Source organism: Eucyclogobius newberryi, unplaced genomic scaffold (genome assembly GCF_026437365.1).
Source record: "Eucyclogobius newberryi isolate DKJ021-1_F unplaced genomic scaffold, fEucNew1.0.hap1 SCAF_5, whole genome shotgun sequence".
Classification (NCBI taxonomy): Eukaryota; Metazoa; Chordata; class Actinopteri; order Gobiiformes; family Gobiidae; genus Eucyclogobius; species Eucyclogobius newberryi.
The window spans coordinates 17,019,432-17,091,520 of NW_027316167.1; the positions used below are offsets into that span (position 1 = coordinate 17,019,432).

General features: G+C 40.0%; 2 protein-coding genes across 2 annotated transcripts in view; both read left to right on the forward strand.

Moving 5' to 3' along the window:
- Window positions 1-17,665: 17,665 nt before the first annotated feature.
- On the forward strand, window positions 17,666-42,602 carry acsf3 (acyl-CoA synthetase family member 3). The gene is made up of 9 exons (XM_072465328.1): window positions 17,666-18,385; window positions 18,835-18,990; window positions 23,452-23,606; window positions 24,725-24,870; window positions 28,164-28,261; window positions 28,464-28,590; window positions 38,699-38,833; window positions 38,945-39,056; window positions 41,306-42,602. The coding sequence occupies exons 1-9, from the start codon at window positions 17,681-17,683 to the stop codon at window positions 41,418-41,420; spliced, it is 1,749 nt and encodes a 582-aa protein (XP_072321429.1). The 5' UTR covers window positions 17,666-17,680; the 3' UTR covers window positions 41,421-42,602.
- Window positions 42,603-71,523: 28,921 nt separating this feature from the next.
- Window positions 71,524-72,089, forward strand: part of cdh15 (cadherin 15, type 1, M-cadherin (myotubule)) — a 15,528-nt gene continuing 14,962 nt past the window's right edge. The window contains exon 1 of the mRNA XM_072465560.1: window positions 71,524-71,791. Within this exon, the coding sequence (XP_072321661.1) occupies window positions 71,741-71,791 (51 nt within the window). The 5' untranslated portion in view covers window positions 71,524-71,740. The remainder of the gene's footprint in view (window positions 71,792-72,089) is intronic.

Genomic DNA, 72,089 nt, shown 5'->3' on the forward strand with positions numbered 1-72,089 from the left:
GGAGCAACATGCCGTGAATAAGATATGGCTCATATTAGGGTCTGCCAATAACAGCAACAATGAAAAATAAGACAATATAATAGTAGAACTCATGGAAGTGCGTTTTATTATCAGGCAAAACAGTGTTCATTGAACTTCTGATACGGAACAGAATAATGTCAAACGTTGTTTGGCGAGTAAGTCCTTACTTTCTGTGTGAAAGCAAAAGAGGAAGCAGACCATACCTATACCATAGTGCATTAGACAAGGGCCCAACCTCAGAACTTATTAGGGCTTATTTGTAGGGCAAGATATCTCCTCTCAAATATCACATTTTTTTGCTTTAACGGAATACAGTCTTAGGCTATAATCTAGCTATATATCTTTTTAAAGACAGATAAAACTGTGCATCTTTGTTGGCCAGAAGTTTGACATCTGTCGTGATCACATGCAATGGTATTTATGTATTTATTTATTTATTTTTATCTCTATTATTTTTCCCCTCCATCCCGTGTTGAGTAATGGGAGGTTTTGTCTATGGGAGTTTTTATTTATTTATAGGAGATCTTCTACTGAAAGTGTTTTTCAAACTTCCTATAAGTGATCTGTTCTTCTGTATCTACCTCTGTATCTACCTGCGTTGCAACAATGAAATTTCCCCATGTGGGACAATAAAGGAATATCTTATCTTATCCTATCTTATCTCTCTCAAACTGTTACATTTTTTACATGTACTGTTTCAGACAAAGCTGATTCTGCTCCAGTGACGTCTTTTATCTTTATCTATATCAATATCAATATCAATATCAATATCAATATCACACACACACACACAGACACACAGATTCATAAACACATTTTTCTGTCAGCTATCACAATATGTGTACTGCATAATTGCGAGTCAGTCACATAACTTGTTCTTGTGTGAGGTTAACACGGCTTGAAGCATTCATTAAAGCAAGAATTATTCACTTTTCATTCAAATCATTCTCCATTGTTCTCATAGTATTTATACAATCCTGCGTTTGGTTTTTTGTTTCTGACAGTGATGTGAACGGTATTCAAACCTACTCAGCAGGGAGGCCAAATTAAAGCTCTCTTGGCCAAAGGGATTTTTACTCACTGGAGTTCCCAAATGTCTGCTGGTTTAGCAAGAAAGTTATGATGAATACCCTTTCTTTGGAAAGGTTAGTTAAAAACATATACATTTGTGGCTTATATGAGATACTTGGGCGGGTAGACTTTTCTGAGTAAACAGTTAAAACAAACCTATTTTGTATCATTACAGGTCTAGGTTGAGCTGTAGCTCAAAAATGTTTATTTTGTGTGGAATTTTGTAGAATTTCAGAAATGAGTCAAGGAAAAGCTTTCAGTAAGGTCAAACAAATACTAGGTAATGCCTTTTTGTTCAGCCTAGAGCGCTGTTTATTATTGCAAAGGATTGTTACCATGAAAAAACTCCACTATGAAATCTATGTCTGTCACTTTGAAAATGCATGGAACAAATTCACTGTTCATTGCCTCTATAGGCATGAAATCCAATGGTCAAAGTTCTTTACATGAATCATACCTGTGCAAGATTCCAGCAAACTTTGTGATTCCATCAGGCTTCTAGACTGTGCGTCTAAGAAAACAATGTGGTCTCCAGGGCCATGAATAAGTCTGGCACTCTGAAATTATCAACAGTTACTCAAACACAGGAAACAAGGTTTAATGATTCTCTGCTCAATTATAAATCACATCAGCTGCTTGGGTTTGAGCTCCTTTCCTTTACACTCACATTTAGGCTGCAGCATAATTACAACGTGGTTTATTTGTGACAAATAACAACATACATTAATTTGGTCATGTTGTTCCGTTGTTGAACATAAAAGCAAAAAGATTTTAGTAATTAAGAGAAGTGTTTATTTGTTCTTAAATTAAAAGAAAGAAAATCAGATACTCATGGGAAACCAAAACAGACATGGAGACTTTATCCCCCCATCTCTCCAGGAACTGAACTGGCAACCTTCTTGGTGTGGGGCAGGAGTGATATGCCATGGTTCATATTGTAAACCACCATAAAATAGAAGTAATCAATTGTATTAACTAAACATACAGATAAAAAACAATAATACCCAAGTAAAGATAAAAATCTACTTACATTTTAACTCAAAAGTATTTCAGAGTTTGAGAATTATTTAAGTATAAAAGTATTGATTTGGATATAAAATTTAGCTAATTTGGTCAACATAAAGTGAATGCATTGTCTATTTTTCTAGAATTTTTTATTTGTATATTTTTGTTTGTTCAAAGTTGGGACGTCATTATCTATTAACCCGCTAAAAAGAACCCTCAGCCATATCATGTGGTCAAAAATTAAATAAAATTACATTTTGCTTACTCCAGTACGGAAGTAGATAATACTGGTACCTGCTCTTATATGTAGTGAAGTGAAGTTAAAAAAATACCCATTGTCAAATTTGCAAAAGGAAAACAAATTGTACTTCATTTTAGAACTTTTACTTCTTCGTTACTTTCCACCACTGCCTGTTGTAAAGGATAAACAAATATCATATTCTCCAACAATCTCTCGCGCTACCTGGGCTGCCTCTGCTTCCTGTCATGTGACGTGCTGATTTGTGATTGGTCAGAGCCTGGCTGAAGTTTCCAGATGGCCCCAGTCCAACAGGTGGTCCCAGGGATGAGGGGTGCATGGGGGTCTGACATCTGCTGTCCACTCCTCTTTTGACTTCATTCAACCATAACACACTTTATGTAACTGCATCACTGCATAATAGTCTTGATCCAAACCAAATGCAAAGTAGATATATCATATTAAACTGTGCTGTAATAGGCCCAAGAATGTACAATATTTACACTACACAATTCAAGCAATAAAAGGAAATGTATCAAATAGTAAAAGAAATATAAATATAAATGGCATAAAGTGTTTTTCTTTTCTTTTTTTTAAGATTTTGTGGCCCGTAGGCTTTATTGACAGAGTAAAATGGGGGATGAGAGAACATGCAGTACATTGTCGGGATTCAAACTCACGACCAGGCGTATGTGTGTTGTGACAAATAATAATTTGATGTTGATCCAAAGCACATCATATTTATATGTATTTATATATGTATATAAATTACATGTTCAATTGTTTTTGATCACTTTATATATAATGTCTGTTTTTTAATTTAATCATTTGATGTAATGTATACATTCACCTAAGATAAATATTTAAATGAAGCGTGACATAATACAAAGTTCAACATTTCATTTGATGTCGTGTTGACATATGCACCAGTGACATTGGAACAGTAAGGGACAATACCAGCACAAAAATATTATGTTTCTTGAGTGCAAACTGCATGGCAAGCGGTGTCATGAGTGCTATAGGTGAAGACAAAGACAGTGTAGGTTGAGGAGCAGAGATGACTAAATTAGCACTGCAGAGAAGCTTGAATTATTCATCAGACATCACAGACATTTTTGTCGACTTCAAATTGACAGGTGTCTAGGCGAGTCCATATGGTACAGTGCAGGCGCAGAACGCTACAGTAAAGTGTGTGTTTGAACATGTACATGGCATAGGTCTCGTTATCACCACAACTGCGGTGTGAGGCTAATTTAGTCTTCTCCATTGTGCGATCACACCTGCTCTCACCCTGCACCTGTCACTGAACTCAAGCCTTTAGATCATGTTGTTACTATTGATTTTCCATAAAAACTCTTTTCCATTTTTGATTGCTGGCATTGTTATCCTTATCTGTCATGGCATTAAGTATGAGTGTGAGTCTACCGAACAGGAATAGGTGATTACATTTAGCTGTTACTTAATAGTTATAGTTTATAATTTATTGCAGAGTTGTGTATTTAGTGAGACCTGTGGTCGTGCTGTTTTCATCTTAAAGTGCATATGACATCACAAAAAAACGTATGTAAACATATTTTTCCCACTTTTTTGTGTCATTTATAATTGCACTTCCAGGTTTGACATAAGCAGCAGATGTGACATATATAGAGGTAATTCCTCAACTGTTACCTAGCAACCAGACTTTAAACAAGAGACTAATTCTATAAAATAATACCAAATATTTTTCTTTGACAAATACCTGATAACACCTTTATTTCAGGAAAAAAAAGTTGTGTGTAAATTGTCCCTTCAGTTTTGATGGAATTTATTTTTTTCTTTTCTTTTTTTTTCAATCTTTATTGACAAAATGCAACATGACTGATGTAAAACTAGGATAGATATTTACCACAGGGACTATCCCACCAAACAAACTAATAATTAGAAAAACACTGACTGTAAATATTCTAGTATTTTTACGACATCATTATTGTACAACTTTTTTTTCATTACCAAGAATCTACACTATTTTGGTAACATCCACTGGCCCATGTCAAAATGGAAGATATACGTATTTTTTTTCCTTATCACCCAAAACAACTGTCATATTGTCTCTCTGCTGACCATTGCTCCCACTTTGAATCCTTAAATCACTGTTTCTCATTTTGCTTACGCAGTTTATTTTACGTTTCGTCGTCTCATTAATTAAACTGTTATGCTCTGACATGTTTTACCCGATCAACATATTGTGCACAACTGGCAACAAAAGACAGCAAGAAGAAAAGCAAATAGACCAGAATAAAGTGGACAATGGTCTACTGACACTGGAGGTCAAAAGGTTGTTGGGGTCGTGACCTCTCTGGGTAGTTAGGGGCATTGTGGTCTGTGCCGCCACCAGCTGAGGGTTGTCACTGCCCCATGCAACTTCATTCAGCTTGATTCAATTATCTACTGTGATTAGTTCCCCTAAAAGACATGCAAAATATAGTTCTGAAACTTTTAGAAATAATATTTGTCTTTCAGAGGACCACCAGATTTAAACCCAGACATTATCAGATCTAAATTGGGTTTAAAAATGATCTTAAAAGAGACTAAACCAGGGAAGATACACTAAACCAGGGACAAAGTAATTCTGAATTAAGCTAAAAGCAGACAAAAACATTTGTAGATTTGTCTTACTGTAACTGCAGAGGGTCCCACATATATCAGAATTTGAGAAACACTGTAAGTAAGAGCCTACAACTGCAGTTCATCAGGACATCATACTGGCAAACAATCATTCACTTACTAACTCCCATTTATGTACACATTTAAAGCCCCATTTGGTAGTAGTCTCCCAAACATACACTAAAATAAAAGTATGTTGTTTTTTTTCACTTCTGATGTTTTTACTGTGAGCAGGCATTCATCTCCACAAACCTGACTCGTACTGGAGGAGGGGCACCTGCTTGTGTCCACAGAAATGTTAGTACTTAGGCTATAATATTCCACAGTACATGGCATAGAACTCTTCAATCTCCATGGGGAATGTTCCAAAGTCTGATTTTAACTTTCTATTTTGTGCCTTTCGTGTGCAACCTCCAGAAAGTTACATGCTGCTGTTGCTTTAAGTATTTAGTTATCATACAATAAAAGTATTCTCATCCCATAATTATGAATATGTTGTCAACAGAATGTAACAAGAATTTTAGAAAATGTTGTTGTATTTAAAAAAGAAGTGATTTTCCATTACAGTTTTATTTAATGTAGAGCAACCTCTTTTGAGTGAATATTATTGTTACACCAATTTAATTATTATTCCTTTAAAAAAATGTCTTCCCCTTCAGGCTTGCAGGCAGACCCTTTGGAGACCTTTGTATTATTGCCTTTGAACAGGCTCCAATAAACAAACAATTACATGCGAGGAAGACATATCAGGCTGGATTGCTTTACAATGGCAGAGCATTTAATTTCTGATTTCACAGTCCTTTAGAGAAGCTGACAGGGGGCAGTACAGGCGGCAGGGACACCGATACCCGCCCTTTCCACACAGTTTTCCATGACTTTTTGAACAGCTAATAATTGCATCTCCTGACCCTGTGTCATGGTGCTCATTTTTAATTTAATGTATGGATGTGATGCATTGTGGCTATAGGAAAAAACATCCATCTCTATTTGTGATTTTACATGCTGCTCATAATTGAATTGGATACTGAATAATTCAATTTGCAGCCGTATATAACAGCTACATTTTGTGGAAAGTGACCACAGTTTCAATGCGCACCTTTAATGGATTGATTCAGTTATGACGGTGGGCTGCAGTAAGTAGTCTTTCTCCTGGCTTGTCTAACCACAACAACCATAAAGTCCGACATTAAACTGCACGCAAATCAATACGCACCACTAAAAACACTGGGAAGGGCCTGGGCATCGTGGAATAAATATATTGTCTGTATTGTGAGCATAAACATAAACAGTTTTAATTGCATTGAGGAGCACAAACAACTTACATTAAAGTAACATGCTTTCTGTTTTATTGTTATGATGTTTACCTGACTCGTGAAGGTCAGAGCAGAGACAAGATAATTGTTGTTTTAGAGCACAATATTACAGTGGTAGCACAACTTTTCACAAACAAAAGCGAGCACATATAGTTATTGTTTATGGAGCATCTTCTGTTTTTTGTTTTCAGTTTGCACAAACGAATGTACACTGGAACAAATATGCGTTTGTGTTAGGGATTTAAAACTGAAATTTCTCAAGAGAATAAATCAAAAGGTTGTCAAAATATTTTTTTCAATTCAAACAGATGTATAATTCAAAACAAACGTTGACTATTTGGATTTGTATTTTTGTAAACTTGATTTTTAAATGGAGATTAAGTGGGGATTTAATCTGAAAGACTCCTCTGACATCACCGGCCTCTCTATAGATGTCACTCATGTCACAGTCAATGATCTCGGCCTGGCCAATCATCTCTCAGCAAGCCCATCCTCCTCACTTCGTCCAGCCTATTGGGGGCTGGTGCCAAATTTAAAGTGACTTTTCTGACCCTCCAGTTTGCAATCAGCTCGTGCAAACCTCCTCCACCCGTCACCTCTTCTCTAGAGCTCTTCTTTTCCCTCACCACCACCAGTGACTCGGCTCTGGTGTGATGGACTCCTATTAATTCATTACTCTGCAAATTTAACACATTCTCATTTATTCTTGCCAGGGCCTAAGCGCCAGAGTGACATAATTAAACACGGATCCAGCATTTTAGAGTTTTTTACATTTTTGTTTTTGTTATTACCGGTATTCAACTTATCAACTTATCTCTGAATGCAAGATATGGTTCAATGTCTAGCCACAGGACAAATCAGATGCTTTTTGAATTATAATTTGATCTAATCTTTCATGTTTTACAATGCTTTCTGCAGATAATTGAGATTTGCCCATTGTGACCCCTTGAAATAAATGTTATACAATATTGATAGAATTTTTATAATTATAATAAATATGTTCAACATACCACTAGTGCACAAATTATTGCAACTACTAAACTATCTAATCTGACATGTTAAAACTCATTCAGTACCAGACACACGCTGTGCCCACCCCTTTTGTTTGCCTTGCATTGTCCCCAGTGTGTCTTTGGCCCCCCTGTTATATCTGCCAGCCCCGGTCTATTGTCCGGCAGCGTGCCTCACAAACAGCTTCAATTAGGCTGGATGTCCTGTATTCTGTAGCAGTGTGATTGTTTTGGCCCGGTGTCGCCCGCAGCACCTGTCCCACACATGCTGGACTCCTTTGATGGACTGTAACTTAACCCTTGTTCAAATTATCCACCAATAAATATAGCATGGGCAGCGCGGGTCAGGTTCAGCTAGTTATTAGTTCACTTAAGGTCTTCTGACAGGATCATTATTACTACATAGATAAGGCACACGGACACAAAAGCCTGCTGTTTATTGGTGTTTAGGGACTACACATTTTAAACCGATTTGCTTTACAATTGATTAGGTTATGCAGTGGAGCAAGAAATATACTATTCATGAGTTTTAGCTTCCAGTTATATGCAACAATTGAAGAAAAATATATAATATTGTGTTTTGTGTCTCATCACACTAAAAACACATTAATCCCCTGTTATGTGTACATTATGAGTAATTTTATGTGTTAAGTTTGAGTGTTATAAACAACAACATAACATTTTAATTATTTGGTTCTCCAGTAGTGCACGGTGGCAAAGGCGGTTAGCGCTCATGCCTCCCAAGAAGGAGATCATGGGTTCGATTCCTGGACCAGACCAACATCACATGATCTCTCTGGGTGGAGTTTGCATGTTCTCCCCGTGTTATCGTGGGTTCTCTCCGGGTTCTCTGGCTTCCTCCCACCGTCCAAACACATGCATGTGTTAGGCAAAATTGGTGACTCTAAATTGGCCCTAGTGAATGAATGTGAGCGTGAACTGTCTGTAATGTCTATGTCTCTGTGTTGGCCCTGTGACAAGTTGGCCACTGTCCAGGGTGTACCCCGCCTAAGGCCCGAAGTCACTGGGATAGGCTCCAGTCACCCGCGACCCCGAAAGGGAACAAGCGGTAGAAAATGGATGGATAGATGGATGGTTCTCCAGTAATAGCAATAGCAATAGCTGTTAAGGTATTGTAGCCTAAGTAATAGGCTTGATAAGTTTTATCAAGACATTGGTACTAAGATAATAATAGAGAAAAATCTCCAGAGAACTGATCTTCAAATTGCTGTGTCTGCTTGTCTTCAGGGAGATGGATAGTTCAAGCTATAATGAGGAATAATCCTGGTAAAGTAATAACACGAGACAAGCAGATGTGTACCCGCATCAGAAAAGTTACATCACACACCTTTAAGTACAGATGAGCAAATGTATTTGACTGACATGGACCAAAGAGGACAAATTTCCATGTCTCATTATGTGTCTTCTTAATGAGCAACCTTGAACTGATTTACTCTATTCAGACTCTCTTTTTAATTCAGTTTGACGTAAATTTTGCCATCAGTCTTCTTTTCCAGAAGTGTATCTTTGTTGCCAAGTATAGATTGCGCTGATTAGCCATTTTGGTGACGTGCAACAAATGTGAGGAAAGAGAATATTGGCACAAATGTCAGGCCAGGCGTCCAACAGCACAGATCAGTCACACTGTATTTATTGCACTTGTGGCCTTTTTCTCTTCTGTAGAACCAATTCTCTGTGCTTCCTTAAAGGTGCACAATTTAGCTTTTCTGTTGGAGGGTCTGCCACCTGCTTGTGAATGAGAATGTTCCAAATGGCTTCTTTAGCACCATGGAGACAAGCATGCTACGCCACCAGGTCAAGTTACAAGTCATATCCTTGGAGAGGCGAGCTCTCAGTAAGTTACCAGACATTTTTTCCAAGCAATGAAAATACACAAACGCATCAAAATGCAAGTTAGATAGGTTTAATGCCCTATTGCAGCCCCCAGGGGAAAAGCTACGTAGTGCACCTTGAAGTCTTAGTCATGGCTATTGTTTTAACATTTAATGGTGCATACATTTTCAATTTACTGAATGTTCATCTTTGGTGTACAAGTTTTTGGTGAAATCGTATTTATTTTCTTGTTTTCATCATTCAAAAACAAGACAACAATGTCCTTCAAGGTGAATCTTTATATTTAAATCTAGTAACAGTTTTAGTTCTTAGTTTGTTCAATTACAAACAAACAACAACAAAATTAAGTAAACTCAACTGCACTAATACAATTATTCTAACAAATGGAAACCGAGAGAAGCTGAGACTGTGTTTCTGTGGCGCACATTCTGTTATTTAAAAAAGACATCCTTAACTAAAACTAATTGCATTTCCTTGTTTCCATATGTCAACATCTATTCATATGCATTTCATCTGTTTGCCCGGATAAAGCAGGTGTAAATATTGTCTTGTGTACCAAAAGATACAGTTAATCTCTTCTCAAACTCCACGCTTTAAGAGAACCACAGCTAATTAAGCACGCACCAAAACAAGAATACATTTTAATATTGATCCCCCATGTCCCTGGTGCATTATCTGTGTGTGAGTGTGTGAGTGTGGGTGCGCAGGCAAGTGTATGATTATGAATATTTTAAGAGCACATTTAACATGGCAGCGCTGGAGCAGGGGCTTGGTGAGGGATTTGCGCCTACTCTTCAGCTAATGACCCGGGGCGCTTCCAGCAAAGCTTCTTCATATTTTAAAGAAAGTCGATAGAGCCTCAGCCCAGTCAGCAGCATTAAGATTCATACAGACGCCACAGGGACCCAGAAAAAATTAATAACACGCGTGTCTAACAATCCTTCCTGCGATTTAGCCGAGCACCCGAGCTCTCTGCCTGAAATGCAAAGTAGTAATAAATGCGGAGATAAGATAAATTCAGAACACGCAGCTCCTACCCTCAAGTCAATGTGCAAACAAACTCTTTTCCTTCATCTCTCTTTCAACAAACATATCCAAAGGTATTCCAACAAAACGCTGACAACGTATGGGGCTCCAAAGCACTTGTCCTTAGCGATTATTGTCTCAAAGCATTTTCTCCTTTTTATTTTGAGATAAATGTATCAATGTATGTTAATGAACAAGGTTAAGCATTGTCTAAACTGGGAAAGTAATTGCAGAATGTGTTCACGGTTGGCAGCGTTCCATGTCATTCTATGTGAGTGCTCTTGAAAATAGCATTGTCATTTAAGATCAATGTCTCGAACAGAAAACAAAGAGACACTGAGACAGACGCCATATGCATTCATTAATTGAGGAGTGGGTGACTTAATTAGTTAGCTAATTAACATGGTGGTGTGTTATGAAATGCCTGTCGTTTGTATAGCAGCAATGGTATGATAGAAATAGTTGCAGTGGGTAGTAAATATTATATTGTTCAACTTCATTACGAGCTTTTGAGCCCTACTGTTTTATGTTAAAAACATTACAAACCTTTGTACATTTTTCTTGACAATATTTTTAAGTACTATCAATTTAAGCATATAGTTATTTATTTATGTATTACATTCATTTGGAGAGGTCAAATAAGGAAAATGTATAGAGAAATTGCATTGGGAAACCTTTCATTTTCTAAATACATGTGCCATTCAAGAAGAAAATATGTGAGAAGGTAAGAAATGTTGAGGTGAGAATATGTTGAGATGCATTAGCGTATTGTGTCCTCTAGTGGGCCTCCAGTAAAGAGGAAGAGAGGGGACATGGCTCTGCCCCTCATGGTCCAGACAGCATGTGGCACTGTCTCGGAGAAAAGCATATATTTATGTGTTCATATGTCCATAAACCCATAGATTGAAGGGAAAAAATTTCATTTGTCAATTTTATGAGCAACTGCTTTTAGGATTTCATAATTCAGACATTCAATAAAGGATAAATTTGTGAATGAATCCTTTATTCAACCACAACATGTGGCAGAGTGGCTAGCACTCACGCCTCACAGGTGTATGTTAGGCTCCCAGGCTGGATATCCCCTGTGTCTGAGTGGGTTTTCTTCAGGCACTCCGGTTTGCCCCAACCCAAAACATACACAATAGTCTCTGAGCGCTATGCGTGTATTACTGTCGTGATCACATGCAATGGTATTTATGTATTTATTTATTTATCTATGGGAGTTTTTGTTTATAGGAGATCTTCTACTGAAAGTGTTTTTCAGACTTCCTATAAGTGATCTGTTCTTTTCTTCTGTATCTGCCTCTGTATCTTCCTGCGTTGCACCAATGAAATTTCCCCATGTGGGACAATAAAGGAATATCTTATCTTATCTTATCTTAAGTGTAGAGCGGCTGCTCACTGCCCCTCACAGGTTTACCCATGAGGTACTGAAAGATGGATCAAATGCAGAGAATGATTTTCCCTCACGAGGGTTTAATAAAGTATAACTTAACCTTATTTCCTCCAAAGTTCACTTATTTTTAGCCTATTAGATTTGTCGAGTTTACATAAATGTTCCACATTATGAGTCCCTCATATTTTCTGGTTGAAGGCAGGAGGTTTTGACCATAGAAACAATTGGGCAATTGTCCACTTTTGGGACAGACACTAATATGTAGCATGTGTCTCCCAAATCCGACATCTACTCTTGAGTATTCTCGAAACATTCAGAATGAAATATATCTTTTACCTCTGATTTAAAGAGTTCTGAGCTTTGTTTGTTCTGCAGAATTATGCACTGTTTCTCTCTCCTGAGCTATTTTTTACATGAGCCAACATGATTATTGACATAAACGTTTCTCTGGTTAATCAGCCTTTCAGTCACAGTCACACCCATCGGAAATTGCAGGGAAAGGATAGGGTTCCAGACCATAATGTCTTTTCAAAGTATTGTAAAAGCATGTGGTCTTGTCTGGCCAGGAAAACATTGTTCTGTTGTATTGTTCATATTGATGATATTGTAATACAAATGTGTTAGTTCTACAAAAAACAAACAAGTCAAAATATTCATACGCCTTGCAGGTTGAAATGCGTTGGCGTCCTTTGCTCCACAAAAAATACATTTGAGAGGTGCACTGTGTAACTTTTCTGATGGTGGTCCACAGCCTGCTTGTCTACATGAAGATGTTATTGCTTTGCCTTGAATGCTTCACTTTATGGCATTAAACTTATATCTTGCACTTATTCAATTACAAGTGTTTTACTGTCTCAAAATACCTTGAAAAATATATGTTCTTAGTTATGTTACGGAGTCACCTCTGCACAGATCAGACCTGTAACTTGGCCTGTTGACGTCAGTTGCCATCTCCATGAAGATATATAAGTTTAATACTGTTCTGTGGTGCGTTCCAGGCAAAGCAATAGTATCGACATGGAAAGCAAAAGGTGGTGGATTCTCCTCCAGAAAAGTTACATAGTGCATCTTTTACTATACCAGAGTGTCTCAGACTTCACAGTCATCTTCACACCAGATATTAATTGAAGTCCTTTTAAGTTCAAATGTGTAAGTCTTTGAAGTTCACCTGATTTGTACATGGCTTGCAGTACACAGCCTAGTTACTGATCTAAATTACTGGTGACACTATTCCTGACTGTCTGTCTTACACCATACTTTCCATTTCCATGTGTAGGAGTTAAAAGGGAAAGAAGGAGAATCAATAAGACATTAGCGGAAAGTCATCTGAAAACTCTGGAGTGATCTAAAGCGTATTACAGCTGGGAGCTAAGGAAGTTGGAGATCATTTATTTAGGGTGAGTTACTTTAAGACTACTGTTATATTAAATTCATTCCATCCATTTGACATGCTATTGGGTGAATGTGTAAATTACAATAACAAGCTGAGGGCACAATCATTCCCATAAATTTTATGCTTTATTGTTGTGTTAGGGGACATTTTACGACCCAAAAATGGGGAAATTATGTAAGAGACAAAACATAAAACATTTAATATACAATGGACTATACATGTCGGGTTGAGAAATATTATATTATTTCTTGAAAAGTGACAACAAACTTTTATATGGCATGTAAAAATGTAAAATTTGTGCACAAAAAAAAACACTTTAAAGTTTACTGTGTAATTGGTTATTCAGACCAACAAGCAACACTATTCAAATAAACATACAGACTAAAACCGTGAGGCTTATAGTTTTAGCGCACAATCCAGTGCCACTCCAAACAATGCACTCCCGTACAACAGCCTGGGCGAATCCTCTGGTGCAGGGTTGTGTCCAAGGCCGTGTCGGGGCTGACATAAGCAGCTCGTGAGCAGCCGTTTGCCCATATGTGCCTCCCACTCCACTGTCCCCAGTGGGTCCTGGCGCTCTGCAATGATACCATCTCATCTGCCAACATGGAGCACTTGGACTAAACAACCCAATTCCTTCTTTGCTTGGCTTATTTGGACCTCATTGGCTTGTGTTTTAATTTGCAAAGATAGAGAAGCCAGTTTGTCGACCATAGCAAGCAGCTAATTAGACGGTGGTGAAAATCTTCCTCAAAACACTCTTGACAGCAAACAAAATATGTCCATCCATCCATCCATTTTCTAACGCTTGTTCCCTTTCTGAGTCGTGGGTGACTGGAGCCTATCCCAGTGACTTCGGGCCTTAAACAACAAAATATATGTCCATCATATTGTATCATTTACCCTCATTAACATCCTGCATTTAATGTCCCAATATGTTATTAACTGAAAAGGATAAGATTAAATTAAAATAATACTTTATTTAGTGACATTGTCAAAACTAGATTTTGTATGGCTATTCTGAAACATAAATGTGATATATATTACACAGACCTACTTTATATTCAGAACTGGAGTGGATGTTTAGGCTAATTAAAGACTGATGTCCAATTACAAAGGTATGAGTTCTTGAGGACATTATTGATGATGACATATGCCACAGGAAGCAGAAGTCCAGGATCATATGAGCGCAGTGTGAGCAGGTCCTAGGAGGCCCGCTCACATATGTCTGGGGCTTTAACAGTTGGACGTGGCCGAGGGCTAAACTGGGTCAGACTGACACAGATGGAGACTAAACTCCCACCGGCTCACTGGCACATGACTAACACAGGAAGGAGTGAGCTGATATAAGCCTGTCTGCCATTCAGAACATAAGTAATTCTATCTAAAATATGCCTAGAAAGTAAATTAGGACAAATGCACTTCAAAGTTGAGGTTGTTGTATATTTTATTGTCACCATTGGGACCTTTGACCTTTACATTTGACCCATCTCTCAATCCCACTAGGGAAACTTGCCAGGAGCAATGGGACACTATTCCTCCGATCTTCAGGCCGAATAATAGGAGGATCAGTCTGTATTGTCCATGTATTTGGTTGGTGAGGTCACACACAGATTAAAATGTAGGCTGTCCAGGTTCTTCATAGGTGTCAGTGACATATGGTGAAATAAAGAAAATAAGCCCATAAGCTTAATTTACAAAATACAAAATAGCTTAAACGAAAAGTAGTCTAATAAAATGTCATTATTATAGTGTGTCAAATTGTAGGCATATTTAAAAAAATCGAAAATAATTTCAACAAAATGTTTTAAGTAAAAGAGCAGCTTTTGGTTCACATTGTTGAACAATGTCTTTGAAGGTCATCCACGAACAAAGCCACTATTGTCGAGTTATATGTATGTCACAGATTAAATGCAGTGAAAGCTTCAGGCAAATGTCCTTGCTCGTCAAAACCTCCATTAGAGGCAGAATGTGAGGCAGTAATTGGAGAGTTGAAAGGTCACACATCCATTTGTTCAGAGTAGAATAGGAGGTAAATTCCATTCAGCATGTTTCCTATTCAGATGATTCAACACAAAATCTCAAACCAAAGAAAAATCAAGCGTTGTAGAGTGGTCCTAGCAGTGTGAAACACACTGCATATATGCAAAGGTCGTTCATATAGCTCTCAGCTGCTTTTGTGACTCTGTGGGCAGAAGTTATGTTGAACACTCTTTCCTTTTATAAATCTGACCTTCTAGCTGCCATCTGACTCTATTCACCGTAATCTACTTTTGACTTGATAATCAACACATCAACAATTTTTGTATAAATACAGTAGAGCACCCTGTCCTTTACAGAACATACCATTTCACAAAAGCAGTGGCCTCCTGCTCCTGGGTGAAACCATGCATTGATCCTTGGGTGGCATAGCTGTGGCATGTGAGCCTGTCACATGTTTACAGAGAATCCCTTGGATGAAAGTCAAATTTGCAGCTGCAGCATTGGAATAATTCATTGGATGTCTTTTACCCAGGAGGAGCCACAGGTAGTTGATGAAGTGGCAGTGCCAAGACTTCCAACTGGCGAAGACGAAGCGCAGCTGCCGGGAGTCAGCGCGGCCAGATGCCGCTGCTGATGTACCATGTGTTCCAAGCAGGGCAACAGTGTGTTTGTGTGTGAGCTTCGGTGGAAAGGGAGAGAAGGGAAAGCTTGCCAAGACATTCACACATCGATGCCAACCTGACACATGCTCGGGTACTCCCCGCGGTTTGTGCTAGCATCGTACCCTCTTTGGCGGATCTGTCGGGGGTCCCCCTCTTCTCCGCTGTCTCTTTTTTCCTGGTCCAGTCCTTTGCCAAAGCAGGAGAGGCATCTGCTTGTGGCCATCCTGCCAATACGGTGGAGGATATCCTTTCAGGTGGTTTAACTCAATGGTGTATTGGCAGCAAGCCATTGCAACAAAGATACATTTGATACAATGGGTACTATTGTTTTCTCCATACTTATACATTGTCTTTATATCGAAGTCTGTTAAATGACCCGAAACAAATATGTGTAAAACCCAATTTCTCATTCATGTTCCATAATCGCTCACCCCTGCGACAAAATGTGGCCAATTTCCAGGAAGCGATTCCAAAATAATGCGTTGTCGATGTCTGGTTTTGGTTCCTCTAACAACGATCCATCGAGCCAAAATGCTGCAGCACCATCCGCTTCAAAAGAATGTTAACAAATAAATGGTATTTGAAGTAATGCGAATTCATAATATCCTGGGAAATATCCGAACAGTAGCTGCAAGAGTAGCATGGCATCCCCTTGAATAATGTTTTCCCTAGAAACGGGAGCGAGTGGTCTTTGACGATACTATTCCTGAGTGTGAAGGGGAGATCTCTGAAACAAAGGCTGCAGTTTTGTTAGGAACATGCCATCACCGTTCACAGTGTAGGGGGTTTGGGGAGGGAAGTGAAAACTTTTTGAATGTGTGCCATGTCTCTACCATTCTCTCATCTAAGGCCCGCGAGTGCCAGCTGGCGGCTGATTGTGCCCACTTGCACTATAATGATCATGCCAGCCAAGCTAGTTGGCACGCCACTACATATGATCTCCAGCCAAACAGCCCCATATGTAGTATATAGATATTTTCTGAATATCAGAATAATCAGCACCACAGTTCTGTGAGTTCACAAATATGCAATATATAACAGCAACAGACCACTAGGTGAAATTACACTGATACTCTGATTAAACAGTAGTTTAAAATCTGTATTTAGATTCACACTCTGTTTAAGGATGCAATGACATTACAACTAAAACTGTTGGTTTGCCCATTAGGTTAATAAGCCATAAATATATATAAATATATAACATTTTTATTTTTCTCACAATCACACTCACACAAGTTTTCTCCCTTCAAGTGATTGCTGTGTGCCGGAACCTTGTATTGTGATTTGTTTCATTGGGGAAGTTGAAGCTGCTGCACGGTCCGTCACTGAAACAGATCGTACCGGTGTCAGGTTTGTCAACACAGCTCTGCGAGGTTTACCCATGGGTTTACCCTGTAATAGTTTTGTTTAACTCACTCGTATGTTCTTAAATAAATGCGGATATACTTTTTATTCGGCACGGCTTTTCAAAAGCGGGTAAGTGTGTTGTATTTTTGACATAGTTCCTGCTTTAGCGCCTGTAACCTTGATAATGACAGTACTAATGTGTTCCACCACTATCTTATGTTGATGAGTTTGTTATGTTCAATAATATGTTATGTTATTGAAATGTTATGTCAGTCTAGCCTCTAAGCTAATAATAATATACATAAACATCAATATAAAAATAGACATGTTGCATTGTGACAGCAGTTGGCAGACAGCCTAGAAAACAAATAAAGTTTGTTTCAGGATCAATGTCTTACATATTACATATTTACTGTAGCTGTTAATTGACTTTTCAAGCTGTTTTATGTTGTTAATATACCGGTAATTATTAATCTGTATTTGCATATCTTTAATTCATTACAGACAAAACAAGAATACTTGACGGCGCTCTCTTGATACCTTCTTCAGTATAAGTACAGTCTTTTGGTCCCACCCAACCTCTTACAGTGCAGTTTGAGGGGGGTTGGGTGGAGTTGAGGGGGGTAATAAAGTCTAAAGTCTTAAGACATACAACTTCAGTGGGTGGCGGTAATGTAACACTTGGATACCAACTGCCATAAAACACCAAAGAAGAAGCATGTTGCCAGGATTTCAGCTTTCTGCTGCTACTTGTCACTCTCTAAAGTGGACTTGCACACAAGGGAAGTTCTCACATGGAAACTGGACTTTGGGAATACTGGCCTGGTATCTTAGAAATGGAGCTGTGAGAAATGTTCATAGATGGACAAAAAAGCCACCAAAACTAAAGGGCCCTGTGTTTGCCCGAGCTGCCTCATACGGAGACAAAACTGCAATTGTGGACGACAGTGGCAGTCACAGCTATAAACAACTGTACAGCAGCAGTTTGGGCCTGGCAGCTAGAATAACTGATGCTCTAAGTTGTGGCACAGGAGATGTCGGTGGTAAAAGAATATCCTTCCTTTGTGCCAATGACGCCTCCTACACAGTAGCACAGTGGGCTGCTTGGATATGTGGGGGGACAGCCGTGCCCCTGTACAGAAAACACCCTCCGTCTGAAATGGAGTACATCATTTCTGACTCCCAAAGCTCACTACTGGTGGCTGGACATAAATTAGCTGATAGACTGGAGCCTGTGGCACAGAAGTTGGGGCTTCCATGTCTGACTCTCCCGCCAACCTCTGACCTCGACAGTTTAAACGAGACTCATGAAAAAAGTACCATTAGTGACTGGGATGAAAGGTCAGCTATTATCATCTACACCAGTGGGACCACGGGACGCCCCAAAGGAGTCCTGCACACACACAGCACCATCCAAGCCATGGTAAACAAGTCACTTACTTATCATCACAGTTGAATTTGTAGATAAGTATTTATTTGCAGAATCAAATAAATCTTTACCTTTTATTATTAAGAAAATTAATTAGGAATCTTTAATTTATTTTTTTATAGGATATTTTCTTATTTTATTTTTAAGTCAACTAGCCGGACATTTTTTTCTATTGTACACTGAGACTTTTTAAATACATGACAGCTGGTCATCATCATGTTTTATGTCTACATTTCAGATATACCACTTTTTTTAATAGTCTAATATAATATGTTTGCAAACAGTAAGGAGGCAAGGAGAATGCACCAAAGTATCTGATTTCAATCATTGTTCCTGATAATTGGTTATTAGTTCCCTTTTCTCTGAATCTATTGAGCTTAAGTCTGAATGAAGCAGTAAATACTACAGTTTTATGCATGTGTCCTCCTGTCCTTCACCCTCAGATTCAGTGCCTGGTGTCTGAGTGGGCGTGGTCTAAAGATGATGTCATCTTGCACACTTTACCTCTTCATCACGTCCACGGCATCGTCAACAAACTGCTGTGTCCGCTGTCTGTCGGTGCCACCTGTGTCATGCTGCCCGAGTTCCAGCCTCAGAAGGTTCACACTCTTTTATTATTATTTACGACACCTCAACTTGTTTATACAAAAGTGACTTCAACATAATATTAATTTCTCCAAATTTATAACAACACAACAAACTTCCAACAGTTACTGAGGTTTACAGACAACAAAAATAGTTTGAAAGTAAAAAGTGCTTTGATTTACAAACACAACATTCAAATTATAATTCCACTATAACTACCACTATTACTTGTACATCCAGATGAAAAATACTGAAAGATTCATAATAGTTTCTGGCTTCCTAACCGACATATAAAACACACAACAATATGCAATGCCTCAGGATTTAATTTTCAACCACTCATCTGTTTTGTTTTGTTTTTGTGAATGTCTCTGTTACTAAATAGACGACTAGAACTTTTTGCCACTTTCGGAATTAATAAATGCCGTGCTCATTATGACTGATTGAACTATTGTTTCAAAAAAAACAACTGCCGGTTTTTGCGTCCTCTCTCCCTCGCTTGCTCCCTCTCTCGCTCCTTCACTCCTCCTTGCTCTATCAGTTTCTCCTCCTCCTCCTACTGCCTCTCCTTCCTTCCTGACTGTCAAACTAAGTGTTTGGGGCTCAGTGATGAATTGCCCTGTGTGGCTTTGTATCTGACCAATGCCGACTCACGGCAAGGGCTTAAGCAGCGGATCAATCGATGCTCTGACATTGAAGGATGATGCTGCTTGTTTGGCCCTTAGAGGGAGGGGGACAGAGGGTGCTAAGTGTGTCTCTGCATGTGTGTGTAGCCCTGACTTTGCTGTACCGAAAGTGTAGTTTCATACTTCTATTTGTTCTTTCAGTGTTTTGTAGCATATTGGTCATGACGTAAACAGGCTGAACATATGTATTTATCAACTGGGGTATTGCTTCACCGTATGAGCTATCAGTATGCTGCTGTTATCCCTGACCTTGTGCACTAAACCACCACCGCCCTCACTCTCTCTTAGAAAAAGCCTTTATTCTCCTGCTCCTGAAGTTACAGTACATTGATGAAGTGATCGATAGTCTGTCTCTTCTATCCCCTCAGATCTCTGAAGGGTAGCCTAGGCAGCAGAGGCCAATATTGATCTCTCCTGATTTTGCCTCCAGATAGTGACAGGAATTTTCAGTGGAAGAATCGTGATCTACTAAAGAGAAGATAAGTCTATTTCAAGTGAACACGTGTTGCCTGGGAAAAGATACCAAGTCCTTTGAGCTTAAAGGCGCAAAGGACGATTTTTTGGCGATTTGAGAACGCAGGCGGAAGTGCGCATGCGCACTCCCCCGTGCGGACTGTTACAACACACACGTGAGTTTGTTTATTAGTGCAACGGAGCGCATCGCATCTCTCGTCTCCCGTAGATTTCTGTCCACTTCTGCGTCAGCTCGAACTGTCTTTCTCCGTCTTCATTTTGCCCCGTACACTGAGGGAACTATATTATGATAGATCCATGCGCTTAGGCACGCGGAAATGTGGGGACGAACCGCACGCGGCTGCAGGTGAGCGGTAGGTGCGTTTTATGATTGATACGTGGCAAGACAAATGATTTATCCACGCCACGAGGAAATATGAAAAAAAAAAAAATGTTGAAAATTGGTCCATTCCACCTTTAAGGATCATTTGTTTTTATTGCTTTAAAAATATTGTTTGTTTGTTTGTTTTTATGTCTGGTATCAGCAGTAATGAAATGTGTTGTAGTTTATTTAATACATTAGTTAAATACTTTAAAATGTCAGTTCCATCATAGAACATAAAATAAATTTAATTTTATGTTTTTGGTCATTGATTTTTAGTTTTTAGTTGTTGTTTTTTTTGCAACAACACTTTATTATAATAATAATAATAATAATAATAATAATAATGCACTAAAATGCTAAGGCACTAATATAAAGGTTAATAAAATGGTTTACAATTTGAGTTTTTAAATTGTAGTCACATAGTATTTACTTTACTATCCATCAGACCTACATCCAAATGGAACAAACTGAACAATTCTTGCTTCTATACCTGCAAGGCTCCCTTACACATTCACTTTTTTTCTTTTTTTTTTTTTTTAATTAAATTACCTGTGTTATGCACCACTTGAGACAATACCACAACAAGTCAGTTCCAAGTATGGACTTATTACTTCACAACTTTAACTTAGAAACAAACAAAATTCACCAGGTTACTCGATCTGATATTAATAGTAATATTTAAAAAATAATAATAATAAAAATAGGGTTATATTTTTGTTTTATTTTCATAATTTAGTTGTAATTTATTATTATTTTGGTTTTGTCTAGTAACTTAATACACATGTTCTTTACACATTACTCAATTTTATCATAATTCCATGACACTTATAGAACTGTTGAGGGAATCTATTCTCCCCTCGCACACTTATTTTTGATGCAGTGCCTGAATCTTCTTTGTGCTGCACGTTCTTGTCCCTTTGGTGGAGGCCAACACTTTGACGGACATAAATTGCCTTCCTCTCCCCTGCAGACCGGCCAATGGTGGAAGCGCTCCACTGCACTTGATAGACACCAACCAGGAAGCTCAGGCCATGCTCGCTTAATAACCCATTTCTCTTCACTATTTTCTGCACATAGGTGGAGGAAAACATTTGAGATTGTCTTGTAATTTTGTTGTGAGTAATGGTTCTGGGGAAGATGATTGGGCTCTTGTCAAGTTTAATTATATTTCCTGCTCATTTATTTCGCTGTGTTTGTTTATTAAATGTAGACGATAGAAAAGCAGACCGTAATAGAGTGTGCAGAGTGGATAATAGATGTGTATAGAAAGAGGTGACTCAAAGGAGAAGTTTGGAAATTGGCCGTACATTAAGAAGGATGTGGTGGTGTTGGAGAGGAATGAGTATAGGCTGCGTGTGTGTTTTTCTGTGGGAGAGACGGCGGCTGAGGCAGTCAAGCAGGAAATTACGAAATGGAGAGAGGGGGTAAGTGAATATGAGATAGGACAAGAGGCAGAGGAGGAAGAGCAGGAGCTGTAGGGTCAAGAGATGAAAGCGGCAAAGGAAAAAGAAGCAGTTGGGAGGTAATAGGAGGTTTGAAAGTAGTGGTATACTCTGGGTATGTACACAGACCGCTGGGGAGGAGCATTGGTCTCTCCGGGGGTTCAGACCAGACTTGGAAAAGACTGCCTTTCACCTCTACTTAATTCAAGCTCCCGTATCTTCACGGTCTTCTGCCATGGAGCCAGACTGCAAGTTGAGCTGGGCTCAGTACCAAGAACTGGTCCCAATAATCTCACAGTCCCTATTTAATCAGATAAACCACCCAGTCCCCCCTTTTTCCCATACTGCGTTTGAGCGAGAGAGAGAGAGAGAGAGAGAGAGAGAGAGAGAGAGAGAGAGAGAGAGATATATATATCTATATATATCTATAACATGAACAAGAAGACAGACTCATTATGACAATAGTCATTTTTCTTTCTTCCAAAGTCTGAACTTGGCTCCAAACCACATGCTTTGACAAATAAGAGGCTCGATAAAAAAACGCTGAATATTGATGATCAGAAATGACTGAATCTCAATTTTAATTTGATTAATTGCACAGTCCTAACTACAGACAAAGGGGAGGTGCATGGTTGAACACCCATGTTTGCATAATTACATCTAGCCTGTGCAACATAAATTTATACGTCTTATTTATTATTAAATGCTTTACATACCTACCCATCAAGTGTTTGTCAATCATTAATTCACTTCCTCATTCACACTTATTGATGGAAAACGAGACACAGTAACAATGACACACAACAGTCACAAGGACACCACAGCACAAGTGGCCATTTAAGGGACTCTGCTAACCACCCAGTTATTTCACTGTACATATGTACTCTGATTTTGCATTCTGATTGGCAGCCGTTTTCCCAAGCTCTCGTGTCTTTTCTACTTTAGAGTTTGACTGCACAATGAAGGATGAGACGGTTATTTCAGTTTGTCAGTGTCTTAATTTGAGCTGCATCACAGTGTATGTTTATGTGCATCGGCCACAGTAAAGAGATCTTTGATATGGAGGCAAAAGTGTCTCCTTCAGCTGCAGACACATTTGTCACAAGTGTCCACTCGGAGCCCTACAGCACTCCCGGGTTTTCTTCTCCCTGACCTTTACAAATCTTGGCTCTTTCTTTCACTTCTTGGCTACGGGTTGACAGCTTTTACACGAGCACTGCTGTCTGGATTTCACTTTGCCATGTACTTCAAAGTTTATAGATAGATATAAGTTCTCTTTAGGGGAAAATTAGGTGATATGAAAATAACGCATGCATCAAAAATGTATCTGTTAAGCTATTGAATTTTTATGATCGTGCTTCTTTGTAAACCTTAAAAATGCAGTTGCTGTAAATTATTTGCTTGCACAATATTGGTTTTCTTATATTTCAAATGTCAATACTTGATTATCTAGTGCATTTATTAGATGCTCATTTCGGAAACCTTGTGTCTTCTTGTATGCATATGCAGGTGTGGGAGAGGCTGCTCAGCTCCAAGGCTCCGCGGGTAAATGTGTTCATGGCCGTACCAACAGTCTACTCCAAACTCATCCAGTATTATGATCAGCACTTCACACAGTCTCATGTCAGGGACTTTGTCAAAGCCATCTGCAAAGAGAGGATCAGGTACAGGCTGCATGATCAACATTAAATATGCTTCTGAGGGACAAAACACTCAAAAGTGAATGTTTATGAAAGTTCAGTATAGGCTGATTTAAAATATGTATTTCAGCTTATGTTTTTTTCATATTTGGATTTGTTATGTACAGTATGTGTTTAATTTGAATAACTCCAAATGATTGCCATAACTGGTAAAATAATCTCCACTAAACCAAAATAACTAGATATATTGATTATGTGTAGGATGAAACGGAGCCTCACATCTCTACTTCTACCCCTTTAAAGGTGCACTATGTACCTTTTTGGTGTATGACATTAAACGTGTCATACGGTAATACTTGTTGTCTAAAAGAAGACAAGCAGGTGGCACCACTAGGCCGAGTTACAGATCTGTGGAGATGTGTATTATTTAGCAGTTAGAGGTGACAATAGAATATACTGAAATAATGATACAGTTAAGAATGTTAGTTTGAAGATAAAGATACATTGAAATATTGGGTTGATTGTTTATAATAAAAATACTGCAAAAAGAGCCAATAAAAATCTAAATGGAACAAACTTAGGTCGCAATATTTCAAACCAGGGTGATAGTTTTGCAATGTAATGTACAGTAATTTAAAATGTTACTTAAACCTCAAATAATATTTGTTAAGTTTTTGCACATTGTCATTTGACTTAATATTGCCTAAAGTCTGAAAATCTTTCAGGATACTAATTTTTGTGAATATCACCCAGCCACATGAGCAAAAGAAACATTATGAATACACTGAAGATAGATTTATTTACTTCCACAAAACATCTCCATAGATATAAGAAGATGGCAGACCTCGCACCAGAAAAGTTACATAGTTTAACAATACATCTGTTGCTAGACTACAGAGTACTCATTTACCTGTACCTTTTCTTTTTTCTAGATAAATCACAACTTGCATTTTCAGTATTTTTTCCCCTTGAGACATTAGTTGATTGCTGACAAAGATTAACTACGTCTTATTCCGGCGCTGAAGATGCCTAATAAACCGAAGCCTATATAATTTGAGTGCATCTCCATTACCTCCATTATTCATATGACACACTATGGTTGCTTTTCTAAACCTCTCTCCCGTCGTGTCTCTTATCTTCAGGCTGATGGTGTCTGGTTCAGCAGCTCTGCCTCTTCCCACTCTGCAGCGCTGGGAGGAGATTACCGGACACACGCTGCTCGAACGCTACGGCATGACAGAGATAGGAATGGCACTGTCAAACCCGCTCAAGGGCCCACGCATCCCAGGTACACCACACCGACAGCACTGGATATTTTGTCTTTAGATGAAATAAAGTAAAGATGCGATCGCTGACAAGCTAATGTTGACACTCTAACATTTATTTTGAAGTCAAACTCAAAACTTCTCAAAACTCAAATTAGCTGATAGCTAATCCATTTCTCAAAACTAATCTGGCATTTATGCACTTACAGATGTTTCCTGGCACAAAAATACATTGAAAATTAATTCATTCTTACTGCTCGCCTCTCCACAGATCTGACCTGTAACTTGACCTTGTGTCGCCATATGCTTGTTTCCATGAAGATAGACTGAGTTTAATGATATAGTGTGCAACATCTCAAAGCAATAACATTTCCTTAAAAGTTATATACCTTTTTCTAAGTCAAGTCCCAAATAAGGCAAAAAGAGTAATGAAGTTATGCCATAATTATAATGTGTATAAAAACTGCTCAGGAATGAATGAAGAGGCATACATTTAATTTAGTAATAAAGAGCAATTAAACATCTAGAGATAATGTATATCTTAAATTACCACAATTATCTAAAATGTTCTCTTGAGAAGTACTACTGTTTGTGTTGACGACTAATTAGCATCTCGTAACACATGACTTCTGAAGAAATACAGAAATTATGATTATCAATCAACAAACCTGTAATTTGTGTTTTTCCACCGTAATCAATTTGTTTTCAGTACACGTACCGACACAGTTGTGGTGCAGCTGGGAAAGATTGTGATTGCAATCCTTCATAAAAACACTATTTTCGCATAGGTTTGTAAAAAAAAAACATTTATTGGTTAATATGCTCACGTCAGCCACAAGGGGTCATTAATTAAAGAGCTGCTTTGGCTTTGTGGCTCCACTGTACTGAGCATTTACCCCAGAATCAAGTCTTTGGTTTGGCCAAGATTGAAGCCTTGTACTATGATTTCATTTGGTCTAAAAATCTTTGTTGATGGAAGCAACTACAAAAACAAGACTAGCATTAATTGGCAGCGTCATTAATTACTAATGAGTGATTCTGGATTTTCTGTAGTTTCTCATTTATCATGTACTGACACGAAACAAAAACATGGATACTTACTGTGAGCGGGCTCGCCTCTCCACAGAGCTGACTGGCCTTACTTTAAAAACATATTGTGGATTATTCTGTACTTTCAGATCAGCCAAAAAGTTTTTTCCCTTTATACCATCTATAATAGTTCAGTTGTATTTATTTTTATCGCCACAAAAGCTTTCAACTGATCTATCAATTCAAGTCCCTCTACTTCCCATCCTCTTCCCTCCATATTTTTTTGATGCTCGTCATTTCTCCCTGGTGCGGTGTCAACTTAAACCCCTAAATCCCAACATCTCCTCCCTCTGATGTTCTCCAAAACAAAGTTGACGTGTGGAAATGGGGTCAGACGCACTTCTCCTCATCTCTTACCTTGCCTCGCCTTCGTTCCTTGCTCCCTGGTTCCCTTGCTGACTCTCCCTCCCACTTCCTGGTAATGCTAATTAGCCTCGCAAGTGGTTTGGGTAATGCCCCGTGCGCGTGTTTTGTTCAGGATATTATTGTGCTGCTCTTGTTTTGCTTGTCAAGTATCTCAGCATAAACTGCGCTGGCTTTGTTTGATTCCTCTCAGATGATTATTAAGAATGGCTTTGAGAGGTCTGCGGTTGTATTGATGTTTCCAGTGCAGAAAAAAACATTTGCGCAAGGTGTGTGTGCGTGTGTGTGTGTGTGGGGGGGGGAGCATCATCTGTGCCTGTTTGAGTCAATGCGTTCCTGTCTTGTCTTTAAGTAGGTTAAAGCAGATCAATAGCAACCACAGGAAACACTCTCTGAAGAGCAGTGGAGACCGGAGAAGAGTCCACACAAACACATGCACCTTTATTTTTGTATCTGTGCTCACCATCAACTACATTAGCTGGGCTCTTAATACATTTACAGACCATATTTTAATGTAGTTTTTATTTGGGGCATTAAAATGTCCTGAATTTGTTGTGCGCCTTCCTTTACCGTTTTGGGACATCTCATATTAACCACAGTGTTTTCTAGGTCACGTTGCCCTTGTTAAGATGTAAATATGCTAGATGCCTTCATCCCAGTTCCGTCTCTCATTGACAGTGCCCCAAGTATTTTTATACTTCTATTTTCAGATGATTTTTCCTCTGTAAATTCTAGAAACTGGTTGCTAATTGGATAAATAAATGCTGCATAATTTACTTTTAAAAGACCGAACAATAATAATTTTATCTTTCCCCATTTCAACTAAACAATTCTGGCCTAATTGAGGCCTGATATATTGAATATTCACTGTCTATTGCCATCTGCTCACTATAAAAATATGTGTGCACTTTCAAGTTGGGTGCCATTTTATCTTGACAAGACGGAAAGAAAACAGTGATGAGATGGGAGGAAGAATGTGCAGTTCTGAGAGTTTAGCTACAAATGGATTTTTGTGATTTTTGTCAGAGAGAAACTGGAGGCAGTTTTTGTCATTTTGCCACTGGTGAAACGGCCACAAGGCGAGATTACTCTGTGCACACCACTTCACCCCAATACAAGGAGAGTGACCCTGGATTTATCAGGAGTTATGGAGGCTGATGTTTGGAGTTTCAAACTTGTAGAGTATTGTGATTAGGCACAATGACATTCTTTCAGATTATTTAGTTTAATGACAGACCTTTTTGAAAATGTTTTTAAATCTAACCCACAAAGCAACAAGGGAGATGTATTTAGCTGAAAAACAATTTGCCTTTACTTATCTACTTAGTTAAGTGCATAAATATATATACCCCTAATTTGAAGTTTAGGCTGTTATCTTTTACAATTCATCACTCATTTATGTATGAAGACTCACCTGTAGAAATCACTGCAGCACTTAATTGGACTGGTTGACTGAAAAGTCACAGGCATTGCCAATCAGGGCCAAAGTGGATAGGATCAATATAAAGTAAGAAAATTGCTTTCTAATCAGGGCTTGACCTGTTCTTCTCTGAGAGAGCAGTGGTCTGTGAAATGGCATAATTGCTTGAAGGCAGCGGCGCAGATATATACCTTTAGAGAAAAGGCTCCTGACACACAAAGACCTTCCTTTGTACCTCCTGGTTATAATTACTTTACTCACATTTTCACACAGCACAAATTAAAACTGCGGGTTATTTCATTATGTACGGGGTTTCCTGTGCTCTGCCTTCTGCCGTCATTTTAATAGATCTGTTTAAACATCACAGCAGAATGATTAATGAAGTATGCTCCTCTTTTATTTATAAATTTATACATACATACATATAATATGTTTTGCCTCCAGGAGCTGTTGGATGTCCTCTTCCTGGTGTGGAGGTCCGTATTGCCATGAATAACTCCATCAACACCACTATTGCAGAAGGCACCCACAGAGAAACTCGGGTAAACACACAAACCTGCCGTTTAAGCTCCCATCTGTGTCCAGAGGTTCTGAACCTCAACTTGATTTTCCAGAAAGTTTAACATGTTCAAGTTACGCTAACCATACAACACATTCATCACCGGTACAGAAAATAAATTACTTCCAGAACATTTTAAAGCCAGTCTTACTCTGTGACATTGGCGTGATCTTTTCCTCTCCCAGGTGCGTCCCGGTCTTGAGGGTAAAGAGGGAGAGCTCCTGGTCCGTGGAGCGTCCGTCTTCAGGGAATACTGGAACAAGCCTCGGGAGACCACAGAGTCCTTCACCGTCGATGGCTGGTTCAAAACAGGTACTCCACTCCCCGTCTCTGCAATTACACACATCACCATTAGCACTAATTGTTCTGCAATGATCTGTTACAAGGATTAACAAGTGTAAGAAAGTTGTCCGTAATTGATGATTGGGCAAGCTTAAAAAAACAGAAGGAAACTCTAGAGGCACGCGCAGAAACTGAACTCGTTTTCGGGAGCGCTGAGCGAGTGATAAATGGACGTTGTGTGTTTTTGTTGCTGCATTTTTCCTCCTAAGTGCTTGTGACTGCTCTGGGCTTTGAGGAACCAGGCCTTGCTCGTCCTCTTTCTATCCGTGTGTGGCTCTGTGCAGAGAAAAGCTGCCTCTGCTCTCCCTACAGTCCAGCACTTTTGCCTCCGCGCCCCCCAAAGGAATTCCTCTTAACTGCTGTGCCACCGGGAGCTCCGCGTTTGGATGGGGAAACTTCAGATTGTCACATAAAATAAAAAGCGCCCCCGGCAAAAAGAATAGGGGCGAAAAGTTTGAATTATTGAGTGTGGGCACACGGTAAAGCGGAGGGCTTGGAAAGAGCAAGGCAAGCAGGGTGACACGCCACGTCCCACGGAGAATTGAGACGGCAATGTGGAGCCGGTGGTGGTCGAGGAGAGGGAGGAGGAGAGAGACAGGCAGGGTAGAGTGTGTTTAATTGGCTTTGCAGGCTAGAAGGACAGCAGATCCAGAGCCCAGCATGCCACTGTCACACTCCATTACAGCCAGTGGCCACATAATGAGAGGCAGCGCAATCAGCTTCCCACAGACCAGAGCCTCCAGCGCAGGCACAAACGCACTGTGCAGTGGTGAGCGAGAGGAGAAGAGCGTCACCACCAAGTCCATCCACCTGTCTCTGCTGCATGTTCCTCTCAGACACTGCCAGGGAGTACAGCAGGCTTCAGCCAACTTTATTCTGAGAAGCAAATGTGTTATTCTCTATTTCCGGCTCTTTCCAAGACATTTCAAGTTACATTTATAATATGCAGTTTAGTGTGAATCGCTTTTAATGGCCATGTGTGCTTTATTGAAATGGTCCGAAAATTTCAGTTTTTACTTTATTTCAGGAACCTATTTCCTTCTTTTTGAGTTTAAGGAAATTGATTGGTCCTGATTTTTCAATGTTACTCAAAGAAAAAAGCAGTGATGAATCAATGCTTTAAACCAAACTAAATTCATATTTTAGGACTGGAAGAATACCACCGTTCTTAGGGAATATTTTAGCATTTTTAGACAAAAAAATCTTTTGCTGCTTCACATTGTATAAAGTGGTTAGTAGAGCTGCACAATTTGGGGGAAAAAATATCTCATTAGTAAGTATTTATTTAGATTTAAATGTATGATTTATATTTTAATAATATTATTCTGTTCAAAGTTCCCTTTTCAAAATTTAAAAAAATACATCCAGGAGAACTGACAAAAAGACTGAAATAGGCCTATGAGCCTAATAAAATAATGACATGATGTATGTTTGAACAGCTTTAAACTGCAGGGTTTTAGTTGTTTATGCCCAATAAGAGAGGACATTTCATTTGTGAAAGAAATTATGGTATTTAAAAAATAGCAGCCTTTGCTAATTGCATCGATTCAAATTGCAAATCTTGCAGCCCTAGTGGTTAGTTAGTATAGAGCACCACCCAAAATCTTAATAATCTTAATTAGTACATTTAAGGTTGAATATTGAAGACACACTACACTTGAAAGTTAAACTATAGCATATTTGGAAAAGTTATGGTTTAGGTTTCATCGATGGCGCTGTAAGATAAAAATATGGAGGAAAATATCTGTGTAAAGTGGAAGTAAATAATAAGACAAGTTAAACATAATACCTACCTACTTTTTTTTTAAATTTTACTTTTAATTAAACATGTAGGTGAATAACAAGGATAACTTTAAATTATTCTGTTCTTCCACTATTGTCTATATCCAAGTGTCAGACGCTCATCAAATTCTCAAATAAACTGAAATGTTCAGACCCCATATCGTCGGGGACACAGCGCGTTAATCTTGATGTGAGAGCAGATTGTTGCCTCGTGGTTGAAGAGTCTTAATGTTCACTTGAGCTACCTGGCTGCTCTGTGACACCTGCACCTTTCCCCTTGCACCTGCTCCCTGTTTCACACTCCACTCCAGCGCTCTTTCCAACTGTCTCGTCCTCTCACTGCGACTGACGTGATAACTCTGGGTTCAACTCGCGTCAGTTTAAAGGCGTCTCTCCATTTCTTATCATGCTCGAAGTGGATGTAAACAAGATGAAACCATATGTCTTGTAGTTCAAGTAACAGTTGGTATTCTTCACAGAGCTAAAATGTATTTAAGGGGTTTTAATACAGCCTTTTCAAGAAATTTTTTATTGTATTTTATGTTATTACACTATAGCTTCAAGAGAATACTGTTCAGACATTGAGAAAAAAACATGAATCATCGTCTTTCAATCAAAAGCATTATCTGATATCCAATATTTGACTTGCTGTTGTGTTGATAATTTTATTGTTCGACTCGTCATTATTTCTCTTGTACATTGAGACTTTTTAAATGTATTTTCAGCCAAATAAAGGTGGAAATATGTTGACAGAATGCTTCTAGATAGAGATTATTTATGAATAAAGTGTATTATTATACTAAATTCACTGGCATAAACGGCCGACGCTGCATTGAATACATACATTAATATATTAAATGCAATGATTAAAAAATGCTTTAGAAAAACACTCCACTTGTTTCCATATGACACATCTTAACATAAACACATTCTTTATACATAAAACATTAAGCTCCTGTCATTTTAAAATAGTCTGCAAATATATACTATTTGAATCCTCTTGAGGTTGGAAAAATGATAGTGTTTGGCAGGCGCACAATACAAGATAAACGGTGAGGCAAAGAAAGCTATTAAAGCAGACTGACAGGCAAAGAGGGGAGAGGCGGGAGGGATGCGGCCAGAGAAAGTTGTGAATAAGGAGTGTGGAGTTTAGATCGATAGTTGGACAGAGGTGTAGCGAGCGTTTGGAGGGTCCGGGTGAGTGGCAGCGCGATAGAGGAGCTGTCACCCTCTAAGTGCGCTCTCCTTCTCACATCTCCACCACATCTCACCACATTGATCATCTCACATGGGTTTTCTATTTCTGCGCACAACAGTCAGCCGTGGCCCACAACTACATGACAGTGTGTCTTTATGTGGGGCTAAAGCACTCAACCGACCAAGTGCAGTCAAACAAAGTGGACATTTTGGTCATAATATTTCCTCTTCATACTGTAGACTCGATGGTAAAACTAGGATTGATCGGCACTAAATGTGGGGGTGGAGTAGAAGAGCTAACCACAAAGTCGCGATGCATAAATCATTTTAATGTGTGGTCTTGTTTTTACCACTATAAAAAGTACCCTGAAGTGACCTCCGATCTCAATTCTCAACAAGTTATATCACAATCTACTCGAAAGATCAGTTTGAAGAGTCACGATTTGCAAATAGCATCATCTCTTCCTGTAAAATATCTGCTAACCCTGATCTACTGTAGTTAAAAGATTTCCAGAAATAAATGCATTATTGTACATTTCAGTTCATCTCAAATGTTAATGCTCTTGGACATGTGTAAAATTTGAACTTTGAACAAAATTCCACAATCAAAACATAAATTGAAAATCTAATCATAATTGTAATGCTTTTCAGGATAAATCACAACTAGATGTTTATAAAAATCGTTCAGCCCTAACTTACGTATTACATTACGTATAGTAACTCTTCTGGTCAAAATATGTGGAGAAAACCAAGAATGCATGTTTTTTGCAACAAAAAGAAAAACAAAACAAAAACATTAATTTGATCTTGATCAAAATCTACAATATTTATACCATACTGTGGAACATCTAAGGTAATAACATCAAGCAAGTTGTGGACTCCCTACTAGAAAACCAGCTACTTATATTGTGCACCTTAAGTTTACATAAAACAAACTTTAAAACAACTCTTTTGTCTGTTGATCTCAGAATTTGACTCTGGATTTAAAACAAGAAATCTCCAGAGATAAATATCACAGCGTTGTGTGATTTGACAGCCTGTACCACAGGTTGCTATAGGTTACAATGCTTATTTGCTCACACATACTTGGTTGAAGTTTTAAACGCCTTTCTTTGTTTTAATTTCCTAATTGCCTTTGGTTTCTGGTAAAATGTCTTGTCTTGCGTTAAATACTGCGGTGTCAGACACAATAGGCTTTTGTTCTTTTTGTCTCTCCCGTCCCACTCTTCGGTTTGATGTGCCAACTACTAAAAATAGTGCTTTGAGTTTGAAAACCAGCCATGCTAAACACTAATGATCCAAGCTTCAGTTGATCCGTCTTGCTTGACTCGTATCGCATTTATGAGCTCGGGAGCTGGAGAATACAAACAGCATTTAAGTGGTTTTCTTGATGAACATTTCAGATCTAAGACAGACATCAATCCAGCAGTTCATCTTGTTATCTGCTCCTGGAGAGGCATCCTAGCAAGGATTATAATCAGGAACATTAACATAAAGCAATCTTAGCTCTTTTAATTGCATTATATTAAACAAATTAGATCAACCATCCAAGTGCAAAGTGCTTTCTTGTAAGATATTAATTACTAAAAAAAGGAGCCCTCACAAAAGTTAAGGATGATAAATAATGTCATAGCTAAGATTTCTCTGCATGGCTGTCTGTTATTTATCCTCATTAACTCTTCCATCTCAGGCCTGCAGCTTTAATGTGTGACATTAATATTCATATATGCTAAGTGTTTACAGTCTGACTGAGGCGGCTCTGTAAGACCTCTCTCGTTTGGAGGCACAGGCTCCGTCGCTTCAGTAATGGAGGGCACTCACCGCAGATCATGGCCGCGCTCAGGTGAAAGACAGGGACGCCACTCGTACCTGTGCAGAGCAAAACAAACTACTCTTGCATTCGAAAGTGGCTCGAGAGCAAAAACATGCAGCGATGGAGAATCAACATGAAAACTAAACAACATAACATTTTGATGAGCATCTTCAAATCTTTATTTCATACACAGATGATAGACTTATGCTGACTTTAAATAAGTATTGCATTTTTAGTTTTTGCTTGTTTGTCTTTTAATTATTTAATATGTAATTTTGTGTGAATATGTTAAATAAATTTGTAACTTATATATTAAGTAAATTAAAGCTGCAGTATAATATGTTATTTGATGTATTTCCATTGATTTTAATTATAAACTTTGATAATCACTCTGCAATCTGAGTAATCCTAAATAACTATAGAGACAATAAAGATAAGATGAACATGTAAATCAAATAGATTTGTAGTAGAGGACTTTAAAGTTAGGATTAGATTGATTATAGTTTTTAAATAATTTTGAGCTTTTTATTTTACACAGTGCCAAAAGATTTACATGAGAGAAGACAGATGAAGGAAAAGCATTCTGCAAATATTCTTAGTACTTTTTTGTGGTGAATTTGCTTTGCTGTCTCTATATAGCTAGTATGAGGAATATTTTAAACCAATATTTGTCTCTAATCTTTCTTTTTTTGTTATGCTAATCTTTCTCCGAGCATAATAATGAATAATCCGTAAAGCCACAATCTCATTCACACAGCGCTGGTCTCTCAGTGTGACAGTATTCTGCTGCTATCATTTCTCCATTCATCACTTTGCTGTTTGCAGGAGGCAGAATACCACAGACATCCCGAGGGCTGAGCTGTGTACAAAAACAAGTGCAGCGCGCCTCCATCCAGGTCACATTCACTTACAAATGCATCCACCACGTTCTTCTCTCTCACCTCCAGAACAAACGGGGCTCTGACAGACTAATGGATGGTTACTGTCACCTCCAACCAGATTTTTTTGTGCATTTTCGGGGGTTGTCTGACACCTCTGGCAGTCGCGCCGCCGGCCGAAGAGCTGTTTTCGTGGAGTTGGCTTTGGCCTTTGTCACATGTCACACTCTGCCCTTTTGTTGTTACCTCCAGTGCCGAACATTTTGTCTCTGCACGTTGCATTCGGACAAAGAAATGGGTGTCCTTGTAAGATCTAAAGTGGTTGTGTGAAATATATTTACTGTGTGGGTGGGATAACAGATGTAAAGGTCTAACGCAGAGGCAGGTCATTGATAAGAAAAGATGTGAATACATTGAAATGTGAGGTCAAGATGCACAAAGATCAAGGTGCACAGTTGTGGGATGGTTATGTGAGTGTTGTATAGGTGAGAGTTATGCTTTCACTGTAATCCTGCTCTCGGCTGTCAAGTATTTGGTGTAAAAGAAAGTATTAACAAATGCATATCCTATGTCTTTTCCCATAAATTTTTCTCACATATTTTGGTTCTCAAAAAGTAATAAATCTAGCATTTAGCACTTTAAGGTTCCATTCAAATGTAAAGAGCGTTATAAATCAAATGTATTATTATTATTATTATAAATCTATCTGTACTTGAAAAGTATTCAGTATTGACAAAATGTACTATTATTTTGTAATTATTGTGTTTTGTATTTGTATTTTGTATTATCAGCAATAATAATAATACAAGTGTAATTGTGAAATTATCATTTTCAAATTACAGTTAAGTCTTAATGTCATTTTTTCCTGTCATAATGTCAAGTCCACTTTTCAATAATCACCCATTCTTCAGATGCTGAGCAAATGTGACATTAGCACAGTACAAAACAAAAAACTATTTGAAATACTACTTAAAATGGGTATTACATAATTTTGTCACCTTTTTTGTTTTCAACATGATTCTTAATACAAACCCTTAACTCTATCAGACGATGAAAACATTGTGACTAAATGTTCCGAGACCCAAAATGACTAATTTACAGATTTTATTACTAAATGAGAGTTAAGATGTCGGTTGCTTGGATTACTCTGCCTTTAAATCTGAGCGCCCTTCACATATGGCTGGTCAGCGTGGTGAAAGCTGTCATAAATAACAATAACTCTGATAAAGACATATTTGACAGCAGCACCAAAGAGATGCACAGTTTGAATGTACGTTTCACACACCAACAGGCCTGTGACTATTGAAGCTTGTTTAGAAAAACTCAATCATGCAATGTTCTGCTTTAACAAGCTTTAAAATCTCTATATAAAAAATGGTTCATCTGGATTTCTTTCAGTTCGCTGATGGTAAAAGTTTCTTCAGGGCCATTTGCTTGTTTTCTGAAAGACATGATAAAACTTTGCTGTCCTCCATCATTCGGTTAAAGTCTCAATCTGTTTTATTTTTTTTTTTTTCCTCTTCACACTGAGCGCGTTCACTTTCTTTAATGCCTCGGAATGAGATGAAAGCCCAGTGCAATTAGGCTTCTTATCGTTTTAATTAAGAAAGCCATTCGTCCATATCTGCCTCCGACGCCATAACACATAATGGCAGTGAGTCGCTTATGCCTGGAGTCGTGTTTGTGTGTTCTTGTGTGCATTTGTGTGTTGTGTGTGCACTCTTCTGACATGGTTCATATTAACGATCTCGCCCCTCTTCCCTTTTATCAGCCTGTGTTCTCCATCAAATTCCCACTTGTACCTCTCCAAACATGTTGTTGTAGTCCTCGTTATTTCAGTCTCTCAAAGAGCCAAGGTCAAAGAGTCGTGCCGAGGTGCTTCAAACTCCGCTGGAGAATGCTTTTGTCACGCGTTTCCTCATTAATGCTGCTTTCTTTTCTCTAAACATAAGCAGTCAAAAAGATTAGTTGTATCTCAGTGATGGTGATCGAAAACCCCCCTTCTCAAAGTTTAAATTGTATTGTTTCTCTGCATTATGTTAGTAATATGGTGGTCACAGTACTGCCGTTTTATGTGTCACTCTTTCTCTCCGGGGAATAGTGTAGGTTCATGTTGATATTTTTCATTATTCAGTCTTTCACATCTGAATTGCATTCCTAATACCAGTTTGTCATTTGTTTTCCTTTGCAGTGACATTTCTCTGTTTCACTAAATGGCATCTGTTTGCTGTCTGGCCTCACTGTGAAAGCTGCATTAGTGGTGTTAACACCAAACCAAGTTCTATCCTTCACTCTGCTCCTCTCAACCCTCCCTCCTCTCCCCATTACCCTGCCCTATCAGTGCGGAGCAGTGGTCTGTGAAGAAATTCCCAATATCTAAATTTACACACTGTATCAATCTTGTTTAATAGACTGGAAAGCTTATAGCCGGCGTGGCAAGCCGGCAGAGAGGGCAGCAGTGATAAATTGTGGGTGTGCAGGCGACAGCCGCCCGTGATGTATAATGAAATATTTATGATTTATCCCAGCTAATAAACTGAAATGAAGTGCGTGATGTATGGGAACAGATGGGCTCTGTATTGATGCTGAGGCATACAGGCAGAGGCTAAAGCAGACAGGAAGAAAGGTGGAGCAGAGGAAGTGGAGATGTGGTGAGCGATGCTCCACGGGCGCTGAATGAACGAGTTAGAGAGAAAATATGGAGTGCAAGAGTCAGAAAAAAGTGGTTTTGTGTTGGAGCTGGTGTCTGAAAAGTGCAGAGGAGATGAATGTAGAAGGCAGAGGAGGGAATAAATGAGATTAAATGATGGAAGAGAAGATAAAGAGAATGTGGCAGTTAGAGGCCACAGTCTGAATGTGAGTCTCCTCTGTATCAGGCAAAAGGACAACAGTGTTTATTTTATTGTTGTGGTATTATTGCGAAAGACTTTTTCTCAGTTAATCTTTGTTCTTTTTCTTCTGTTGTACATCTTGTAAATTCAGTTCAGTCTTAGGACTTTATAGTTTCAGAGTCATTGTTAGTTGACTGGCATGCTGTCAACTCACTCCACTGTTTCTATCTTTGAAGACTTCTAAAAAAATTAAAAAAAGTATATAAGCTCTTTTACACGCTTTGTGCTTCTGTCCCTTTGAGTATTTTCTTAATTTAGTAACAGAACATTGCTTTCATGTCACTGTCTACAGTCGACTCGATGATACATCAAAGCATCAGAATATTACAAATATTAAGAACATTAAGTAGCATCGTGGTTGGTTTTCCTCAGCGATTCTCTGTCCTAGCTCGCTTGTCCCTGACCTGTGACCTCATCTCACACATTTCTCTTTTAATTTGATTTTCTTTCTTTTTCCTGGCTGGCCGCAGATGTGGACGCAGCACCTGTAATAATCCTAAAAGACACCTTCCTGCATCTGCTCCATCCTCTGTCCATTTTCACTGTCTCCTCAGTCTCTCTCCTCTCATCCGTAGTGACCCATTTCCTGAGCTCATCGCACCCGGGCCCAGCTGAGCCCCATGTCCCACTACTATAACATCCCCCCCACATCCCTGTACCTCCACCCACCCGTCCCGCACCTGTCCGCCCCTCCAGTGTAAGGAAAGGGGGCTGGGGCTCTTAAGCCATCATCCATCCACTGCTCCAGCGCATGTGAGGAGACGCCCGAGGAGCAAAGCATTAGTAACTGTTCACATACTTACAGTCTAGACCAAGACTCTCTTACTGTGGATTAATAGATTTGGATAAAAATAGTGTATCATCGGAAATTGATTATTACTTCCTGCAATTCTTTTCTTTTTATACACTGGTTAAAGATGAGCTCAGCCTATTATCAACGCCGTTAGCCATTTTATTTTTCATGTATTGTTGAAGGGTCTTATTGAGGTGAAAATGGTTTGTTTTTTGCCGTCTCAACATACTGTAGAAGCTTTTACCTGGAGACAACAACACTATCCTGCACCTATTTGAAGCTTTTATTATTTCATTGAACCAACAGTCATAGATTTATATGGAATTGTAACTTAAACGGACATTTTTCCTAGGAACATACTTGAGCATCCATACTATACAATCTTGTACTTATGAAGATGAAAATGAAGCAAGATATTTATTCCTGGGTCTATTCATTACTCAGATTTGGGCATCTCAAATATGTACAATATACAAACATGTACAAATATGTACAACATACAATGTTTTCACACATTCACAAATGTGTGAAAAACTTGTAATGGATTTTTCCCCTTACATTAATGTGAGATAGCTACAAAATAAGTTACTGATTGATATCTCTAAATGTATGATGTTTTTCCTATTCACCTGCACTGTCTCGATCTTAAAACTAAAGATCACACTACATGCTGCTTCCTGAGTACACTATTTAAAATATATATACTATTTCTTTATATTTGCAGGTGACACCGCAGTCTACAGAGATGGCGTGTACTGGATCATGGGCCGCACCAGTGTAGACATCATCAAAAGTGGAGGCTACAAGATCAGTGCACTTGAAGTAGAGCGCCACCTGCTGGCTCATCCAGACATTATCGGTAATTACCATCGACTTTCATCTGATGCGTTTTAGCTTATTCATACCAATACTGAACTGTTAGAAAAGCAATGTAATAAATTAATTAATTTCTATGTCTTTACCCGTTCAGATGTGGCTGTGATTGGAGCTCCTGATGCTGTTTGGGGTCAGAAGGTCACTGCAGTGGTGCAGCTCCGGCAAGGGAAGAATCTGACTTTATCAGATTTAAAGATTTGGGCTCGGTAAATTGTTTTGTTTTTTGATACTGCTACATTCCATTATTTAAAGGCAGCCCATGTGTTTCCTCTTACCTTTACCTGAAAACAGGTGCCAGAGTTGTATATGGTCTGAACACCCAGTAAGGATGATGTCTCTAAATACTGGGCCACCTGCCACCTTTAAAAATGCTTTTCAGAAGCAGGTGTATTCCAACCTGTACCACCAGTGGAGACTGTGACCTGAATAAATAACAGCAGATTCATCATCCAGAAATCCACCAAAACCAAGAACAGCAAAGCCTAGAGCACAACACACTATTGTTTTAAACTGCCCTTGCATTTATTTACAACAAGTAATATAAAACATGCACCAAGTGTTGAGAAGTAATACAGTATTTTATTTTATTTTTCTTGTGCTAAGACATTCCTGAAACACATTTCCCTCTCAAAACAATGTTGGACCAAATTCACAAAATACTTTTGTAGCAAACACAAACAAGGACAAAAATGACAAATACCTACAGTTCAATTTCTGCACTTTGATATAAAATAATTTCTACTTCTGGAATTGGAGTGGCTTTCATTGACAGAAAATAATATCTCCATATTGTTTTATATTATCTCAGTAACAATATTTTGACAATGTTTTATCAATTCATCAAAGATGTTCTGGTAAATGTCTTTGTTAGGGTTCAGATCTAGCACAAAAGGGGACTGGATCATACAATGAACCTCAAAAAGTGCATGAACATTGCTCTTTATAGCCTTGTTCAGGAGATTACACTAGACACATACGTCGTGAAGCTAAAGTGTAGTTTCAGCCTGGAAGGACCACTCCTGTCTCACGTGTGCCACACCTTCACCGCCCTGCTGCTTTTGTGCTCAACATCTGCCAATCACCTTGTTTTAAACTCTGCCTCCTCCAGTTCAGCTCGCACAGCCCTCCTCCACCCCAGCACCACATTTTCAGAGTTTAATTTTAGTTTCAGGTTTTATTTTCACCACAAGTGTCTTGGCTGCGGGGGTAAGACTCCTGTCATATCCGACTCTGTACCTATTATAGATGAAGTATATGTCATTCTCTCCAATCTCCAATACAACAAATGTGGTACATCTCCCTCCTCTACTCAGGAATAACTTAAACTGAAACAAATGCCACACAGACAATAGGTTACTATAAAACTCATAGTCTAACATTCTTTTCCACGTTTTGTAAATGCCATAGTAGTGTATTTTTTCCATTGTAGACAGCTGGTGACAAATTTAGTTTTTCTCATCTTCACCTTTTCCGTCACCTTCACTCTACCATCTGTTTTGTCCTCACTGCTTTCCTTCCACATCCCACTAGTATCATTTATCTATATCGTGTGCAGCTCCATCGCTGTGGGCTCCATATGGTGCGGGGGCGGCTGGGTCTTACTGCTGCGGCCCTTTGCTGGTGACCCGGTACATTCGCGCCACGGGTGCAGCCAGTGGTCAGCCAGTGCCCAAACACGCTCCGAAACTGCTGCTACGGTTTCAGGGGGGGAGAGAGAGGCAGATAAAATGGGACATAAACAAGTGGACGGATGCTCACTCCTCAGTGCCCCGACTTCAACTGTCAGCCTCGATCGCCGTCATCGGATTGAACACAGGGAGAGCGCTATAGACGAAAACCGGTGGCACATTACGACAATATATGCTGTGTAGCTTTGTTCACTGAGTTAGCGACACATCTGCTCACAGGGGTGTTAGATGGCACCGCTATGAATCATTCCACCCGCGCACACCAAAGCATTAACACAGGACGTCACACATGCACACAAACAAACTAGGTTAAAGATAATAAAAAAGCCCCAGGCCTCAATCCTTGACGTAACAACTGAGCTCCCCAAACAGAAAAAAAAAAAAAAGACTTTTAATTATCCCTGCCGTCTGTTTTCCCCTGTATTATTGTTTTTTTTTTTTCTCTTCATAGTGGAGATATTGTTTCATGAAGAAAAGTGTCTGGGAGGCGAATGGGATATTAGGGAAGGGAGCTGCGGCGCACTGTTTGAAGGACATTGGTTTCCTTATCTAGTCTGCGCTGCCACAGGGCGAGCTTTTGTTTTGAAATTGTTTTGTGTTGTTGTTGTGTTGTTGTTGTTTTTCCTGTGGTAGCATTTGTGTGTGCATGTTTTTGTCTGCACACTCATCATTGTTGTCAGTGTGTCCTTGTGCTGTGCGTGAGTCTATGGGTTCTGCGTCTCTATTTTGGCTGGTCTGACCTCTATAGGGCTTGGGTTGTTTTTCAGGGAGCACATGGCGCCCTACACCATCCCCACAGGCCTGCTGCTGGTGGAGGAGATGCCCCGGAACCAAATGGGCAAGGTCAACAAGAAGGAACTGCTCAGGCACTTCTTCCATTGATCGGCGCGTTCAATGCAGACGGGACGCTGTATGGTTAGCATTACATCCAGACGTAACGTTTTATTTTACTCACACAAAACTATGAGTGGGAGGGACAGTTTTGGTTTATTATGTAGATAAACATTGTCAATGATCGTGTTTTACTATTAAGGAATTATTAACTTAATAAATTGTATTGGTTGTACATGGGGGATATAATCTGTAAATTGGTATCCTCCCGCCATAAACAAAAAGAAGAAGAGAAAGCCACGTTCGACACTTAAAGGAACTGTACGTTGCCTGTGCTCTTACTAGTTTAAGAAAGGAACTACAATCACAACTGGACTTGGGTTGCCAGTGCTTTAGCCTTTTAAGTAGTGAAGCAGTGAATATTCAAATCGATACGCGATACGACTTTTAGGTTTTGACATTTGACATTTAAACTGGCAACCCAACTGCGTGACTAATTTGAGCCTCGTTCTGCTTTGGATAATCATCTTTAGAACCAAAACACTAAATTATAACATAAACAACTTGCCATCATGTCCAAGGTTTTTGTAATTAAGAATAAATCAACACTAAGATTGTTAATCAGCATCACTATCACTTCAGCTAAAGCTATGTTTACCACACAGATGGGTCATGTTTATCAAATTTGAAATAGAAATAATATAATATCAAAAAGTCTAATTAGGTGTATTTTTTATGAGTGCAATTTCCAACCTTGAGTCTTTTTAAAAAGTAGTATCAAAGGGAAAAGCTAACTAATGATGCCAACGGTTGCCAGGGTCACATGTGGTACATAAAAACTGAACCAACAACATTTTGGTTACTGGGCCAATCCATCATGTTGAGATTGTCACAGATGATATTTTTAGCACACTATTACACAACAGAATTCTATGTAAGAGACTGAAAAAAGTTAATTGTAAATGTAGTCCCTTGCGCACACACAAGTGTATAATCGAGATACTTTTCCGAGGAGTGCGAATACACAGGTGTGAAGGGCCTGAAGCGACGCACAACTCCACAGCTGGACGCCCCACACTCCATATGACTAACCCAGCTCCACGTAGCCCTCTCACCTCTCCTCCTCCATCTCTGATTCTGCACTCAAAGTCTCACAGATTATACCAGCAACAACTTCACTGTAGACTTCTCAATGAGCCCTGGCCTGCTGCCAACAGCGAGAGAGAGAGAAAACAATGAAACTATAGAGAGCAGACTGAATGCAGCGCACGTGTATTGTTTTCATTCTACTGAAGATAAATTAACACATATTGCTCTGACACTGTGTTTGGCATCACCCAGTGCTTGTGATTCGTCTACAAGATCAATTCTAAAATATATTATATATTTCTAATTTGTGTATTAAAATGTTTTATTTTTTAAAATGTGATTTCATGTATGATTATTTCATGTATTCAAATGTCTTTTCTCTCCAAAAGACCAAAAGCAAGTAGCAAGTACAGTAATAAAGATGTAATTACCAAACAGTGAACTAAAAAACTATGTTCTGGGGTGAATGCTCTATTTTCTATTCTATTAACTATTTTATTAACTCGTAAAAACGCAGTGCATTCTCCTTTGTCAATTCATTATTCAAGAATCAACGATAAAACCTTTTTTCTGGGAATGTAAAGAAAACGAAAAAGAGAACAAATAAATAACAAAGTGCAACCTTCAGCCTCTAACAGCTCTTGTCCACACAAACACACGCACTCACACACGTAGAGGTCCGCCCACAGTCACCAGAGACCTGATTAAGAGAGCAGAGCTATCGATCTGTGGGTTGGCAGCCCAGGATGGATGAGCACACAAGGCTACAGGAACAGCAGAGGACAGCTCCAGTGCCCCGGACCCCACTCACCACCTCCCACAGCAGGACGAAGGAGAGGGGCCACAGGCAGGACCTCTGGGGCCTCCACACTTAGACTGGTGAACAGGTCAATACTGAAGATGGAAGAAGACAGAATGCGGTTAAGGTAACACTGGAGCCAGGTTGTGTATTTGTGATATTTAACTTGGGGCAACATGCTTTAAAATGGAAACATTTGATTTCAAAGTCTTGATTATTGATGCTCTGAATCAGGATGTCAGGATCCAGTTTCACCAAACATATAAATAAAATGTGTTTTCTCTATCCATCCATCCATCTTCTGCCGCTTTATCCGGGGCCGGGTCGCGGGGGCAGCAGTCTGAGCAGGGACTCCCAGACTTCCTTCTCCCCAGACACTTCCTCTAACTCCTCCGGGGGGATCCCGAGGCGTTCCCAGGCCAGCCGAGAGACATAGTCTCTCCAGCGTGTCCTGGGTCTTCCCCGGGGCCTCTTCCCGGTGGGACATGCCTGAAACACCTCCCGAGGGAGGCGCCCAGGAGGCATCCGGAACAGATGCCCGAGCCACCTCAGCTGGCTCCTCTCAACGTGGAGGAGCAGCGGCTCTACTCCGAGCTCCCCCCGTGTGGCCGAGCTCCTCACCTTATCTCTAAGGGAGCGCCCAGCCACACGGCGGAGGAAACTCATTTCGACCGCTTGTATCCGCGATCTTGTTCTTTCGGTCACTACCCAAAGCTCATGACCATAGGTGAGGGTAGGAACGTAGACCGACCGGTAAATAGAGAGCTTTGCCTTTCGGCTCAGCTCCCTCTTTACCACAACGGTCCGATGCAGCGACTGCATCACTGCAGCCGCTGCACCGATCCGCCTGTCGATCTCACGCTCCATCCTTCCCTCACTCGTGAACAAGACCCCGAGATACTTGAACTCCTCCACTTGGGGCAAGGACACCCCACCCACCTGGAGAGGGCAAGCCACCTTTTTCCGGTCGAGAACCATGGCCTCGGATTTGGAGGTGCTGATTCTCATCCCAGCCGCTTCACACTCGGCTGCAAACCGTCCCAGTGCATGTTGCAGGTCCGGGTTTGATGGAGCCATCAGGACAACATCGTCTGCAAACAGCAGAGATGAGATCCTGTGGTCCCCAAACCGGACCCCCTCCAACCCCTGACTGCGCCTAGAAATTCTGTCCATAAAAATTATGAACAGAACCGGTGACACAGGGCAGCCCTGGCGGAGTCCAACATGCACTGGGAACAGGTCTGACTTACTGCCGGCAATGCGAACACAGCTCCTGCTCCGGTCATACAGGGACCGGACAGCCCTGAGCAAAGGGCCCCGGACCCCGTACTCCCGGAGCACCCCCCAAAGGACACCCCGAGGGACACGGTCGAAAGCCTTCTCCAGATCCACAAAGCACATGTGGACTGGTTGGGCAAACTCCCATGAACCCTCGAGCACCCGATGGAGGGTATAGAGCTGGTCCAGTGTTCCACGACCGGGACGAAAACCACTCTGCTCCTCCTGAATCCGAGGTTCGACTATCGGTCGGATTCTCCTCTCCAGTACCTTGGAATAGACCTTACCCGGGAGGCTGAGGAGTGTGATCCCTCTGTAGTTGGAACACACCCTCCGGTCCCCCTTCTTAAATAGAGGGACCACCACCCCGGTCTGCCAGTCCAGAGGCACGGTCCCCGAACGCCACGCGATGTTGCAGAGACGTGTCAACCAAGACAGTCCTACAACATCCAGATACTTTAGGTACTCAGGGCGGATCTCATCCACCCCCGGAGCCCTGCCACCGAGGAGTTTGCGAACAACCTCAGTGACTTCAGCTTGGGTGATGGATGAGCCAGCCTCCGAGTCCCCGGTCTCTACTTCCTCTTCGGAAGACGTGACTGAGGGATTAAGGAGATCCTCAAAGTATTCCTTCCACCGTCCGACGACATCCCCAGTCGAGGTCAGCAGGCCTCCACCCGCACCGTAAACGGTGTTTGTGAGACACTGCTTCCCCTTCCTGAGGCGCCGGACGGTTTGCCAGAATTTCTTTGGTGCCGACCGATAGTCCTCCTCCATGGCCTCCCCGAACTCCTCCCAGGCCCGGGTTTTTGCCTCTGCGACAGCACGAGCCGCGGCTCGCTTGGCCTGCCGATACCCGTCGATGACCTCCGGAGACCTACAAGCCAGAGTGGCCTGATAGGCCTCCTTCTTCAGTCTGACGGCATCCCTTACTTCCGGTGTCCACCACCGGGTTCGGGGGTTGCCGCCACGACAGGCACCGGAGACCTTGCGACCACAGCTCCGAGCAGCCGCATCAACAATGGAGGCGGAGAACATGGTCCACTCGGACTCAATGTCCCCAGCCTCCCCCGGGACATGGGAGAAGCTCTCCCGGAGGTGCGAGTTGAATACCCTACTGACAGAGGGCTCCACTAGACGTTCCCAACAGACCCTCACAATGCGCTTGGGTCTGCCAAGTCTGTCCGGCTTCCTCCTCCGCCAGCGGATCCAACTCACCACCAGGTGGTGATCGGTTGACAACTCTGCCCCTCTCTTCACCCGAGTGTCCAAGACACGCGGCCGGAGGTCTGATGACACGACAACAAAGTCGATCATTGACCTCCGGCCTAGGGTGTCCTGGTGCCACGTGCACTGATGGACACCCTTGTGCTTGAACATGGTGTTCGTTATGGACAATCCGTGGCTAGCACAGAAGTCCAATAACTGAACACCGCTCGGGTTCAGATCGGGGAAGCCGTTCTTCCCGATCACCCCTCTCCAGGTGTCACTGTCATTGCCCACGTGGGCGTTGAAGTCCCCCAGTAGAACAACGGAGTCCCCGGTCGGTGCACTGTCCAGTACCCCTCCCAAGGACTCCAAGAAGGCCGGGTACTCTGCACTGCTGTTCGGCCCGTAGGCCGCCACAACAGTGAGAGACCTGTCCCCCACCCGAAGGCGGAGGGACGCGACCCTCTCGTTCACCGGGGTAAACTCCAACACGTGGCGGCTGAGCTGAGGGGCTATCAGCAAGCCCACACCAGCCCGCCGCCTCTCCCCGCGGGCAACACCAGAGAAGTGGAGCGTCCAGCCCCTCTCGAGGAGATGGGTTCCAGAGCCCAAACTGTGCGTGGAGGTGAGGCCGACTATATCTAGTCGGTATCGCTCAACCTCCCGCACAAGCTCAGGCTCTTTCCCCCCCAGCGAGGTGACATTCCATGTCCCCAGAGTTAGTCTCTGTGTCTGGAGATCTGGTCGCCGAGGCCCCTGCCATCGACTGCCGCCCAGATCTCTCTGCACCGGCCCCCTATGGATCCTCCTGCGGGTGGTGGGCCCACGGGAGGGCGGCCCCACGTCGCTCTTTCGGGCTGTGCCCGGCCGGGCCCCGTGGGGTAAGACCCGGCCACCAGGCCAGTGCCTCTCTGGTGTTTTCTCTATAGTTTATTTAATCTTGATGAATTAGCTATAAATATTGGTTAACAAACAGCTTCATGAATGTAGGGCATAATATTCCAATAAGCAATGTGGAAGATCAAATGTAATATAAAGAAAACACATTTTATTTATGATGTAGTTAATTACTCACATTTCTTAAAGACCTTGAAGAAAATGTTTTCCTTCTAAGAGAGGTGAAGTAGGCCATTTTTGATTAAAGTTAAAAAAAAAAAAAAAAATCCGTCTGACAAGAAATAGTGTTTTAAGATCCAATTTACCTTCAGCTTACAGCAGTCTCCTAAAACCTCTGTAGAAATCAAGTCTACAGTCAAATGCTAATCAGCTGCTTGGCCGTTGTGATGAAGAGGCCAGGAGAGAATTCAAATTATTCACTATTTCAGATACAAAGGTGGCCCATAATTTAAAGAAGACGAGTAACGAAATCAACAACAGTCAACAATCAAAATACGCCATACTACTCTCTGTAATAGGCTGGGCTAGCAAGTAAATAAGAGTTTCAGGTTGAAACTTCTCAGAACTTATCTAGCTCAGGGAAATAAATAAATTCTAGTTCCCCATGCCAGTATGGTCAGGTTGAATATTTTTTTTCAAAACATGTTTGCACATCCCAGTGGAGAACCTCAAAATCCCATGTCTGGAGGGAATTTTGTTAGAAATATATGTCACGTGGCCATTATTCACAGGAAAAGGCTGACTGTTGGAGAAACTGTGGCAGCCAGGAGGAAAACCACTATCACATGTTTTGGGACTGTCCTGTTGCTCAAAAATATTGGACTGAAATGAATAATGCACTGCAGACTGTACTATATACTTTGGCCTCAAAACTCCTGCCATGGACACAATAGATGAATCCCTTTGGAACTTACATTTGGCTGCAGAGATAAAGGGCAATCACAAAGAAATGTATGAGACACATTCAAGGGCTGGACTGGCATTATAATAAACATCAGACAAATGGAAAAAAGGACATTTGGACAAATTTGATCAACTTTGGAACTTGCTGTGCCTTAATTGTATTTACGTCGTATTGTACCATTATTGGACCATTATGATTATTTTTTATTATTTCTCTTTTTTTGTATTTTGTCCTGCTCTTTGGTCCTGTTTCTTGTGTTTACGTTTAAAACATTGAAAGAAAAAAAAGAAAGCCTTTTAAAATGTCCTTGCAAATAATAAATAACTTTTCCTTGTCCGTGTTACAGTGGCTTACAGGTCACGTTTCACTGTGATTTTTGTGAACATGTCCTTCTGTTTGCAGAGGGTTTACACTGTACATTGTCCTCGCGCCCTTGAACCACCTCCACCTCCTCTCTGCTGTCTCCTCTTTCTCCACAGCCTTCCTGTGACTGCTGGAGTGTGGAGGGAGAGGTTGTCTGCAGATGGCTGCTTATTGGACCCCTGGGTGCAGCCGGCTGGGTTATAGGAGACACTGGGGGAGTTGTTTATGCTTTGAGATGTTTAAAGGGATTATTGTTGGAAAGTTTTCAGACTCCTCCAGATGTTAGATAAGATACTGCTACGTCATGCGTCTTTCCGTCTTCTGCATAAACTGAAGAACAAATATAAATTCCTCAAGTTGCATTTGTTTGTTTGTAAAATAGAACTCAAAATGATAGTGGCAGGAGAAGTGATTTTAGCAATTGAATTCCATAAAGATAAAGATTGGATATTTGAGATTGTGTTAAGGTTTCGTCACACTGGTTTAGATAAGATAAGATAAGATAATCCTTTATTGTCCACACATGGGGAAATTTCATTGTTGCAACGCAGGTAGATACAGAGGTAGATACAGAGGAAAAGAACAGATCACTTATAGGAAGTTTGAAAAACACTCTCAGTAGAAGATCTCCTATAAACAAAAACTCCCATAGACAAAACCTCCCATTTCCCAACAAGGGATGGAGGGGAAAAATAATAAAGATACAAATAAATAAATACCATTGCATGTGATCATGACAGTAATTGCACATGAGTATGTGTCACGACAGTAATTGCACATGAATTGCACATGAATCACGACAGTAATTGCACATGAATATGACGGAATTGCACATGGTTTGAGCCCAGTTTAGTTCTAATGTAGTCTTTATTTGAACCTGGTTTGGTCTAGGTTTAGTAACAGCGTTTGGTCTAGGTTAGTCTCAATTTTAATGTGGTGAAAGTGTCAATAATCCAATAATAAACCAATAATAAACAAATAATAAAGATAGCAAGTCCCACCACAAGGGGTTCTTTATTTCCCACTATGCATTGCAGGACCAAATTGTGATATATACTGTAATATACAACACTTAATATCAGTTTTCTTTCAAGGGTACTCATGTACAAGTACTTTTAATGTCAAACATAATGCCTTTTAGACATTCTTTTCAATCATAACAAGCTTGGAAGTAACAGAAATGTTTTATACTGATTAGAAAATACTTTGTTTGGAGAGCACTTATTCCGCTAATATATTAGGCACAGTGGTTTTAGTGCACGTTCTTCAAGTACATTTAGCCGTTTCCTCGAGCCACCTGCTGCATCTGAGGTGGCAAGTCTCACATACACACAAGGTGTGAGCTTCAGCGAATGTAGCTGCTGTTGTATTGTAGAAATGAATATTTTAGCAACTTCTAACAGACTAATCAGGTACAGGTGTAACAGCTGGAGTCCACATGCTAACAAATTGTTAATTCTTGCTAATTTTTTCTAATGAATATCTTTGGGCCATTTGTAACAAAGCGCTCATCTAGTTTTGAAGCATTTTACCCCTCAAAGCTACAATACAAGGACCCCCTGTAAAATACAGTAATGTATTACAAAAAACATCAAATGAAAACACATCTCAAAACTGGTTTTGTACTAATAAAAGCTAAACAGCCTAATAAAAATGGACTATTTACTATTTACTATTTGATGTGACCACAGTTCCAGTTCAAAGACTGTATATAATCTTTACATTGTATCAGACGCTGTATTGAGTAGATGTGTGCATTATGAATGCTGTTTGCCTCAGCCTCGTTGCTCCTCTCCACAGGCGCTGACGCTGCTGTCACTCTGCCGCGCACATGAAAGCCATCCATCATGAAAGATTCTGAGAGAAAAAGAAAAAAAAAGTTTATCCTTTGAACCTGACTGTATAATGAGCGGTCAACCTGAAGCAACCGTGCTCGGAGACACGAAACACTGAACTACTGAGAGCGGCCGTTGTACTACGACTGCACAAACATAAACATTATACAGTCAAATATTCACACTCTTTTGACAATCACAAAAGGCTCGCGGCTACTTGATCAACATGACAAGCTTTATGGATGTTAGAGAGGAGAGCGAGGGCTGACTGACAGGTGCGTGAGCCCCAAGGATGCCCCAGGACTCACACTCCAGTGCAGCAGCAGCCTGTTTGTGTATATGGAGGGTGTTTGTGTGTTAGTGATGCTGGTTCTGGCAGGTTGTTGTTTACATGCGGCTCATGTTTATTCTGCTGCACACACCTCACTGCCTCAGCCTCAGGGCTCCAGGCTCCCGCTGACTGTGTCTGCCTTTTTTCCACATGACCTTTCCATGCTTCTCTCCCCATCCCGACACCCACAGTATTTCTTTTACAGACCATTCGCAGTTGGGGTTATCTGCTGTTAATTACTGTGTGTTAGCCACTCGAAACGAATCATAAGGATATTATTCACTTGGATTAAGTTTATCGGAGTATTAAAAAGCATTGACAAATTGTGATAAAGGTTGTATTATGACAGGGCTTTTGCATACATCGTGTTGTAATTATTGCTGTCTATTGCATTTGAATGTGAGATTGATGTGGCTAAGAGTTAGATCTGTAATTTCCCCTTCGCTGAACTGTACCATCATACTACATTGGTAAGGATGCTGCTGAATAACGCTGATAACTTTACAAAAAAATTCTTTCTTTGGAAAGTACTTATACAAGCCCTGCTGCTCTAAATCACATTATTTTAAAGCTTTTTAATTTAATTTGATTTGCAATCTGGTTAAAAAATATATGTACCTTTTGTTAACCAGATCTTAAATCTCAGTTCGGTGCTTTATGGTCATCATAAGCTGATCATCATTTTTGTACGTTTCCATGATCTCCTATGACAAAAACATTCTGAATCTCAATGGGACTTCTGTGTTGAATGAAGGTATAAATAATCTTATTCTTAATAAAATTGTCATTTTTTCATCGTCATCATTTGAATCAATTTTTCATCATAAAATAATTTTGAAAACCAGCAGTTCTATTGACACCTGGAGCCTCGCTGAGAAGCAGAGCCCAGTTTTACACGGACAGTAAAGCAGTGTAAGCCCGTGATCCTGCAGACGCACTGACACCACACAAACTTTTTAGTTAAGGTAAAAAAGCGGTGATCAATAGTGAATTATCATGTTCTAGCCTTCATAACTCGGTTCACTCAACAATGGAGAGAGACAAGGTCATGAGAGAATAAATAGCAGGCAGACTGGCTAATGATCTATCATTCTGGACAAGCCGCTGCACCCGAGAGCCGCGCGCCTGACAAGATCATTAATAAAAGCTGCTGGGAGAGTGATCGATCGGCTTGATGGATGATCACAGCCACAAATACTATAAAACACCTGCACGTCAAAGCTTGTCTCTTTGAAGAGCCGGGGCCAGAGGAGGGGCCTTTAAAAAAAAATCAAAGACCCCAACTGGGAAAGATGGGATAAGCACTCTAAAGCTGAAAATAAATGTGCAATGTTTTATGCAAGGCGATGCTGTGGTCCTGTTGAAATCACAGTGTGAGGGCATCATTGTCATTGCGGCAGCCAGTGGGGGTCGTGTTGTACCAGTCCACTGTGCTGTAATGGCAGGTATTTATTATTGACACACTCCTCTAACATCATTACAGAAGCTGGGCGGTGGGAATCCTCCTCTGTATCTCCAGTTTCTCCCATTGTGTGTCATCTACAGTACGCACACACCTTACTCAGCAGTTCATCTCGATTCCTAATCTTTTTTGGTGAGAGGAGAGAGAATGAATTGAGGAGTGTAGTCGTCTCGCATGGCTGCTTGTATCAATATCTGCACATTGATCTGCCCTCGCCTCTCCTCTCTCTGTGCGTTCGTCCAGATATAGATTGGTTTTCCCAGCAGGTATCTGGGCCCGGGATCTGACTGATGGGCGAGTGCTCGGGGAGGGGGGCCGAATCGAACCAGGGTGTCCTGCATACCCAAAGAATGTGTAAGACCGCTGAACAAAAATGTACAGGACGAGAAGAAAGAGGGGTCACATTTTATGCAACAAAAATGGACACAAAAAGGTAACTGATAATATAAACTGAGTGAAAGTGCTGCCGGGTGGTGGAGTGGTTAAAACACAGCACACATATGCCGGGCTCCAAGTGCAGCGCAGCGATGTGAGTTTGATTCCTGACTCTGACTATTTACTGCATGTCCTCCCTTCTCTCTCATCCCCCATTTCACACCACTTTGCTGTCAACAAAGCCTACGGGCTCGGTTTTGAAGGGAACTGCTTTTCTCATACTAATCATTTTTTATCTTGACATAAGTGACAAGACTTTATGCATCATGGACAGTTTTAAGGGCTTTCTTCATTGCATTGAGAATGGCTTATGTGTCTTGCCCAAGGACACAACAGCAGTATGCAATGCTGGTAGGAAACTTCCGACTCTTTTTCAATTGTCTTTTTCTAAATTACTTCAGCAATGATTGATTAATGCGATACAGTCTTATGCTTCTTCAAACCTCATGTGGTTTTGCCTGACATAAGCACATTATAGACTGTGCATCGCATTATTAAAAGCTTTATATTGTGCGTTTAGTTTGTTTGTGTGAGAGATGTATTCACTACGAGTGCATTTGTCTGAATGTGTCTGTGGGGCCATCAGGACTGGACCATAAATCAGCCCCTCTGGTCCGAGGATAGCCCGACTGCAGCTCCATGTGTAATTACAAAGCTGACATTTAAACAGCAGCACCATATTTCACTCTCACCAACACTGGACACAGAGTGGTCTACAGACCGAGTAAAAGTTTTCAGCAAGAAAAAAGGCATCGAGAAAATCGATGAGAGATAGAATGCATTCTAATGCCTTGTTAATGGACCCGCATATTAATTATTCAACAATGGCCATTTTGTGTGCTCATTAAAGTGGCAGTTAAGAGGAGAAATGTAGAGCATTACAGAAGCCCACAGCGCCCCAGCACCAGTGTTCCAGCTCACACAGATGGGTAAACAACAGTCTCTGCATGTCATTGGTTCAATATGTCTGCTGTATTGAAGCATGTGCATCTTCATGGATTAAACATAAATGAATGAGAGAGGCTATTTCAATCCTAAAAATGCATTTTTGACTGCATCGTCTGAGACCATTTCAATGGTTTCACTGACATATTCTGATGTAAATATTTAGTGTCTAGACATACACAGACTCATGAGGCAACCTAATTATTTTCAAAACCACATAATTTTAGCTTTTATGTATAGTGAGGTTATAGTGAGGCCATTGTTATATGAGAGGATCCACAACAGCATATTAATAAAAATGTAAAGGCCATGTATTTTTTAACTGCATTGTATGTATTATGTGTAACAAAGTATACGCTATAAGCGTATGCAATACTATTTTTTATGATTTATATATGGCTTGTATGGCTTTATTAATAAAGTTTTATGGCGCATTCACAAATAAAGTTCTCTCCAATAACATGAATTCAAATAAAATGTGAAAATATTTCCTCTCGTCCAGGAAGAGGATTTCAGCTGCAGGTTTTATTAATGCAGGGATCCAGCAGGATTTTGGTCTGGCTCTTGAGGCTGTATATGGGCTAGTGTTTGGGAGATGGAGGCGAGGTGGGAGCTGTGAGATGAGGGAAAAATTAAAATTCTTCTTTGGCCTGCTGTCAACCTGCGTCCGCTGGCTGCGCTCAGGAGTCCTGCGTGATGGGATTCCTAATGACGCTGCAGCAGTCATCGCCATGAATTGCTTTGACTTGATTTATTTCTCCTTTTTCAGCCCCCTCCACCACAACACATCCTCATTCAGGCACTTTCTCTCATTGGCCTCTTTCTTTCTCCTCAAATGCATCGACTGTTTCTGATAGCATCTCCTCTCAGAGTGGAGCCAGTGGCAGGGAGCATCTGTCTCTAGGTTGTGCTGCCACACAGTGTTAGACTCAGGGGTGCCCTCTCCCTCCACGGGGCGCTCCACCAGGCCCATGGGCAGAGCAGGCCGGGAGAAACCCGAGTGAGTGAGGGCGTCCAGGCGGAAACATCTCGCTCCAATGTGTGTGTTTGAGTTTATAGGTCAAAGGGCAGCAAGGCATCAAAACAACTACAGGCTAAAGCCGAGATCTGTCCTCTGTCCATGGAGCTTGTGCTACTGTGACATTGTAGGGTACCACACGTTATGCTCAAGGCAGAGCTGGAGTTCTGTGAGATATCTTATTACCATTTTTTTAGTACTGTACAATTTTTTACTGGCAGAATACACTTTTCTAAACTAAAACAAATTATTTAAAAAAAAATCCTATCTTGCATTTCTTCATTGTGGTCATCACCACCAGAACCTTTCATACTGGGTGCATTCACACTTGTCATTATTTGGTCCGAAATTGAGCTCATTTTAACCCTGATTTGGACTTGGGTCGGCCCTGTTATAGTCATTGTGTAGTTCTGGTCAAAGACAGGTTTAGTTTTGGGTTTAGTGCCAGTTGATGTGATGAAAGTGCAAGTGTGAACGCAGCCACCACGACAAAGCTCGAACATTTACACCACAGTAAATATCGATTGCTGTGAAGTTTAGTTTAAGACACTGAAATAAGTGAAGTTAGATCCCATCCCTTTGGTAGATGGGTAACTAAGTTTTGAATTGGAGGCTTATAGTACAGACCTTTAAATGTATTTCACCCTGGAGAGACAAAGAGACCACGAGAATGGACTGTTGACAGGCTTTATTCGAGAGTTATTTGGCGCTCGGCGGAAGACGTTGCAATCATGGGCACTCCATGATCTATTTGTATTAGATGTCTCCCCCCGGAGCCTGGAGACTGGTGGTGGTAGATGTGGAGAGAAGGTAGAGGATGAGGGGAATGCAGAGGAGGAGCTGGGGAGGTGGTGGGTCGCAGTACGGTTTGAGCGGCCGAGCCATCTGCCTGAGGGCTTAAATGTGGCCGCCTGGTGCTGATTGGGAGCGGGGAGGAGTCACTTGAGAGCGTTGATTGGGGATGAGGAGCAGGTGCGAGGGCCATGCTACAAACGCCCCCTGACCTTTCACCCTACTTCTTTGGCCAGGAAAAACTGCATAACCTCTTTGGGATAAGCGCAGAAACCTGGGAGAGTCCATGGTGAAGTGAGGGATCTGACTCTCACAGACGGACAGGCGGGCGCCCGCTTGAGTGCGATGATGGCGCTGGGGAGAGGGGTCCTTCCATGGTGGCCTTGACGTAGATGGGTGGAGTTAGGTCTTCCAGGCTGAATTTATGCAGGCTTCATATAAGATGAATCACCTCCAAAATGATTTAAAGTCATTTTTAAATCAATGTTTTCAATGTCTTTTAGCATAATGCAATTCTGATTTCTTTTTCAGAATGCCCATTTTGGCTTTATTGGATTGTGTATGTAGTGTGGAAGAGGGGGTGGGAGAAGGGATGAAATATAGAAAATTATCTGCACCGGGACTCCAACTCACAACACTGAGGCCGGTTGCACAGACCAACTGCTTTAACCAAGACAGAGCATCACATAAAATTGCTTTCTTAAACCAAGAAACCAACTTTTCTGTGGCGAATTTGAGTCTTTTTCTTAATTCCTGCAACATGGGGAAAACGCTCAAGTGAACAGCGAGTGCTTCCAGCTCTGTAAATGAAACAAACATGATAATCTTTCCAAGCAACTTCACATCCAACTTTCAACAACCTGAACTATCACAGTAATTCAACAATTTCCATATTTATTTAAGCAGAACAAAAGTACCCACTACTGGTCCACGCTCTGCATCTGTTTGGCCACCTTTAATCTCATTACATTTAGAGTGTTTAAATAGTCTCAGTTGAGTTCAGTCCTATTTACCCAGGCTAAGTGGACTGCTATCAGTATGTGCCAGGCAGCCTCCACAGATAGCTCCTTCATGCAGCACCCGCTCTGATAAGGCCCAATGTGGAGGAGCTAAATCAAACTGAGGAAAAACCTAGAGACTGTTGTACGGACCCTCAGAGGACATTTTGGTCAAGACTTTCTACTTTATTATTTTGTTTTTTCATAATGGAAAAAAACAAATATGATGATTTTCTCACAGTTTTGGTTAAGATCTAGATTTGATCATGATTCCACGCTTTATATTGTCACATTGTTCACATTATATTTGCAGGGATGTAGCACAAAATTCTCGGTGAGCCCATACGACTCTGTGATAAATGCACCGTATAGACTTTGTGAAAGTCCATAGCTCTCATTCCTTTGATCTAAAGTGTGTGGGGTTGATCACTGACCACTGGTTGTACCACTGCCCGGCCAGTTGAACTAAATATATCTTAACTTAATGAATTATTGGGAATTGTTAAAGTTAATCTTAATAGGTTGTGTTCACGTGACATCACAAAAATCTATCATCCTTATATTTTAAACCTGATCAGGGTCTGAAATCCAAGGTGGAATCTGCTGTTTAACTAAGAGATCGTAGATTTTATGAAACAAAAACTCATTCAAAGTTCAACGTCTTCTCTGTCAGTGCATTTAAACAGTGCTATTATTCATCCCCAAACATGTGATTGTTGACACTATGAAGGACTTTAAGCCTTAAGATTAATACGACAACTTTGTGGAGACAAGTCTCTACAAATACCGATAAGCGTACGTATTGATTTTTCTTGCAAAAACAGTAAATATCCCACATAATTCAATTTTAAAACATGAACGCTACCTAGAGCTCAGATCAAATGCCAAAAAGTAACTGTTAATGACAAAATCCAATATGTTTTTGGCAGCTGTGCAGTGCAAAACCGATAAGCTGCTGTGTCACTATTGGTTAATACATTTATCCATCTTTGTGTCAGAGTACATTTGAGTTTAGTAGAGTTTAGCATTTAGCATCCTAAAATCTCAATTGGTTTAACATTAGGCAAACTATAATTCTGATTAGGTGTGACGACACAATCCTGAGCTCCATTGTCAGGGAAGTGTCCAAGTCAAACACGTTACAGTTGTACAGAGAATATTTCTGTTCTGCTTTTCCACCTATTATTTTTCAATCTTTCACTGGGCTCACTTTCCTTCCAATTGCACTTGTTTCGATATCTGTCTATTTCCCCATCCATCTTTGCCCGTGCCCTTTTAGTGAAGAGGAGCATTCATCATCTTTACACCTGCAGTTTGAGGGTCACGCGCTGGTCTGATAGATGGGCCAGCCACTCGAGTGCAACCACCTCAGGAGACACAAGCAGACAGCTATTTAGTATCTGAGCAAGACACATGGTTTTTCTCTTATTGTTTTCAAACTGCTGTTATGAGTCTAAGAGAGTGAAGCGAGAGAGGCAGACACCAAGTGCAAAAAGCAGCCTCTTACTGAAAGTGCTATAGGCACTATTCCTAAAATATTGTAGGAATATTCCTATATTTTTATATGACATTCTGTACTTTCCTTTCAATAAAATTGTACTCAATTTCATATCATTATCATATATAGTTATGGCAAATAACAGTAATTACCAGCAATGGGAAAAGCGGTGTGCTCCAAAAACCTGGAAAACAGTCGTAAAATAGATAGATAGAAAGATTGTTCCACATGGACGAAATGGCAGTCCTCAGCAGCACATGGCTTAATGAGATCTGAATGTGGCACAGTGGCGCAATGGTTAGAGCCTCAGCCTCACAGCAAGATGGTTCGACTCCCAGTCCCAGGCAGAACATGCAAAGTGGACTTTGCATGTTCTGCTCGTGCCCACGTAGGTTTCCTCAAGGTGATCATGGTTTCCTTTACCACTAAAACATGTACAATAAGCTCCCATCTGGGGCCAGGATTCCCCTGAGAATGAGATTCTTAATCTCAGTGGGAATGCTGAGGCAGCAGCACAGATCATTCATAATAACATTTAGACAATCACATGGTAAATATGCTCCCTAAAAACAGCTACAAACCATAGATCCCATTTACAGACATCACATAATCAACATAGATTTAAACTGGGCTATTGAAATCAGTTATTCCACGAGGGAGCAGAATATTTGATTGAAATATTTATTATGAAAATACTAACTCTGCATGAATTACAATCAAATTTAACTGAGGATCTCTAGGCTCTATAAAAATGTATACAATAGGATAAATAAACTAATTCATAAATAATCGTAGTGGTATTTTGATCATCAAACTTTATATCTGGACTGTACAGACTCAAAAACACACATCTTATAGACCTGATATAACAAAGATTGCATCGTTATTGTAAATCAAATATCTGATTTTCCCCACATTTATATCTTTATTGGTTGATAATGTATTTTAAGTCTCAATGTTCGTCATTCGTATCTGCAACTATTACCAAACTGATATCGGTTCAGCCGATATTGCAGTGAACCTTTGCTATATTGTGTTTCTGCTCACATAACAAAATATCAGCAGATATGGTTCATGAGTTTCAACTTTTTTGAACAGTTTTATTAACATTTAATCTTACAAACTAATAATTAGTTTTACATTGTTAATTACTATGGAAGTGGTGCTAGTTTGGAATAGAATTGCCTATTGGCCAGTCTGGCTCCTCAGTATTGAACATATGGGAAAAACTCACATACTGGTCCACCTCCCAGTTTGTGTGGCGACCCCCGGACAAAGTCCAGTGGTTACGTGGGGTCTCCATCATTTTGAGCCCCCGTCTATGTCCAGACCTGCCTCTGTCCACACGACTGGCCATTATCAGTGTGCTGTGTATCACTATGTTGTTGTGAATCAATGGTTCTGACAGTGATGACTGTGTGTTCAAAACATAAAGCACTCAGACGATCTGCGATGAAGCCTGCAGAGAGGAGCACTCCAGGCAAGGGCACTCTCAGCCAGGATTTCTGACAAATACACTTTTATTGAGCACATTCGGTTTTCTAGTTTTCCTTCAGCTTTATTTTCTACTGCTGTTGTGAAAATGGAATGTGTTTGCTCGTGAAAAGTTTATATCATTGATCAATTTATCATGAATCATACATATTACTGCTCAGGATAAATATGATCATTAATTATAATGGACTCGAGGTTCATTTTTGCCTCTAGTAAAATCTATAAATATGCTCTGGTTGGGCGCATTCATTAGAAACTACGTAAATCAACTTAATACTTTAGAAGAGCCTTGTTAAGACATGAATATGAATTACTAAAAAATAAATGCAACACAAGATATGCAGGGTTATAAGAAGATTTACGCAATTACTATTCCTATATTCCACATTAACAATATCTGTGTAGGGTTTATTTTAAATACACTGAAGCACAGAATTAAAATGTTGTCAGTGTGTAGATCTACTGTATCTTGCTTCAAATGGAATAAAGAATAAAATGAAGACGTATGTTTTACTCCAGATGCTGGAGTAAGTTTTGGTAATTTAAGTCTTTTGAAAAGGCATGATTAAATAAAAATGTAGACAACATTTTCAATAAATATTTCTCCAAACATGTGTATAAAACCTGGTTGTTTGTTGCTTACAGATTCCCACAGTTGCACAGTATGTTGCCTGGCAGAACTGCTCTTCTATGCAGGCGCTCTTTAAGCTACACTGAGTTTGTGGTTAACATTCATGTTGCATGCTGGGACAGGGAGCTGGTGCACTCCAGTGCTCATGTACTCAGATATCATATTTTTGGAGGGGGTAAGGGGTAATTTAGTCTAGACTTGCATCTAAACATGAGGAGTGGATGGGGAAGGGGAAGCATTTTGATTGACAGGTCCTTACTGTGTCCCTGTGGCAGGAGCCGGGGGCAGGTCACTGAGGCAAAGGCTCCGTTAGCCACAGGAAACACTTGACTGATGCCTTTCACATATGGGCCGCTGGAGAGGCGCCGCATGAAGTCAGAATTCTTTATGTTCAACAGAAAGCTTTTCCGCAGAGTTGGTAAAATGTTGTCATTTTCCTACAGCAGAAACGTATTTGTAAAAGGGGCGGCGCCAGACTGTTGGGGGCTGCTTAGATCTTCCATGAGGGTGTTCACTTAACCTGATAGAGCAGAAGTGTCCAAACTCTTTTCACCAAGGCCCACATATTGAAACATGTTAAAAGCCTAGAGCCACAGACCAGCGGTAAAAACAGTGAATCATTCAGATGGGTGCATTTAACCTGGCTGTGAAGGAGCAACTGTACATTTATTAAGGCTTGGAACATTGATTTTGGTTTGTGTCACAATGTTATGTTTGTTATATAGATTTTAGTTGTAGAATTACTTTGATATGCAGTAAAAAGCCCTCCGTATGATTCTATAATTTGGGCAAATTTAGTACAGGAAACCTGGGGCCCACAAACAGTCGATCATAATCTCTTTGTTATGAACATTATGATGAGACTGAGATCTTTTGGGTGCATTGGCTTGCGTTGACCATGATTACCATTTTTGTTTTTTAATTCCCCTAAATCCAACTATTTAGAACCTAAGACACTTGAAGGATAGAGCTAGAAAGAAGTTGAACGACAAAAGCAATTTAGCCTCAAGCTTGTACTGAATGTTTAACAAGTGCTTTTATTTAATTCAAAACAGAATAACTCAACAAATCAAACGCAGTAAAACACATCTCTATTCAAATACAAACAGCTGCCGAGAGAAGCTCACTGTGAGAAGATTTTGTAAAGTGTAACATTTGTTTTAGCGTATCTCGGTTTATAACAAGAGAAGTCAAGTTACTTTTTTATGTTACCTTTTAGTATGTTTGTTTTCTCTTTCTAAATCTAAAATCACTCACTCGCAATTATTGTCAGCACTGTCATCAGGTTTGAACATGTGACGCAAGCAAAAATTATTCAGATTAAGTGTATGTCTACCATTTATCCATATAACAAGACTCTCATTCATCTTCAAGATTTTGTGCAGCCTTTTTGGCTCAATAGCTGTGGGTGGCTCAGAACATACTGTTTATATACGGTATTGAATTTGTGGTTTCACTGTACTGCGCCGCGCACCCCTGGGCTCCTGGAGGTCAACATCGGGACAATCCTTCCAGCTCGATACAACTCCCCGCTGCTCAAATTAAGAAGCCCACACCAGCCTTTGTGCTGTTAAGTGAGCAGACAGGGGCAGGAGACACAAAGTAAAGGGCCACACAGGGCAAAGCCGTTTCCAACCGTGCATTTAGTCCTGGCTTTATCCACATGATCAAGACAGCTCACGCCGTTTCGATGTACGCCCTCAGCTGCGCAATATCGATTTTACAAGAACACTAAAAAGACTAACCACAAATGACAACTTCTTACCTAACTCACAAGCTGCACTGTTCCTGTTAGCGTACAGAAAGATGGACAATGTGCAGTACAATTCATGTTTAGACAAATTGGTGTTGTAACAATACTAAAGGCTCTTTACTCTATCCTATTTCAGAATCATTAAGGGTTTTCACAAACATAGGGATTTGGTGCAACATAAAACAATGAACAATGAATAAGTCTGCAGCCTTCTCAGCAGAGCGCTGTAGTCTCTGTTTGTCCCTGGCTGTGGCTCCTATGAATTGTGCTCTAAAAATAAACATGCCAAAACAGTTGAGACCATTTACACTTTTACGTATTCCCATCATCCAATCTGAACCTTTTTTTTTTTTTTTTATCAAATCAAGTTCCCTCACATTTTGAATCCAATATTTCATGATTTAGAACACTTGGAGCAAACAGGGAGGAAACGTCACCTCAAGGTCTAGGAATCAAAACTGTGACTTTTTGCTGTGAATATACGGTATATCATCATCCCACCCAAGAGCACAGTGAATCAATGAAGTGAACACTGAATGATTATCAGAGTATGCCTTGGGTTGACAGAAGTATCGAAAATCAGATATTAATCGGCTAGTATCGAAACTAGATGCTAAAAAAAAAAGAAAAAGAAAAAATACACATAAACGGGACACAATTTGACATTTCCTGAACAGTTATATAATTGTATTGAGCTTTTTCACAACTAATACAAGAGAAAGTATACAATAGGAGTATAAGAAGATTAGCACTATTATTTTGTGTTCTATTGTTCAAAAAGTGTTTCTTTCTATCACTGTGGAATCGAAACCATGATCAAGTCCATCGCTTCATCCGTGTTTGTATCGAGACAGCACTAGTATGTTTGCGCCTCGACAAATAACTGGTCATTGTCCAAAATGTGCAGTGTCGCGGCAGAGCGGAGGGTCACGGAGAGTAATACGACAAGAGCCAAACAGCGGCCGGGGGGAAAAGATGGTGCAGCCCTTTTGCCAATGCCTCCTCCAGCAGCAGCAGCAGCAGCAGCAGCAGCAGCAGCCCACCCCCTCCCTCTCACAGACAAGCATATGTGGGCTGACAACATGACATTGCCAGTGAAGAGAGAGCGAAAGAGAGGGGGAGAGAGAGGGGGAGAGAGAGGGGGGAGAGAGGGAGAGAGAGGTAAAGGAGGGCGGGGCGGGAGGGGGACTGGGAGTTCTGACATCCCTGAGTCTGACAGCTGATGGAGGCACATTAGGCTCACGCATGCACACGACTGTCAGTCCGCTCCCCCCACACACACACGCACTGGGCCATACCAAAACACTTTGTCTAAAACTACCTCCCAACCCCCTCTCCGATGGTAATTACAGTCATTGAGGCTGTTTTCATTTGACTTAGTTATATTTTTCTATTTGTTATAACGAGATCTCAACGCTTTATGCCATAATCAGGACATGTTCTTTATACACATTTGTAGTAATGTGGTCAGTTTGCGCGATATAGTGTGACTAGCCACAAGGGGTCAGTAGAAGAACAAAAAAGGACTTTAAAGGCTTTCTTTACAGTAAAATACAGTACAGTAATTTACTGTAAAGAAAGCCTTTTTTGTGTTTTTATTGTTTTATTCTGTGTTTTGTGAAGCACTTTGTGACCTCTGTCTGTGAAAGGTGCTATATAAATAAAATTTACTTACTTACTTACTTACTTACTTACTTACTTACTTACTTACTTAAAATGGGGCTGTGGCTCATAGAAGGATGTCAAGATGATTCGGTTTATTCATAATTGGGATTATTCAGGTCACAATATAATCGTAAAGCATAAAATAAAATGATTGTGAGAATCCAAGGCAGCAACAATGAGTAATTTCAGTTCAATATTAAAAAAATTGAAATAAAAAAAAATACATGAAAAGTATTTTTTTATTTGGCTGTTTATGTAACAATGGCATTACTTTGATTTCATAAAGCTAGTGAGGCGTGGTAACCCATAAGACTTTTCACTGTGGGTTAGTCGTAGGCTCGCAATCGGGAAAAGACATAAAAATCCAAATTCCTCATGACTCAGTTGATAAAGCATTTCATGATTTTGGTATTCATATTATGATCTTACCATAATGTGTATGGATTTCAGCCTTGTCAAAAACTGTTTTGGTTTTATCCGAAAAGATCAAGGTATTTCTTCTTCCTGGAGCATTTCAGTTAATTACATTGGAAATCTTTGTTTTATTTCAACCTTATCAATAACTTGGCTTTAGAGTATTTTTTAACTTAAATCATTACATTGATAGAACATGATCACCACTAAATCCAATACATAAAGCCAATTTGCAGTTTTAGTATTTCATTTCCATCTCAATGTTTAGGTGAAGTGGATTTTGTTCTTTATGTTCCGTCTGAATATGTTTTGGTGGTCATCTAATTACCATCATAGTACTTGTATTATTAGGTTTTTTATGATATTGCCTAACCCTAAGTATCACCAGTTATTATCTCAATTGTGCGCTGTAGAAATTCAGATTATTATTTTGTTTATGTATGATCCTACATTTCTTTGGAAGCAAATTATTTAGACCAATTTAAAATATGAGAAGCATTGTGATATAATCTTAAATAATGCTAGAACTGTTGATATATATATATATATATATTTTCTTGCAAGTGAATTGGAAAACGTCTTCAATTTAAAGATATCAATTTGAAACTTCTCCTGTAGTTTACTCGAATACAAGTAAAAAAGAATGACATTAGATGCAAGTATATATATATCTTAAATACATAATTTATATATATCTTATTTTGCTTTTGAGTGAACTCGATCTAAGGCTTCAAGCTTAAACAAATCATGCTCTGAATTAGATATTAACAATCTTTCTGTATAATTTGTCAAAATCTTGTTAAGTACTGTACAAGTCTGGAAGGTTTGGTGAGTATAGTGTGTACGTACGACTTTAAGTGCATTTTAAGATAACGGATTTTGAAGTTACAATGTTCCTTGTAAATGTATGGATGAAAGTGGCTTCAATGAAATAAATTTAAGAGCAGATTGGACAATTTTGTTGTTTCCATATGAAAGCGAGAGTTGAGAGAGCAAACCAAAAACAAAATGAAATGAGTTTTGCCTGTGGTGTCTGGCCTTAAGCACATAAGCACCAGCAGATTTACCCGTGTTTGTGTAGATATACAACAGAAGATGGTGGACTACAGTTGCCTCAGACAAGGTTTCTGTTTATTTGATGTGGTGTTGTGTTGTATTGATAGCTTGAGCCAAACAACATCAATTGAAAAGTCTAAACCAGGCATGTTCAAACTACGGCCCGGGGGCAAAATGCGCCCTCAGACCAATTTTTGTTGGCCCTCAGGCTTCCTGCTAAGATGGTCCAAACAACAAAAAACAAAAAGTAGTACTTTTGAATGTAAAATTTGAAATATTCAAGCATTTTGATGGTATTCCAACCTAATATTAAAGTTCCAGGTCTTATTTAAGGTGTGGAGGCTCATCCAAATAATGTCTAATACAAAATTTCAAATGATTCACTTCAACATTGTCGAGTTGTTTGTGGCTCTCTGCTCCGTATAAGTTTCAAAATGCGGCTCTCAATGAAAAAAGTTTGAACACCCCTGATCTAAACCTTACTGTGTCCATTAGTGTAACGAGTAGGATCCTTATGACTCTGGGGCCTTTCCTGTTGAATTACAGCCACTGAATCACAGAACTGCATCTGTCCTGTGTTAGCCATCAAAAAGGTCACTTTATGTACTTTTCATTGTTTGTTAAATTCAGTATTATCAATTAAATTCATACGTTTATTCAATTATTTAGGGTAATAAAGAAGACATATTATGCTATAAACAAACAATCAAATGCACTGATCATGACATTTTTGCTTAATGTTAAGGGCAATGCTAATTTAAAATGACTTAATACCAAATAGAAACAGGCCCAATTACTTCCTCCAAAACAGGCAGTGGGCTTTCAATTCCATTTCCAGTTTTGTTGGTCCTATTTTTAGATCTTGACATTGACATTGAACCATAGGACCAGTCTCTAGTTGCACAGTTCTCTTATTCTTTTTACAGCCAAGAAACACAAAACAGCACAGTAAGCTATTTCCTGTTGATTGCATTGCTCGGAAACAGAAACCTGACATTTGACTCGGTGGCAGATATGATTTAGTGAGCAGAGACAGACAGAGGTCCTATGCAGGCCCAGTGTGCGCGCGGTGCCTCTGCGGCCGGGCAGGCATCCTCCCCGGGACAGTGTGTCATCGATTGAGCGGCGGGAAGAGGCCTATTATCTCCAGCCATGGTTCAAGCGGGGAGTCAAGTGTGTCATGTGTGCTGTGGCTCTAATTGGCAACCCACCCGTAGAGTCGGCTGCAGAAGCCCAGGCACCCTCCGCTCTCACTCTCCACCCTTCAAGCCACGCGCTTGGAAATGTTACATTGTGCTGCTGGGGGCCCCGGGCCGGGTGGGGGCAGGTGGAGGGTCGCGGGGTGTGCTCTGCCTCTGTCACTGCTGTGGTTCTGCACGAGCTTACAAAGAAATCAAAGCAGGAATACAAGGACGGGGCCCATATGCACGGATTAATGTGTGGCAGAGACTATTATGAGGATGTTGTTTGTTTTGTTGTCAGAAAAACACAGTGGGTTAGTACCATCCATCCATCCATTTTCTACCGCTTGTTCCCTTTCGGGGTCGCGGGTGACTGGAGCCTATCCCAGTGACTTCGGGCCTTAGGCGGGGTACACCCTGGACAGTGGCCAACTTGTCGCAGGGCCAACACAGAGACATAGACATTACAGATACTTCACTCTCACATTCATTTGGGCCAGTTACCAATTTTGCCTAACACATGCATGTCTTTGGACGGTGGGAGGAAGCCGGAGAACCCGGAGAGAACCCACGGTTACACGGGGAGAACATGCGATGTTGGTCTGGTCCGGGAATCGAACCCATAAACTCCTTCTTGGGAAGCAAGAGCGCTGTTAATTGTCTGACAGATCCATTGTCATTACTGCCTCTAATGTTAAGGTCTACTTTTGTGTCTTGTGCCTCACTGGGATTTCTTAGAAAGCAGGAAAACAAATCTTTTCAGTTTTTGCTACTTTCAGACTGACCGCTTAGATGGGACAACACTGCCCTCTGCAGGAACACAAAGTAACTGCAAATACATGCATTTGATTAAAAGTGTTGTGATGTGATGTGCATCAAATTAATACAATACATTATTATTTGAATACTAAATTATAAAACATATCTATTTCAACTATAAACTACTAAGCAGTAAAATAACTGAACAAAAGTAAGCTCCTCCTTTCAGGCTATGACTACATTCTCAGTCAGAGGAACTAAATAAACTACTTTGGATGAAGGGCAAAATATAATCGCTCTTAAAACGATTTTTTCCCCCCATTTGACTGAATTCAAATGTCTTTTTCTATGGAACCTTCCTGAACATGTGAGGGATTACGCATCCACTAAGCCCAAAACAATACAATGTAATTTTGTATTTTCTGATATATCTTGAATCTGATACATATCTTAAATCATATTTGATAGGCATGCAATAAATAGTGTGAACATAAATAATATAATTGTCTGTATCGCACATGCCTAATCAAGAAATTGTTGAATCACAAAACTCACTTGAAGGTTTTTACTCAATTTGAACCAGATGAAACTAAAGTGCCCCAATGAGAGTTGGGAAGTAAACATGGACATTTCCATTTGAAATGTCTATGTAAACCTGTTTTTTAAATATTTGTAACAATCTGACAGCCATGACAAATATGTGTTTACGGTCATCTGTAGCATCACATTGGTTAAAATTGCATCTAATTTGGCAGAAGTGGGGGAAATGGTCTGTTGTTGTTGTTGTTGTTGTTGTTGTTGTTGTTGTTGTTGTTGTTGTTGTTGTTGTTGTTAATGATGATGATAATAATAATAATAATGATCATAATAAATATTCCTCATTAATGTTATCTCGAGGTCCTGGTGGGAGGAGACCAGATTTTAGGTCAACTCCCACCCAGAAGCTGCTCGCCTTCTGATTGGCTAAGTGTCCGAAGTTACCTACGAAAAGAATATTCCTGCGTCCTGGAGAGATGGGTGTTTAGTTCCTGAACAGTGGGGTCCATGACACCTGGTCCTCTGGGTGCAAAGCTCCAACCTTGTCCTTCAATGTTATTATCATGTTATTATCACCTCAGTGGGATCTGACGAGACCAGGCACATGTACAGTGAACATTTACATATTCTGTGAAGATTCAGCTTGTGTTGTCACTCCTTACATTATCTAAAGAGGGTCTGGTGAGTGTTTATAGGCACATGGTTACATTAAAGAAGAAACATTATTATTTTACATTTTGTTCATTGTGAGCCATTTTGGTTTATATATTAACAGGTTACTAACTTCCTTCAAAGCTTTCTCTGCTGCTTCCTCATCTCTTCCTTTTGACTGTAACAAGGTCCTAATTTACATTCATGGTGGTTTTATTATTATTTTATTATTGATAATTTTACATAATTTGACCCTATGTCCAATACCCGCAGTCAAAGTGTTCAAAGACTAAACTATAAAAAATAAAATAGTAGTTTATCAAACGTGAAAGTCTCAATGCATTTGCTAATGTATTTTGCAAACACGTTTCTTGACCCTATAAGTGACCTATTGTACACACTGCATTGTTCACCAACCGGAAACACCAAAGTCCATATGGAAAGACCTTCCCGGATCAGGAGTGTATTATTCTACACCTATCTCTTGTTTTCTATTGTCGTCTATTTAAAACAAGCCGTATATTTGTTTTTTTGTTTTCTTTGCTATCTACAGTTCTACAATTGCTCTATTGTTTAAACATGTTTTTTTTTTATCCAACAAATGTTTTATTACCTATGTAGACATAACTCTTGTCTCTAAAAAAAGAAACCTTCATACATTTTCATAAATATAGCAATTACTAATATGAAAAAATACAAAATATTTCATTCCTTGTTGTGCTCAGATAATCTATGTATATACAATACAAATGATCAAGAAAATTGAATATTTGCTCTTTAGAATTTAAGTTAGAATTTGTTTTCTATTTCGTTTTTTCCTTTATTGTTGGTTTTGGTGTATATTTTTGTTTGTTTGTTTGTTTTATTACACAAATGGTTCTTGTATGAGTATGTATGGTTGTGCTGTGTGGAATTTTGGCAAAAATGTTAAAACCTGTTGGTATGGTTATTAATTATTTAGAGAATATGTATTTAAAAAGAGCTGGAGGGATTACTTTGAGTAAAAAGGACAAATCAAAACCACCCTCTGTGATATGTGAGTCTACTGTTACAGATGTAAAGTCAAACAGCAGCGTGTCTGTTGCCAACTGCTCGGACTGAAATGACAGAGACAGGTGCTGCAGAGCCTGTAACGCCCTCGCCATATTCTCTGTCTATGGACACTATACATAAGATATGGCACAGAACTCCAGACCAGTGTACGATCACACAAACACACACTTCCAACAATGCTATCAACAATATCCAATGGACTTGAAATCATTGAGAACAAACAAGCAATTACACAACTGCTTTTGTTGGACTGTTAAGTTTCCAAAGATCTGTATCGGCCTTTGACCCCGGGCTAAGAGGGTGTTGATTCCACTGGAGAACAGCGTTGAGTAGAAAAGTGCATCTTGTCCACACTCACAAGTTCTCCTTTTGTCAACTTTTGGCCAAATGAACTAATAGAAATATCATTATACTTTGTGATGCAGCCAAAAATCTATTCAGTTATGTAAACATTTGAATTAGTTTGGACTAAATCACTCTATAATTCTGCCATAATAATGTCTACATTGTAATGAGGTTCATAAAATGATTTTCTATGTTTTGCCCCCCAGATCAAGAACATTGAGCAATCAAACTACAAGAAAAAACAGAAAAACTATATGACCTTATATTTTATTTATTAGTGTTTGACTGTGTTTAGGTGTTTAAGATTTCCTTTAAAAACTAAATGTAAAATAAACCTACGTGCATTAAGTCAATCATTTGAGTACAATCCATAGTTCAGGTAATGTACCAACTCAATGAATGATAAAAGACTTAAATAATAGAGAAAACTACTCTGACATAGTAGTTCTTACGCTCAAACACGACCAATCTTTACTTTTAAGTTTTCCCAAAGTTTTTTGACAGTCTCGTCTCTTGTCAGTGTCTTTTTTCTAAGTCCTGGCACGTCTCTCTCTCTCGTAGGAATACCTGTGTTTTGACATCGCCCATAGAGAGCCATAGATCTTCATCCAGTGCTCTGACAGACTGTCTTAAATAGCAGGAGATCAAAGCACAGCGTGTGAATGTTGTGAATGTGTCGGGCTCTGAGCTGGACAGCCGAGGTTACCAATGCAACCCTTAAACCTGAAGGTTGGTCCGGACAGGAGGGATTGGAGAACAAAGCTCTGCTGAGCCACTAACGAATTTTAAGAGTAGGGCTATAAATATTTTATTGTACTTTTATTGCAGAGCTCACATGTCCAAAGACCTATGAAAAGATGGAGCTTGTAAATTTGCCTTTCTTTCTATATCTCAGTGTCACATTTTGGAAACGACAAGATAAGTCTTAATAAGCACAGATTGTAGTTTGAATGACACAAACTGAACCAACAATCAAAGCCTGGACACAAATCAAAACTGATGTTCGTAAAATGGAAATAAATACCTTTGATGTCTTGTTCTTTCTTTGTGTCACGTTTTGTATTTTCTGTTTTGTTTTTGAAAATAAAAAAGTAATGACATTTATGCTAAATCTGGCCACATGGAGTCACAAGCCAGTCCAGTCAGACGTTGGAATTACAGCTCAAATGGCATCTGACGCCAATTTAATGTGAGAATTGCACGTTATAATACATGATTTACTACAGTGAGCCCAGCAGATGAGGGTCAAACGCTTAGAAGATATTTAAATGTAAAGAAATTCGTTTGATTTACATTTGAGGCAGCGGATGTGCATGCCATTGAACCATGGAGGCTTCCTAAAGTGACTGTAATAAAGGCCCTCTTATTGACTGTACAAAGGAGGAGGCCTCAGCTGCTCAGAGCTCCAGTATCACGGCAGAGAATTTAGATCTGCGCAGTCCCCAAATCCACAACTAATGACTTCATGAACTCCTTTAGAGACAATCTTACAAAACTCTACTGCTTCCAATACATTCAAAACTTAACAAGTACCAACTTCTGAGAGATATTTGTAGGATTTTCCTTGTGGGATCACGTTACAGGTTTATTGTTGTATGAGTAATGTTGTCAAAAATCACAATTTATACTAAGGAAAATGTTCAATACACGCCACAATGATAATTAAAAACATTTATTCTTTAATTTCACATGTGTTCTTTTACTTGCTCGGATTTAAATCAAGATAATTCTTAAACATTTCAGGAAAGGTCCAACGATGTCTTATTTGTATTTTCCTGTAATAATACCGGCTCTAATGATGTCTAATTTCTGTACTTATTTTAGAATCTGGACGAAAATTTTCTTGACAACCTTCTGATGCTTTACAAAACTAATGGGATTTTGTGCAGTTCATGGTCACTATAAAGAATCACCTGAACGCACATCTTGTTTGAGCAGAATCTAGCATGTGCAGCAAGACCGTTTCCATAGAGATACATGGGCAAAAGCAATGTAAAAAGTTAACAAATTGTGGAACTATCCAACAAACAGCTGCAGGTAAATACCTCTATCATATTATATAAGAATACTTGAACGATAAAATAGTTATTGGTTTAACATTAGGCTCTATATACATTAACACATATGCAATTCTTTACAGTATATTAGTATACGCTTACTGCATTCCATTTGGATGATTTTGATCCACACCCGTTATTTTTTGTAAGTTTGTAAATGTTTATGACATAATTGACATTTAAGATTTAGCTAAAACTCCTGGCTCGTTTTCGATTGTTAGACACTTTATGAAGTTTATGGAGTTTCTTCCTGGTTGGACATGAGCAGCAGATGTGACATATGTAGGAGTCATTTCAACAACCATACTGTGAACAAGGGACAACGCTTGCTGAATTTAATAGTAATGATTTGACTTATTCTTCTTTTTATGGTTTCCCTTGCGTTTTGAATGCAAATCTGGATATTGATGATATTTTGCATAGGATTCCTGCTATTTTCAACTTGTTTTCTTCAACTTTTCTTCACAAACTGGCCACTTGGCTGACTACACCTATGCTAAATATATCGACACTGACTAAACACATGATGGCCTGCTACATATGTGCTTTTAAGAACTGCTAAATGCTCCACAAATGAAGTTTACTCTTGAGGCTGCTGGTGTGGACATTGTCTCTTGTCTGCACCCCCAACAGCTGCAGCCTTCCCTCTTCATCCTATAGCCGGCTCTGCCTCTCCCCGCTGCACCGTGAGTGACAGCACATGTGCGTGGGGTCCAGGGGAGGGCGGCTGCTGAAATTCAAGCCCCCTGTTTGACTCTGAGACATGGGCCAGCAATGGACAGGGAGGAGCTGGGGAGACGGACCGGGGGACACACAGACACAGACTGCATCATTGACAAGAAAGAGCGAGAAGGAAGGAGAGATTTGTGTTTGAAGGAAAAGTTTCGGAGCAGTGGATTGTCATCAGAGGCTGTTGTTGAGGATGGAGGGGCGGATGTTGTTGTTGGCGGTGCTTGGGAGTCTAATTAGTCAGGTAAGGAAATTTCAAATTGAGTGAAAGTTGCTAAATATTGTGTTATGATTGATTGATGAAAGCGGTTAATTTGTGTTTTTGTAAAATGTCTGTCAAAGTCATGGTGGAAAAGTTGTTTTAGTCTCTGCTATCAATTACAAAGTGACACTTCTTGTTATAATATGACACCTCAGCTTTGCCCACACTAAATCAGGTGTGTTTTTTCTTTGGGGCTTGACAGAAACCGGCACATTTGTCGTGGCTTAGACTCTGCTGCTAAACTGCAAACACAAGTAACTGTATAAGTTTAGCACCGTAT

What these genes read in the sequence shown, in the direction of transcription:
- acsf3 (XM_072465328.1), top strand. Translation starts at nt 17,681, where the DNA reads ATGTTGCCAGGATTTCAGCTTTCTGCTGCTACTTGTCACTCTCTAAAG. An exon ending in CCGAGTTCCAGCCTCAGAAG is followed by an intron (nt 18,991 to 23,451) that starts GTTCACACTCTT and finishes ATGCATATGCAG; the next exon opens with GTGTGGGAGAGGCTGCTCAG. An exon ending in GCACCCACAGAGAAACTCGG is followed by an intron (nt 28,262 to 28,463) that starts GTAAACACACAA and finishes TTCCTCTCCCAG; the next exon opens with GTGCGTCCCGGTCTTGAGGG.